Consider the following 72,089-nt stretch of genomic DNA (forward strand, 5'->3'; position numbering starts at 1 on the left):
CTGGGCACAGTGCACTCAATGCGCACACTGCCCGCTGAGTTGGCTGCTTTTCTCGCTCTGTCCGCCTGCAGGCTCAACCCCTCCTCAGCCTACCCTCCCCTCTCCCAAGCCAACCCCATCCCAGACCCCAAACCCTTAGGCAGTGTAGTATCGGCGGGATATATTCTAGTGTTCCACTTCAGTTGTGATGCACACCATACACCCACCCACCACAGGCGTCACCAGTCAGGTGACCCTGTCAATAAAAGGGGCCGGGCGCACGTGCCCTGGGCCAGTTACTGCACCAGTATACCATGTCTCTGTGTCCCTCATTTGTCTAGATGCGGGCCTGAGGCCCTCAACTTTACAATGGCGACGAGTGGGTCTTATCCCGTGTGCAGTGGCGACCGCTTCCCCGGGTCCTGGTGGGAGAAGTGTAGCCTGACCCTGGAGGACTGGCGGTACCCACAGCCTAGACTCGATGAAATGGTGTTCGGGTGCCCACCCCACACCAGACGCGACTGCGTGAATGTACCCCCCCTCGGCGACCCGGCGCCAGACGCGCCCAGTGGCCTGCGGGCATGAGAAGAGCTCAGAGGAAAGCAGAAGGTGATCGGGAGCCCACCCCACACCTGGAGTGCACGCGAGCGCGCGGCGACACACGAAGAGTGAGAGCCACGCGGCGAGTCCTGGAGCCGCTGTCATGCCCCTGTCACCTGCCTACAGAAGCCTGACTCAAGAGCAGACTGAGCAGAGCCCACCCGCGTCGTTCGCGATGCCACACCGTGCATGAGGTGAGCCTAAAGACGGAAGGAGTTGGGGGAGGACCGCAGCGCAAGGAGAGCGACCGCCAGTGGAGGTCCGCGGGAGCCCACCCCGCCTCAGTAGGTGAAGGCTGCCGTCTGCGGGAGGACGGGGAGTGGAGTAGCTAACCATTCCCCGGCCCCCGCGAGGAAGACTTGCGGTGATCTTCCTCCCCCGCCCCCGCGGGGCGACATGCAGTGCCTTTTCCCCACCCCGCGAGGAAATGAACGCGCGGCCCGCAGCTGAGCGAAGCGGCCGGCGCACAAGACCAGCGGTGCCCATCCCCCACCCCGTGGGAAGAAAGCGCGCGGCCCGCGGCCGATCGGAGCGGCAGGCGCGCAGTGTGGACAGCAGGCGTAAAGAGGCATTCAGAGCGAAGCGGTGTGAAGCTGCTGAAGCTAATCGTAATACTGCTGGCGGTATCGGTTTAGCCACGTTGAACTGAGTGGAAACTCAAGAAAGCACCTACCCGGACTGCATATGTGACGGGACGAGGGACACCAGGGGAACAGCTGAAGGTACGTGGGGATCCAGGTACCGGAGTCCCTGTGGAGCAAGTAAGGCAGCGCCATCTCCAAGCACGAGGCCACGCAGCAATACAGATCGGCAGAGACGGGGAATCGTAAATGGAGCAGCACTGCCGTCTGGTGGCCGGTTGCGGGATCGCACGCAAAATGCAGCCCACGGGGAACAGGAACACTGTCAGCAGTAAAGGAGAGTGGCTATAACCCCCATTAAGGGATGACTGCAGGAAAGCTGCCCTGATGGCAAGGAGGTGCATTAAGTAAATAAATAAGGAGTGCAAGGAAAAGAGCAACCCGAGGTGGCAGCACCGCATGCACCTAAGACACTATGTGAAGAGTGCGCAGGAAAGTATCAGGAGTACGTGAATGCACAACAGGGACAGCTATTTTCAACTCACAACCAATGGTAAGGCAGTGCACATGCTCTGAATACTGGGACAAGCAAGTCCGGAAAGAGACGAATATGTGCAGGAGGTAGCACACGAACAGCAAGCTCATGGTGTCAAGAGAACCCTGAAGAGCGTCTAACGTGAAAGGCAGCGCAGGAACAGGAGCTGCAGAACCCACCATCAGCGAGAAGGGTATCGGCGAGAAGGGAGCCCTGAACATAGCGAGACTAAAGGTGCAGCGGTACCTGGTGGCCACAGGTTGTCGCTGCAGCAGCAGGAAAAGGTCAGGAGCACCATCAGAAAAACAAGGGAGGTTCAGGAACCCAACACCAAGCGAATGTGCAGCCGCACAGGAACAGCGGCTACAGCTCCAAGAGGGGAAGACCGACGAGAATGCGCAGCAAGCGTGAACAGTGAAGCAAACGAGTGCAGGAGGATGCGCGCAAGGACGCTGACCAGCCCGACGGTCGCAAGGGTAAAAGCCGACCTGCCAGAAGGTCGCACAGAGAAAGGCGACCTGCCAAACGGTCGCAAAGAAGGAGCCAACCTGCCAGTCGGTCGCAAGCGAGAAGACAACCCACCAGAGGGTTGCGAAGGAGGTGACCTCCCCGAGATCGAAGAGGTGGTTGGGCATACCACCAGAAGCAAAGATACCCCGAAGAGGGCAGAAGAGCGCCAAGTCCGAGGGGCGCGCTAAACGCACCCAGAAGTTGGACTGCACGGGCAGGCGCCCTGAAGAGCAAGACCCCCTCAAAGAGAATGAGGCATGCTGAAGGCATCAAGGAGAGACCGTCGTGAGGACGACGCGACCAGCGAGTTGTCCAGGTGATGTCAACATGAGACATGTGGCAAGAAGCCAAGCGAGGTCCTGGTCGGATGGAGGAGGAGAGGGTGACAGGATGTCACCCTGCAAAGGTAGAAGGAACAGTGGCACAACGCCACAGGGCAGACAACCACCACAGGCGTGCAGAGGAAGAAGGAGCAAAGTGACAGGGCAGAGGACTTGCATCATCACAAGAGCATCACATCCCGAGACACCAGACAGCCACCAGCTAGACCGACGTCCCAGGAGACAGCCCACGGACAAGAACCAACCGTAAGACGCAGCTAGCGTGAACCGAGTCTCTCTTCAACGCTTCCCTGCGAGACCGTCCAGTCCCAAGCATCGGCAGTCTAAGTCAGACGGCACCCCATCTTCACCGCAGGTGCCAAGGGTGAGGGACAACCTAAGCAAGTAAAGGCAAGCTGCGAAGCCCCTCCGGTCCTCCTCGCTACTCAAGATCACCCCAGACAACAGACTGCCGCCTGCTGCCCAACTGAAGAACAATTGACATCTTTATCAACACCACCAAGGAGCATCGCACCACCTGAGTGAATCCACACTCCAGACAACCGGAGTTCATGGAGGCGAGCCACCCAGGAACCGTCTGTGTGCCCCCGTCAACTGCAGCATACTGAAGTAGAGCACAACCGGCCATTAGAATATCCACCCATTGGGATAACGCAACACTAGGCCGTGGCCCTGTTGGGAGTTCTGAAGCGACCCCTACGCGCGGCTTACACGAAGGCCCGCATAGCCCTCGCGGTCATGTGGAAATCCAGGGGCAAGGGGCCTCGGAGGAGTTCCCGTGAAATGGAGTTCCGAATGGGAAAGATGTGTCGGCCACAGCTCCTCGACACGCACAGGATGCACGGAGGTCACAGCCGGAGACTGGTGGCCCAACGACCCTGAGAGGAAGGCACGGAACCGGATTGCTGATGGCGAGAACACCGAGATGGAGACATCACCCTTGGCAGACACATGAGCGACTAGGTGGTGAGTCCCGTTGGCAGTTCGGAAGCGACGCCTTAGCGCGGCTCTCATGAAGCCCGCATGGGCCACACGGTCCCATGGCCGCCCAGCAGTAAAGCCCACCCGGAGGCTCCGGTGAGAAAGAAGCCCAAGTGAGAGAGGCAAGTCAGAAGTAGCTCGGCCATCAAGATACAGGAACAACATCAAACATGCCGCCTCCAGGCTATGGCCTCACACCAAGAGACATTCCAGAGTGGATCTCATCACAGCTCCCAGTACCCCAAGTTGGGACTTTTATACATAGACGTTGACACTACTAGACCAGGCCGGTCTCAAGCGCATTGCCAAGGCGGACTAAACATCACGAACATGGTGGTCCAAGATTCCGACACTGCCTGGCTGACGGCCTGAAGAAAATACCATTTGTGAAATGTATTGTTTATCTGTCTTTCGTTTATTTCCTTTCATTAAAGGTTTGGTGGGATGTAGTATCGGCGAGATACATTCTAGTGTTCCACTTCAGTTGTGATGCACACCATACACCCACCCACCACAGGCGTCACCAGTCAGGTGACCCTGTCAATAAAAGGGGCCAGGCGCACGTGCCCTGGGCCAGTTACTGCACCAGTATACCATGTCTCTGTGTTCCTCATTTGTCTAGATGCGGGCCTGAGGCCCCCAACCTTACAGGCAGCAGCCTATAATGGGCTGTCATTCAATAACAACATAAATAGTAACATTTAGCAGCGAGGACACGTCGTGCACCTTAATGTAACTACTTGTGTTGTTATTTGCACCAGTCATCAGTGGCGTTTCGTTAAAGGGCCGTCATTTTCATTCAATTTGTTAAAACACTTCTAATGACAGCTCTATTTGAATGGAATCCTGTCCAGTGTGTGTCCATTGCTCCAGTTGCACAGCGACCGGGCATGAAATCTAAAGTCTCCTCTCCTCTTTTATGTCACACTTTGTGCTTGAGGCCTGGGATGTAATGAGAGAATAATAATTATAATGGTAAGATGAATGTTTGTTAATAATAGGTTTGCCTCTCTATAAAGTATCACAGAGGGTTAATGTACCTGCTGCAGACCACACCTCTTGTTACTTCAAGTTTTTAAGTTACAATCCTGCTGATATAGCGCTGTGAGACACGGCGTTGGTTTAGAACCTTATATTGTTTTCCCATCTTTTGCTATTCTAGGATTGCTAAGAAGGCTTAATTTGTGTAGTAATAACGTCTTTTTTTTGTATAGGCAACCCTAACCAGGCCCGGCTCCAGGAATTTTTATTTGGGTGGGCCAAGGGTGCATTCGGGTGGGCCACTGCGGGCCCGACTTGTCTCTTATATGACAAGCCAGACCTGCTTTAGGGCCCTCCTGTATCTCCTTAGTCTTACAAGGGCCCAGTAAAAAGCACTCTTTTCCAAATCTCTTTCTAAATCTTCTCACTCTCAAAAAGTTTTTTTTTTCCATGTAATATCCCTTTGAAGGGAAGAGGAGGTTTCTGAGGTGGGAGAATCAGGCAAGTGACACTTCTCGAGCTCCCTTTGTGCGAGACTTCAGGGAGAACCCCTCTTCAATACGACCTCCACCTGACCCCGGACTCTGTAGCGCACTCCTTTCCAGGCCTGATTTTTCACTTTTCTACCACCCCTCTCCAGTGCACCTTAACTCACAGCCGACCTTGGACCCCAGCCCCATATCAGCCACCATCTGGCTCCACTTACATTATTCCCGTAAAAAAACATTAGTAAAACCACCTTCAAACGTAAAACATTGAAATATAGCAGTAAATATAATTAGCATGCACTTTAAAATATGTTCCACAGTTGCCCTATTGACCCGACTGCTAATTAAATAAACAAAAACAGAAATGCCATGATAGGGCCGGCTTTAGCGCTGGTGTGAGTCTTTTTTGGGCGCCACACCAATGACCTTTTTCTCCGCAGATACCATTACTACTACCCTCCACCAGTGCCCTTCATCTCTGTAGCCTCTCCCCTCAGGCTCCCTCACTACCACCCTCATCCCTCCGTCGTTCCCCCCCCAATAACCTCCTCCTCGGATTCCCTCACTGCCACCCTCCAACAGTGACCCTCATCAGTCCACAGACCCTCCCCCCTCATGAACCTCTCCTCAAACTCCCTCACTACCACCCTCCACCAGTGCCCCTCATCTCTCCGTACCTCCCTTCCTCAAGACCTCCTCCTCGGATTCCCACACTGCAATGCTCCACCAGTGCCCCTCATCGCTCCATAGCCCCTCCCCTCATTACCTCCTCCTCAGACTCCCTCACTACCACCCTCATCCCTCTGTAGCTCCCCCCCAAAGACCTCCTCCTTGGATTCCCTCACTTCCACCCTCCAACAGTGCTCCTCATCTCTCCATAGACCCTCCCCCTCATGAACTTCTCCTCGGATTCCCTTACTTCCATCCTCCAACAGTGCCCCTCATCTCTCCATAGCCCCTCTCCCTCAAGACCTCCTCCACGGATTCCCTCACTACCACCCTCCACCAGTGCCCCTCATCTCTCCGTACCTCCCTTCCTCATGACCTCCTCCTTGGATACCCTCACTGCCACCCTCCACGAGTGCCCCTCATCGCTCCAAAGCCCCTCTCGCTGTTGACCTCCTTCTCAGGTTCCCTCACTGCCATCCTCCACCAGAGCCTCTCATCTCTCCGTAGCCCCTCTCTCATATGCATTTCATTTGTTGTATAGCGCTACTCATCTCAGTGTAGGCTGTCACAGTACTTTACATCACACACACATTATTCAGTGACAATGAATCATACAAGTATGTAAATCAATCTACAGGGAATGTCACATAAGCCAATGAGGATTACCAGGTGTAGGAATCACGTCATCCATACTGGTGGGCAGTATATTTTAAGAGGGTTTGGTCTAGAGAAGCACAAACTCAGGATTTAGAGAGTAATCCAGTGCTTGGGGGTTGGCTTTACTGATAAAAATGTATATCTGCCCAAACGCACTCTTTTTAGCAACATTAGAATAATAAAAGAGTGAGAAAGTTCTAACTATATCGCAACACACACAAAAAAAAGTGAAGTTATAACTATACCATTCAGGTTTGTATGCAGCTATTTGATGACAGTTCATAGGTCACTTGCTTGTGTAAGGACTTTAACTTCTGAACTGCAAATAACAAAAGGATCTTTGTGACAAAGGCAGTAACCCACTGAGCTGTCCACATAAAATAGAGTTAATCTGCATTTCAAAACTATCAACAGACAAATGATTGCTCTCCAGCAGGATCATAAGTCAGTTATCTGGACATTTTTTATTGTCTTGCATCAGTGGCAGAGCCCATCTTGATAATGATAAAAAAATGTTAATGAAGCATACATGAAGTATGTGTCTTTCTGGGCCTTGCCTGATTTTAAAAACACTATGTCACAGCCCGCTCTGATAAGCAGCTGCAGGGGCCAGGAAAGGTGAATAAGGATAAACAAACTTCTTTTCTTTAGCGTGGAATAGCAAAGGAAATATCCACGCAGCAGGACAGTAGGCAAAGGTTAGCTGTGCCAAAGAAAGGATTTGTCCTCTTTGCCATGCCCCTATTTTACCTGCACGAGTGGGCAGGTAAAATAGGGGCATGGCAACACACATTTTTAAAAGGAAATGCGTGATTGGGGGTGCCTGTGAGGAAGAGCCCAGGCCCAATCACGCAACTCCAAGGACAGGAAGAAAAAAACATTTGGAGGAACGTTTTAAATTAAAGTGACTGTTTTCTATCGGCCTTCGTGCTGTCACTGCGAGGGCCAGGCTCATGTTTGGGTGGGCCTGGCCCACCCGGCCCACCCGCTAGAACAGGGCCTGACCCTAACTATTGTATTATGTGTAAGCCAGACTTTGTTCTTCTCTAGATCAAGCACTATTAACATACAATAGCTACCAGATGAGTGATATGTTACTCCTACAACTTGTAACCCTAATTCCCTTATGTAACATTCCTTGTACATTGATTTATGCTCTTCTATAACTCCTTGTGTAATATGTGTGTGCTATAAAGTGCTCTGACACAGTATCCTTGCCCTAGGGTAAGTAGTTCTATAAAATAAATGTAATTTGAAAAAGTCAAATTTAAATTATTACTAAAGTTATTACTGATAAAGAGACACGTCAGACATTCTTATAGTGCCTGCATAGCTTGATTTGATTTATAAATTTATAAAGCGCGCGATTGCCCGGAGGCGTCTTGGCGCCAGAGTCCGATGAGCAGAGAATTACTGATAAAGTGAAGAGCCAAGTTTTTACGGCTTTTCTAAAAGATATAAGCGAAGAGCTGCTTTTTATCATTATTGGGCGGAGGTTCCAGGTTTTGGCTGTCCGCAACAGAAAGCTTCTGCCTCCCCACCTCACCTGCTTAAACTTAGGAACTTGTAAAAGTTTTGTGTGAGCTGATCTCAAACTTCTTGCCGGCACATACCATTTCAGGTGTGTTCTCAAGAACTGCCGTCCTGAACCATAAAGGGCCTTATGGGCCAGGCATAATGATTTAAACATAATCCTTTTTTCCATTGGTAGCCAATGGAGGGCCCTTAGTCTGTGCGTCTGGCTCAGATCTGGCAATTTACAGCACTAACCTTGCTGCTGCATTCTGGGCTTGAATCCCCGCATACAAAGCATTGCCATAATCCAATCTGGACAGGGCCAATGCCGTAACTAAAGTTCTACGTGAGTCAAGGGGAATGAATGGGCGTAGTCTTCTGATCATTTTTAAAATATACCAGCTCGTTGAAGAGAGGTTATTTATCTGGGCGTTAAAAGTTAGTTTGTCGTCAAATATGAATCCCAGATTTTTAACTTTGCCCACTGGTTTTGGGCAATCGCCCAGACTGGCAGGCCACCGTTAAGGAGACCAAAAGTCTGCATCTGATCCTAGTAGCATAACTTCGGTTTTATCACCGTTCAGTTTTAGGCAGTTAAGCTGCTTCCATTGATTAACCTGCATCATACAGTCATTAAAGCCGTCGTCTGTTTCCTCCACATTGCTTGAAACTGCAACCACTATTTGAGTGTCATCGGCATACGAAACCGGCAGAAAGCAACACTGCCTGATGATCGATGCTAGGGAAGCAACATAAATATTAAAGAGAGTGGGGCTCAGGGAGGAGCCCTGAGGCACTCCGCAAGGCAACTTGAATGCAAATTCTCTCAAATTGATTGAGAAGGTTCTGTCCATTAAAAATGATGACATCAACGTGAGTTCAGAGTCTTGGACCCCCATTCTGCTAGATGGGTGTAAAGTATCTTGTGATTCTCGGTATCAAGGGCCGCCGATAGATCCAATAGAATCAGGGCGGCCTTCCCTCCTGCGACTAGTATACTCCTTAGTCCCTCTGCTGCCATTACCAAGGCTGTCTCTGTTCCGTGCCCCTCCCTGAACCCATATTGTGATTGGTCCAAAAAGTTTCTAGATGCTATGAAATTTGTCAGTTGTTTATTAGGCAGTTTTTCAAGAACTTTGGCTGGAAATGGAATTCTTGAGATTGGACGGTACCCGCTGGGTTCTTTCGGATCCAAATGAGCTTTTTTTTTTAAAGTGGGAGAACTGAGGCTGTTTTCCAAGCGTCTGGAAAATGGCCTGACTGGATTATCTCTGTGAACACCAGATTTAATTGTTCACTTAATATTTCTGGAAACATGTGCATCACCTTAGGTGGGCAAGGGTCAGTTGGATCCCCGGACCTAATAGTCTTCACTACCTGGCTGATCTGTTCTACTGAAGGGGGCGAGAAACAAAAGACAGTTTGGGGGTTTGAGATATCCATGCCTTGCTTGGGGTGCTTAGCTGAGTCATAGGTGTGGGACGCTGATCGTCGGGTTTGTACCGGGGAAGCCCCCCCCCGCGTCATCAATGATGTCAGCGCGCGAGGCTCGCTGACGTCATTGGAGGTTTCCCTTTGTTTCCCGACGCGCAGGAAGCCTTTTGCTTCCAGCGCGTCGGGAAACAAACAGGTACGTTTTGTCGCTGGGGAGGGGGGATTTCTCTAAAAGAGGTTTTCCTTTCCCCTGATGCCTCTTTTGTGCATTCCTGCTGCAGGATCGTGCAGCAGGAATGCCCACTAGCAGGGATTTTTTTATCTTTTTATTTAAAGGGCAATTAGTGCGTGCTGGGAGCGGCCCCTTAGGCAAGGGTGTCTCCCCTTATTGGGGGCATAATACTTACCTGTTCGCCCCTTGGTACATGTTATAAGACATCTTTAAAGTACATTTCACTGCGAGGAAAAACGCACACCCAAGAAAGGTGTTTCGAATCATCAGGCCAATCATCCTCAACCTCCTCTCTTCGCCAGGCCAGAAGCCCCTCTAAAACCAAGATATGGATAACCCATAGGTGGGTAAGGGAAAACAAATGGGAAACTGAGTCCAATATCATAATATTAAAAGTGAGTGATTCTGCATGATCTGCATGATTTCCAAGATAAGCGCTTTTCTCAATATGATCGCTTGTAAATAGTGCAGAGCCTGATAGCCCCATACTCACGAAGCACAGCGACCACCCTAAGGGCATGTGAATAAAAACATTGTTTTGTCTACAACCTTTGCAACTGGTTTTGAAGTTTTTTTTAACACACATATCAATCATGTCTAATTAAATGACCTGATGAAAATTAAAGGTTGCGTTGGCCCAGCCAGAATTCGACTCATAATTTACAGGTAATACTTGAAAGATGTAACAAGCGGACAGTGTTTTGGGAGAGCAGAGAATGTCTGGCCACAATGAAACTGATTCAAACAATTCTGGACTTCTTATTTGAATTTGGGTGCACCAAATAACAACTGTGCACATATATTCCGAATCCTCACTCACAGAATCAAGACTTTCATCTGTAGAAAATGCATTAGAAAATGTGGATATTTGGCCAACATGGTAGAATTTTCTCATTCACAAATCTGGAGCTTGACATTTGTGGGGGTTTCTGGGTGCAAACATAAAAATTGAACTTGCGTCTGACCTTCTGAAAAATAACCTGTGTGCACAAATAGTACCAATCCTCATTTGTAGAATCAGACCTGGCAGAATGTTGTATGTGCAAAGATAGGGTGACTAGATTTTGAAAACCAAAAACAGAGACATTTAGCAAACAAAGAAGACAGACACAATTTTGGGGGCATAATTAAGTAACTTTGGAGCGTGACCCCTTGGGCAAGGGTCGCTCTCCCTTGGGGGCTGTCTCTCTCCATATTTGGCCCACTAGACCACCAGGGATTTGTTTGTGGGGAGTGGCCCCTTGGTCAAGGGTCTCTCCGCTTATGGGGGCAATGTTTTCGGCTTTGTCTGCCCCTCTGGGTGGCAGTTTCGTATTTTTTTTTATGTGGCCCACTGGACCACCAGTGAATACTTTGTGGAGAGTGGCCCCTTGGGCAAGGGTCACTCCCCTTCGGGGGCTATGTTTTTGGCTGTCTGCCCCCATGGGGGGGCAGGTCTTGCCTTTTTTTGTATCTAGGGTCCACTAGGCCACCAGGGAATTGATTTTGGGAGAGTGGCCCCTTGGGCAAGGGTCGCTCCCCTTATGGGGGCAATGTTTTTTGGCTTTGTCTGCCCCGCCGGGGGGCAGATTTTGCCATTTTTTTTACAGTGAGATTTCGCCATTGTTTTTACAGTGGCCCACTGGACCACCATTGAATACTTTGTGGGGAGTGGCCCATTGGACAAGAGTCACTTCCCTTAGGGGGCTATGTTTGCCACCAGGGATTTTTTGGGGGGAGAGTGACCCCTTGGGCAAGGGTCGCTCCCCTTTATGGGAGGATGATTGTGGCCATTTCTGTCCTCTTTGGGTGGCAGATCAGCAGTATGTTTTTTAGGTCCATCTGCCCCAAGGAGGGCAGAAGCCACTAGACAACAGGGGTTTCTAAATTTTTGAATTGAGGAGTGGCCTCAAGGGCAAGGGTTGCTCCCCTTTTACAGGGGTGAATATTTTATTTATACTCTTAGGCCCACCTACCCCTTAGCTTAGCTGGTGGATTGTGTGTGGACTGGTGCGTTATTTGAATATGTGATTGTAATGGTTTATTTTCTCCTTTTATTGTTGTGTAAAGCTTTTGATTCCTGTTTGCGGTTTTGGCAGTGGTTGTTCTGCAGTTTTGCGTAATTGCATTTATTTGGTAAGAAAAACATTTTTGTTGTGTTTACTCCAAATGAGTATTATTGTCATGCATGAATGAATTTTTTTGTAAGTGGTGTCATAATGGCAGCATATTTGTTAGCGTTCAGAGCATGAAATTCTTTGCGATGTGTTTTGCATCGTCTTGTGTGTAATTTTTGTTTTCTTTTTCTTTTTTAGTGGGATATTGTTGATCCTTACTGTGTCTGTGCAGAGTAGGTGGTGGTGAGTCTAGCTGCTTCTGTCAAGTGAGTGGTATAGTGTTGGAGTATATAGGTCTTTGTGATAAAGCTACATTTTGTTTATTTCTTTTTTTACAAAGGGTTTGTTGTTGTTGACTTGTTTGACAAGTTACCTTTATTAGTAAGCATTATGGCTAGCCGTAGAATGACTGCTCAGCAGGTGGTTGGTATGCTTCTTGAATCTTCCTCTGACCATGATTATGAGACTGACAGTGCGTCTGAGGGAGAGGAGGGAGGGGAAGATTCAGGCAGTGAGTTTTCTCTCCACATTGAATCATTGGATGATGAAGGTAATCTCAGTGCGGATGAAGCTACTCTCGTTGTGGATGAAGCTACTCTCAGTGCGGATGAAGTGCCTGTTTTAGAGGAGGATACTGCTGTGCTGATGGTGCAAGAGGCATCTGGATTGTAGCCTGAGGCTGCTAGGCTTCCTACTGGAAGTACTGGACTCTGGGTTGATCCAAACATGGTGCAGCCGGTGTTGGCTGCCTTTAGTGGAGATGCAGGGTGTAGAGTGGATTGTTAACATTTTTTGCCTATACAGTTTTTTCAGTTGTTTATGGATGATGTATTTTTGGGTGAGATTGTTGAGCAGACTAATTTGTATGCTGAACAGTTTTTGAGGGACAACAGTGACAAATGTAGGCCCCACTCTAGCGCTACCCAGTGGACTCCCACAAATCTGGAAGAGATGAAGAAGTTTTTGGGTTTGACTTTTTAATGATGGGTTTGATAAGGAAGCCATCCATGGCTTCTTATTGGTCTACCAGTCCCTTGATGGCAACGGCCATATTTCCTGCAGTTATGACTCGTGATCGGTATTTACTTTTGCTTCGGATGCTGCATTTTGTTGATAATGCTTTGGCGTTGCCACGAGATCACCCTGACTGTAACCGTCTTTTTAAGATTCGGCCTGTTCTTGATCACTTTTTAGATCGATTTTCAGACATCTATACTCCAGGGAAAGAAATATCTATTGATGAGTCTTTGGTCCTGTCCAAGGGCCATTTGGTTTTTATGCAGTACATTCCTAGCAAGAGGACACGCTATGGAATTAAGCGGTATATTTTATCTGAGAGTAGGACAGGATATATGTTTAAGTTCTGTGTGTACACTGGTAGGGCTTCCACTATTGACCCCCCTGGTTGTCCGTCCACTTTTGGAGTTTCAGAGAAAATTGTGTGGGATCTTGCTAGAGGACTGTTTAACAGAGGCCAGCATTTGTACCTTGATAACTTCTACACTACTGTGCAATTGTTTAAGGAATTGTTCAAAGTGGACACTTTTGCTTGTGGCACAATCCGCTCTAACCGTAAAGGTTATCCAAAAGAGCTTGTTTTCAAAAAACTTCAGAGGGGACAGTGCAGTTCCTTGCGTAGTGATGAACTACTAGCTGTGAAATTTGTGGACAGGAGGGATGTGTACATGCTGACTACCATCCATGATGAGAGTACTTCACCTGTGGCTGTTTGGAGTCAGATTGCTGAAGTGCGCACACCTGTGTGCATTTTAGACAACAATAAGCACATGGGTGGTGTTGATAGAGTAGATCAGAGGTTGGAACCTTACACTGCTATTAATAAGGCTTACGTTTGGTATAAGAAGTTGGCCATCCATCTCTTCAATTTAGCAACTTTCAATGCTTTTGTTGTGTTCAAAGAGTGTTCTCCTGCGTCAAAGTTGACTTTTGTTCAGTTTCAGCATTCTGAATTAGGCAGCCTTGTTGTTGTGGAACAGGCAAGTGTTCCTAGAGTTAGAGTTGTGGAGAATGTGGCTCGATTGAAAGATCGCCACTTTCCTGATCACATTCCTCCCGCACCCTCATGGCGAAGAGGTACGCGGAAGGAGACTCATATGTACTGCCCCGAGTGTCCTTCTAACCCTGGGTTGTGTGTGCCTGCTTGTTTTAGAACGTACCACACACAAAAGAATTATTGGGAGCATCCATGAGTGGTAAAGTGAACTGCCTGGTCTGGATTGTTTAAAAATGTTTGTTCTGTTTCAAGGTTGGCATTAGTGCAATGTATTTAGTTTCAGATTTTGTGTTAGTAGATTTGTATCTATTAGCAATTTGTTTGTGTGTTCTTTTTTGTATAAAAAAATCCTAAATGTAATGGCGGTGTGTGTAGGCTGGCACTTGGCTTGTGGTGTGCGTGGATTGGCGCTTGGCTAGCGGAGTGCGTGGATTGGCACTTGGCTGGCGGTGTGCGTAGATTGGCACTTGGCTGGCGGTGTGCGTGGATTGGTGCTTGGCTGGCGGTATGCGTGGACTTGCGCTTGGCTGGCGGTGTGCGTGGACTTGCGCTTGGCTGGCGGTGTGCGTGGCCTGGCGCTTGGCTGGCGGTGTGCGTGGACTGGCGCTTGGCTGGCGGTGTGCGTGGACTGGTGCTCGGCTGGCGGTGTGTGAGTAGTGACTTGCTCCTGGTCACTACACACACTGCTAGCTAAATGCCACTCCACGCAATCCTTGAGGTGGTGTGGTTGCTGTCAGGAATATGGGCGCGTGAAAGTGATGGCCCCTTGAATGGCGCTGTCTGCTGGTGTGAGTGTTGTAATGTGATGGGCCCACGGCTGGCGGTGTGAATGGTTTTGTATGTGTCACACGTATGAAAGGTGTATGAATGGCCTGTAAAGCGGTTGGTGCCTTGTGGCTTTACAGTTCACGAGCTGTGAGTCAATGGTTCAGTTTCTCGTCCTTTCAATTATTAACAGTGCATTTAATTTTTGTGAATTCTCTGGTTAATACAACTGTATATACTGAACTATCACTCACCCTCATGCCAAATCCATCCAGTATGTCTGTGTGCTTGAAGAATAGGTGGTTGTGCAGAAATATTTGTCTTGTCTGTTTTCTCAAGCAGGGTGTACCTTGCCCTTTTTGTGAGTGTTGTAATGTGTTGATTTCGTGCCTGGTGGTGTGAATGGTCTTGTGTGTGTCACGTATGAAAGGTGTGTGAATGGCCTGTAAAGCGGTTAGTGCCTTGCCGTGGTTTTACAGCTCATGAGCTGCGAGTCACTGGTTCAGTTTTTTGTCCGTTTAATTATTGACAGTGCATTTCATTTTTGTGAAATCTCTTGATAATAACATTTTATATACTGAACAATCACTCGCCCTCGTGCCAAATCCAACCAGTATGTGTGTGTGCTTGAGGAATAGATGGCTGTGCAGTAATCTTTGTCTTTTTAGTCTCTCCGCCAAGGTGTACATTCCATCTAAGAATAACCTACCAACAGTAGATCTTGTTGTAAACTAAACACCCATGGGAGTACATGGTGATGTCTCTCTTGTGGATACCAACACGTTATCTTACCCACAATGTCCTGCAAACCTCACGTTTTCCTTGCATTATTGTGCCAAAATTTTCACGCTGCAGATAGAAACAACAACTTTCCTATCTCCCGCCTTTCTCCAAGTATTCCAATAGAAATGGTACCTCACTCGCATGGGAGGCCCAATTTCCTGCGACAGGCAAGGGCCCAAAACGTAGTGAGGCGACATCAAAATTGCCTATCTCAAAATAACCTGGTTTTGCAATGGGGGAGTCACCTTTGTTTTTGGCCCCGTGCTTGGCGGCCATCTAGGGAAACCTACCAAACCTACACATTTCTGAGAACTAGACACCCGGGGGATTCCAGGGAGGTATGGCTTTCGTGGATCCCCCAACGTTTCCTTACCCAGCATCCCCTGTAAACCTCAAATTTAGCTGTAAAAATCACTTTTTTTGCACATTTTTGTGTGGGAAAGTTGTGGCATCACCGGGCTGACACAAATTTCCTACCACCCAGTGTTACCCCGGATCTCCCGATAAAAACGGTGCCTCACTCGTATGGGAGGCCCAAGTACCCGCGACAGGCAAGGGCCCAAAACATAGTGAGGCGACATCAAAATTGCCTATCTCAAAACAACCTGATTTTGCAAGGGGGGTCACCTTTGTTTTTGGCCCCGTGCTCGGCAGCTATCTAGGGAAACCCACCAAACCCATACATTTCTGAAAACTAGACACCCGGGGGATTCCAGGGAGGTATGGCTTGCGTGGATCCCTCAGCGTTTCCTTACCCAGAATCCCCTGCAAACCTCAAATTTAGCTGAAAAAAATCACTTTTTTCACACATTTTTGTGTGGGAAAGTTGTGGCATCACCGGGCTGACATAAATTTCCTACTACCCAGCGTTCCCCCGGGTCTCCCGATAAAAACGGTGCCTCACTCGTCTGGAAGGCCCAAGTACCCGCAACATGTGAGGAAAATGTATTTTTTTGGGCAATTTTTTAGGTTTGCAGGGAATTCTGGGTAACAGCACCTGGAGGGAAGCAGTCAAGTCACCCCATCCTAGATTCCCCTGGGTGTCTAGATTTCAAAAATGTATAGGTTTGCTAGGTTTCCCTAGGTGCCAGCAGAGCTAGGGTTCAAAAACTACAGCTAGGCACTTTGCCAAAAAAGGGTAATTTTCCACTGTGAAATTGTGGTGTGTCCACTTTGCGTTTTGCGCCGTTTCATGTCACTGGAACTAGGCCTACCCAAGCAAGTGGAGTACCATTTTTCTCGGAAGACTTTGGGGAACGCGGAGTGAGTGGAAATTTGTGGATCCACGCAGATTCCAGAACTTTCCACTACAGAAATGTGAGGAAAATTGGTTTTTTTTGGGCAATTTTTTAGGTTTGCAAGGGATTCTGGGTAACAGAACCTGGAGGGAGGCAGTCAAGTCACCCCATCCTAGATTCCCCTGGGTGTCTAGTTTTCAAAAATATATAAGTTTGCTAGGTTTCACTAGGTGCCAGCAGAGCTAGGGTTCAAAAACTACAGCTAGGTACTTTGCCAAAAAAGGGTAATTTTTCATTCTGAAATTGTGGTGTGTCCACGTTGCATTTTGCGCCATTTCATGTCGCGGGCACTAGGCCTACCGACGCAAGGGAGGTACTATTTTTCTCGGAAGACTTTGGGAAATGGAGGGTGCATGGAAATCTGTGTATCCACACAGATTCCAGAACTTTCCACCACTTAAATGTGAGGAAAAAGTGTTTTATTTGTAAATATTTTCGGTTTGCAAGGGATTCTGGGTAACAGAACCTGGTGGGAGGCAGTCAAGGCACCCCATCTTGGATTTCCCTGGGTGTCTAGTTTTCAAAAATGGCCACGTTGCGCCGTTTCATGTCGCGCGAACTAGGCCTACCCACGCAAGTGGGGTACCATTTTTCTCGGAAGACTTTGGGGAACGTGGGGTGAGTGGAAATTTGTGGATCCACGCAGATTCCAGAACTTTCCACCACAGAAATGTGAGGAAAATGTGTTTTTTATGGACAATTATTTAGGTTTGCAAGAGATTCTGGGTAACAAAACCTGGAGGGAGGCAGTCAAGTCACCCCATCCTGGATTCCACTGGGTGTGTAGTTTGCAAAAATGTATAGGTTTGCTAGGTTTCCCTAGGTGCCAGCAGAGCTAGGGTTAAAAAATTACAGCTAGGCACTTTGCCAAAAAAGGGTCATTTTTCACTGTGAAATTGTGGTGTGTCCACGTTGCGTTTTGTGCCGTTTCATGTTGCAGGAACTAGGCCTACCCACGCAAGTGAGGTACCATTTTTCTAGGAAGACTTTGGGGAACGCAGGGTGCATGGAAATCTGTGTATTCCTGCAGAATCCAGAACTTTCCACCACTGAAATATGAGAAAAATGTGTTTTATTTTTTTATTTTTTAGGTTTGCAAGGGATTTTGGGTAACAGAACCTGGAGGGAGGCAGTCAAGTCACCCCATCCTGGATTCCCCTGGGTGTTTATTTTTAAAAAATGCATAGTTTTGCTAGGTTTCCCTAGTTGCCAGCAGAGCTAGGGTTAAAAAACTACTGCTAGGCACTTTGCCAAAAAAGGGTCATTTTTCACTTTGAAACTGTGGTGTGCCACGTTGCATTTTGCTCCATTTCATGTCACGGGAACTAGGCCCACCCACGCAAGTGAGGTACCACTTTTCTCAGAAGACTTTGGGGAATGTGGGGTGGTTGGAAATTTGTGGATCCACGCAGATTCCAGAACTTTCCATCACAGAAATATGAGAAAAATGTGTTTTATTTTTTTATTTTTTAGGTTTGCAAGGGATTTTGGGTAACAGAACCTGGAGGGAGGCAGTCAAGTCACCCCATCCTGGATTCCCCTGGGTGTTTATTTTTAAAAAATGCATAGTTTTGCTAGGTTTCCCTAGTTGCCAGCAGAGCTAGGGTTAAAAAACTACTGCTAGGCACTTTGCCAAAAAAGGGTCATTTTTCACTTTGAAACTGTGGTGTGCCACGTTGCATTTTGCTCCATTTCATGTCACGGGAACTAGGCCCACCCACGCAAGTGAGGTACCACTTTTCTCAGAAGACTTTGGGGAATGTGGGGTGGTTGGAAATTTGTGGATCCACGCAGATTGCAGAACTTTCCACCACAGAAATGTGAGGAAAATGTGTTTTTTATTTACAATTTTTTAGGTTTGCAAGGGATTCTGGGTAACAGAACCTGGAGGGAGGCAGTCAAGTCACCCCATCCTGGATTCCCCTGTGTGTCTAGTTTCAAAAAATGTATAGGCTTGCTAGGTTTCCCTTGGTGCCAGCAGAGCTAGGGTTCAACAACTACAGCTAGGCACTTTGCTAAAAAAAGGGTCATTATTCACTGTGAAATTGTGGTGTGTCCACGTTGCATTTTGCGCCGTTTCATGTCGCGGGAACTAGGCCTACCCACGCAAGTGAGGTACCATTTTTCTCGGAAGACTTTGGGGAATGCGGGGTGCGTGGAAATGTGTGTATCCATGCAGATTCCAGAAGTTTCCACCTCTGAAATGTGAGGAAAATGTGTTTTGTTTGTAATTTTTTTTAGGTTTGCCAGGGATTCTGGGTAACAGAACCTGGTGGGAGGTAGTCAAGTCACCCCATCCTGGATTCCCCTGGGTGTCTATTTTTCAAAAATGTATAGGTTTGCTAGGTTTCCTTAGGTGCCACAGAGCTAGGGTTCAAAAACTACAGCTACGCACTTTGCCAAAAAGGATCATTTATCACTGTGAAATTGTGTAGTGTTCATTTTGCATTTTGTGCCGTTAAATGTCGCGGGCACTAGGCCTACCCACGCAAGTGAGGTACCGTTTTTCTCAGAAGACTTTGGGGAATGCGGGGTGTGAGAAAGTGTCTCTGTATATACTGTTCCCAATTAGGTACAGTGTGAACAGAGTCCACGGACCCCAGAGGTTTGGCAGAGGCTAAAGTTAGATATAACCTTACTCTCTAAAGTGGTAGCTTGGTCGAGCAGTAAGGCAGTATCAGAGGACAGTGTAAAGCATTTTGATGTACACTCTCAGTCAGCAAATGCTTTCACACACTGAATAACTGAACTCTAGGCCAATGGTTTATATATAAAAAATATATGCTTGTTTTATTTTAGAACCAACAATTGGTATTAAAATATACTTTCTCAGAATGAGATGCTTTATATAAATACTTTTGCAATATGCAATGGGCTTTTGTAGAAAGTTACAAGTGGTTGCAATAGGCAACACAGTTTTAAACACAATAATGCATTGAGTTCAATGGAAGTTTCAAGTTATTTGCAGTAGATTACTTTTTGGATTACTTTCGGAATTCCAGGACTGGATCCTAGATTCAGTCCTGGGACAGTAGTTAGAAACAAGTGATAATATCGACTTAATTACTGTGATGATTTTTAGACAATATTTTGCTATTTTAAAAGTTGACAAAATATTTCATAGAAAACCGTCAATGATTCCCTAAGGCAGAAAATTCAAGTTGCAGGTATAGTATGTTCTCGTTACTTTTGTAATCCAGTACTGGGTGTCTAGACTCAGTACTGAGACCTTTATCCAAAACAGGTACGTAATTATGTTTTCAGAAATTATACGATTTTTAAAGAATATTTAAAGTTTGCAGAAATTGACAGAAGAAATTTCACAGAAAAACAGTCAATGATTTCCTATGGGAGAAAATTGGGTTACTGGTAAGTACAGTTGTAAGTATTTTTCAGAGTCAGTGCTGGGCACCAAGATCCAGCACTGGGAGCTCATCTAATAGCAGGTGAGTATTTTCGTTTTCGTTAGTCGGCTGATTTTTGGTGAATATTTTAAGTTTTGAAAAGTCCACACTTCGAAGAAATTTCAGGAAAAACCAGTCAATGTTACCCTATGGAGAAAATTGGGTTATCGGTTTAAAGCTAAGTACTCGACTGGCTGAGTTAAGGTTCTGGGAATAGACTCGGGGTCTCCCAGGGTCAGGTAGGTACAGTTGGTTCACCCTCAGCGGCACAAGGGCGGGCGTGTGAAGAGAGAGTTAGGCCCAATTTTATCCTATGAGAGGTAGGGGGGTCTTGGTTAGTGGCTGCTGACTAGCAGGCCACGCGGCTGTGGGAGCTGGGCTTCTGGTCACTTACTCAGGGCAAGTGGGGAAGTGGATAGGTGTAGAGGTTGCACTGCCAGGGCCACTCGGGCGGCTGGGTGCAGGGTGCTTTTGAGCCTTTGGGCGCTCAATTGATTTCAATGGGAAAGCTCTGGTTTAGAAAAAGACTGCAAGCTCGGGGACAAAGATTCTTCAGGTGCCACCACCACTTCGAGAGGTAAGTTGGGTAGTTGGAGGATAGATAGGTACCCCGGGATTGGGCACAGGGGGCCGCGGGGCGCCGAGTGCAGGGGTGCCTTTTGGTGTCGGGAATCTTACCCTCTGTTGATCGCGGTTGGGGGGGCACCTGGTTCTGAGGCTGCAGGCTTCTTCAGGAGTGTCGAGGGAGGTCCTTGGGTGCCGGTCTAGGGGTCACAGTCGCTGTGGGGTCGTCCTCGTGGTCTTTTTTCACTCCGGCACTGTACAGGCTTAGCGGGTGCAGAGTGTGCTGGGTTCGCGGTTCCGGGCTGCCTCCAGTAGATTTTGAGAACAGCCTCTACTCATGGGAGTCCCAGGGGCTTAGAGCCAAAAGGTAGTCAGGTCCTCCGGGGTTTGTGAGGTTGCTGGCCACAAGAGATGCCGGTTTGGAGCAGGAGCAGTTTCCAGGGTCGACAGGCCGGTAGGGCTGGGGCTAAAGAAGTTGGTGTCTTCCTCTTCTTAGCAGCTGCAGGGCAGGTCTTCTTTCTTCTAGCTCTTCTTTGGATTTTGGAATCTGGAATCTGGGGAAGGAAGGTTCAGGGTGCCCATAAATACTAGATTTAGGGGTGTTACAGGTAGGTGAAGGGCAGGGACCAATGGGTCCCTGTCCTGGGGTGGGTACACCCCCTATCCTGCCTATCTCCTGTGGGAGGGGGGCAGTAGCCTAATCCTGATTGGGCAGGGCTTCCCATCTTTAAGATGGGGAGAGCCCGGAGATGTGCTTCACCTCGCCTCCCCCACCTGAGGGGTGGGGTTGGCAGGCTGGCACATCCCCTGTCCTTATTTGGGGTTTCCGGCCAAGCTTCCCACCAGAGTGGGGGGTTGCAGTGGCCTGGGGAAGCTCACAGAGGCGGCATGCCTTTGAAGCTTCCCCCTGCCCATCCTGGGGGAGGAGATTTAGCACCTCGCCCAGGATGTGCATTGTTGCAGGCCCAGGAGAGCAGGGGCTCTCCTACCCAGGGGTCCAGCAACATGTCTGCTGTGTGGCAGCCTAGGCAGCCTCAGAACAGACGTGGATTGAAGGTTAGGTTTTAGGGGGCATCTCTAAGATGCCCTCTGGGGTGCTTGGTACAATAAATCCCACACTGGCATCAGTGCGGGTTTAATGTGCTGAGAAGTTTGATACCAAACTTCTCAGTTTTCAGTGTTGCCATTATGGTGCTGTGTTTGACGAGCTCTCAGCACCATGTGCTCTTAAATGGAAGCACTGCACTTACAGTGCCCAGGAGTGGACCTGGGTACTGTAGGGGCACATAGCTCCTGCTCCTGTGCCCACACCACTGGCATAGGGCACCCAGCTAGAGGGGTGGCTGATGTATGCTATGGCAGTGTAGGTGGTGGGCATGGCACACAGGGAGGTGTGCCATGTCGCCTTTGTTTTGTCTTGTACCCAGACACCCAGCCTGCAAGGGCAGCATGTGTGTGTAAGGGTACAGGGCCTCTAAGGGTGGCACAATGAGTGCTGCAGCCCTTAGAGGCCTTCCCTGGTCACAAGGCCCTGGGTACCTAGGGTACCATTTACAAGGGGCTGACATGTGGCCAGGGTTTGCCAATTTGGGTTTTGTGTTTTAGGGAAGGAACATAGGCCCTGGGCACCTGATTGGCAGGAGTCCAGGGCACACTCAGTCAAAGTACATTCAGCAATTCAGCAAAAAGTGGGGGAATACCATGCAAGAAAGATGGCACTTTCTCACAAGGGTTGAGTGGAAATGTGTGGATCCACTCAGATTCCAGATCTTTCCATCACAGAAATGTGAGGAAAATGTGTTTTTAAAAACTTGTATTTAGGTTTGCAAGGGATTTTGGGTAACAGAACCTGGAGGGAGGCAGTCAAGTCACCCCATCCTGGATTCTCCTGGGTGTCTAGTTTAAAAAAATGTATAGGTTTGCTAGGTTTCCCTAGGTGCCAGCAGAGCTAGGGTTCAAAAACTACAGCTAGGCACTTTGCCAAAAAAGGGTCATTTTTCACTGTGAAATTGTGGTGTGTCCACGTAGCTTTTTGCGCCATTTAATGTCACGGAAACTAGGCCTAACCACGCAAGTGAGGTACCATTTTTCTCGGAAGACTTTGGGCAACGTGGGGTGAGTGGAAATTTGTGGAGTCACGCAGATTCCAGAACGTTCCACCACAGAAATGTGAGGAAAATGTGTTTTTTTGGCAATTCTTTAGGTTTGCAAGGAATCATGGGTAACAGAACCTGGAGGGAGTCAGTAAGTCACCCCATCGTGGATTCCCCTGGGTGTCTAGTTTTCAAAAATGTATAGGTTTGCTAGGTTTCCCTAGGTGCCAGCAGAGCTAGGGTTCATAAACTAAAGCTAGGCGCTTTGTCAAAAAAGGGTAATTTTTCACTGTGAAATTGTGGTGTGTCCACGTTGCGTTTTGCGCCGTTTCATGTCACGGGAACTAGGCCTACCCACGCAAGTGGGGTACCAATTTTCTTGGAAGAATTTGGGGAACGCAGGATGCGTGGAAACGTGTGTATCCATGCAGATTCCAGAACTTTCCACCACAGAAATGTGAGGAAAATGTGGTTTGTTTGTAAATTTTTTAGGTTTGCAAGGGATTCTGGGTAACAGAACCTAGTGGGAGGTAGTCAAGTCACCCCATCCTGGATTCCTCTGGGTGTCTAGTTTCCAAAAATATATAGGTTTGCTAGGTTTCCCTAGGTGCCAGCAGAGCTAGGGTTCAAAAACTACAGCTAGGCACTTTGCCAAAAAAGGGTCATTTTTCACTGTGAAATTGTGGTGTGTCCACGTTGCGTTTTGCGCCGTTTAATGTCACAGGAACTAGGCCTAACCACGCAAGTGAGGTACCATTTTTCTCGGAAGACTTTGGGCAACGTGGGGTGAGTGGAAATTTGTGGATTCACGCAGATTCCAGAACGTTGCACCACAGAAATGTGAGGAAAATGTGTTTATTTTGACAATTCTTTAGGTTTGCAAGGAATTCTGGGTAACAGAACCTGGAGGGAGTCAGTAAGTCACCCCATCGTGGATTCCCCTGGGTGTCCATTTTTTAAAAATGTATAGGTTTGATAGTTGTCCCTTGGTGCCAGCAGAGCTAGGGTTCAAAAACTACAGCTTGGCAGTTTGCCAAAAAAGGGTCATTATTCACTGTGAAATTGTGGTGTGTCCACGTAGCTTTTTGCGCCGTTTCATGTCGCGGGAACTAAACCTACCCACGCAAGTGAGGTACCATTTTTCTCGGAAGACTTTGGGGAACGCAGGGTGCATGGAAATCTGTGTATCCATGCAGATTTTAGAACTTTCCCCCACTGAAATGTGAGGAAAATTTGTTTTTTTTGTAAATGTTTTAGGTTTGCAAGGGATTCTGGATAACAGAACCTGGTGGAGGTAGTCAAGTCACCCCATCCTGGATTCCCATAGGTGTCTATTTTTTCAAAAATGTATAGGTTTGCCAAGTTTCCTTGGTGCCAGCAGAGCTCTGGTTCAAAAACTACAGCTAGGCACTTTTCCAAAAAAGGGTAATTATTCACTGTGAAATTGTGGTGTGTCCACGTTGCGTTTTGCGCCATTTAATGTCACGGGAACTAGGCCTAACCACGCAAGTGAGGTACCATTTTTCTCGGAAGACTTTGGGCAACGTGGGGTGAGTGGAAATTTGTGGAGTCACGCAGATTTCAGAACGTTCCACCACAGAAATGTGAGGAAAATGTGTTTTTTTGACAATTCTTTAGGTTTGCAAGGAATTCTGGGTAACAGAACCTGGAGGGAGTCAGTAAGTCACCCCATCGTGGATTCCCCTGGGTGTCTAGTTTTCAAAAATGTATAGGTTTGCTAGGTTTCCCTAGGTGCCAGCAGAGCCTAGGGTTCAAAAACTAAAGCTAGGCGCTTTGTCAAAAAAGGGTAATTTTTCACTGTGAAATTGTGGTGTGTCCACGTTGCGTTTTGCGCCGTTTCATGTCACGGGAACTAGGCCTACCCACGCAAGTGGGGTACCAATTTTCTTGGAAGAATTTGGGGAACGCAGGGTGCGTGGAAATGTGTGTATCCATGCAGATTCCAGAACTTTCCACCACAGAAATGTGAGGAAAATGTGGTTTGTTTGTAAATTGTTTAGGTTTGCAAGGGATTCTGGGTAACAGAACCTGGTGGGAGGTAGTCAAGTCACCCCATCCTGGATTCCCCTTGGTGTCTAGTTTAAAAAAATGTATAGGTTTGCTAGGTTTCCCTAGGTGCCAGCAGAGCTAGGGTTCAAAAACTACAGCTAGGCACTTTGCCAAAAAAGGGTCATTTTTCACTGTGAAATTGTGGTGTGTCCACGTTGCGTTTTGCGCCGTTTAATGTCACGGGAACTAGACCTACCCATGCAAGTGAGGTACCATTTTTCTCGGAAGACTTTGGGTAACGCGGAGTGAGTGGAACTTTGTGGATCCACGCAGATTCCAGAACGTTCACCACAGAAATGTGAGGAAAATGTGTTTTTTTGGCAATTCTTTAGGTTTGCAAGGAATCATGGGTAACAGAACCTGGAGGGAGTCAGTAAGTCACCCCATCGTGGATTCCCCTGCATGTCTAGTTTTCAAAAATGTATAGGTTTGCTAGGTTTCCCTAGGTGCCAGCAGAGCTAGGGTTCAAAAACTACAGCTAGGCGCTTTGTCAAAAAAGGGTCATTTTTCACTGCGAAATTGTGGTTTGTCCACGTTGCGTTTTACGCCGTTTCATGTCACGGGAACTAGGCCTACCCACGCAAGAGGAGTACCAATTTTCTCTGAAGAATTTGGGGAACGTGGGGTGAGTGGAAATGTGTGTATCCATGCAGATTCCAGAACTTTCCACCACAGAAATGTGAGGAAAATGTGGTTTGTTTGTAAATTGTTTAGGTTTGCAAGGGATTCTGGGTAACAGAACCTGGTGGGAGGTAGTCAAGTCACCCCATCCTGGATTCCCCTTGGTGTCTAGTTTAAAAAAATGTATAGGTTTGCTAGGTTTCCCTAGGTGCCAGCAGAGCTAGGGTTCAAAAACTACAGCTAGGCACTTTGCCAAAAAAGGGTCATTTTTCACTGTGAAATTATGGTGTGTCCACGTTGCGTTTTGCGCCGTTTAATGTCACGGGAACTAGACCTACCCATGCAAGTGAGGTACCATTTTTCTCGGAAGACTTTGGGTAACGCGGAGTGAGTGGAACTTTGTGGATCCACGCAGATTCCAGAACGTTCCACCACAGAAATGTGAGGAAAATGTGTTTTTTTGGCAATTCTTTAGGTTTGCAAGGAATCATGGGTAACAGAACCTGGAGGGAGGCAGTCAAGTCACCCCATCCTGGATTCCTCTGGGTGTCTAGTTTCCAAAAATATATAGGTTTGCTAGGTTTCCCTAGGTGCCAGCAGAGCTAGGGTTCAAAAACTACAGCGAGGCACTTTGCCAAAAAATGGTCATTTTTCACTGTGAAATTGTGGTGTGTCCACGTTGCGTTTTGTGCTGTTTCATGTTGCGGGAACTAGGCCTACCCACGCAAGTGAGGTACTATTTTTCTCGGAAGACTTTGGGGAATGCAGGGTGCATGGAAATCTGTGTATCCACGTAGATTCCAGAACTTTCCACCACTGAAATGTGAGGAAAATGTGTTTTTTTTGTAAATGTCTTAGGTTTGCAAGGGATTCTGGGTAAAATAACCTACAAATATACTACTTAGTGGATATGCTATAGGGACCTGCACATCGTAAAGTACAAGCAGTAACGAAATTGATTATTCAAAACAATTGTGTTGGGTGCTAACATATGGCCATATACTCATCCACTGAGAGTAATAATCATCTCTGAGAATACAAGATTCCAAAGATTTGAATCTGTTAAGAAGGCAATGCGGCACACCACAGAAGTATAATAACACCCTAAATCAATCGTTTCTTCGGGTGTAGTCCATTAACTGTAAACTTCATGCAAAGAAAAACATCAATATCTGTTCTTGATACGACTGTATATGTTGCGTTTATTGATTGGTAATCAGACAGATATCCAATGTTCAGAGCGCAGCCGACGCGCGTTTCGCCCAAAGGGCTTTCTCAAGGCTGCATATGTACAAAAAAAGAAAAGAAAAAAACATAACGTCTAATTGTCTGTATGTACAGATACGTGACAAGTATTTAAATCTACAATACTCAGAACATGTAAATAAAAAACGAATCCATTATGTTGGAGACCCTAGTAAGGTACAAAAGCTGAGAACACGGCTCCAAGGGAAAATGCCACCCAAAGTGGTCCCCTAGAACGTAAAGTGGACAGAGAGGTAAATGCCAGAAAAATCCCCAAGTGAATTACCAAAGTGGAATCGAAACAAAACGTGAGTAAAAAAGAAGAGTAACCTAATCAGATGCCAGCAAAATCCCCAAGTAAACTATCAACGTGAAATCAAAACAGAAAGTGAGTATTAAAAAGAGTAACCAAATCAGGTACCAGATAAGAGAAAAGGGAAACCGATAAAGTGATCGGGTTAGTACTGCACAAGGTGTTGATGTCTCACCTTGAAAGGTTCAACGTATGATTTGTTTCTAGTATGTATGGCTTAGCTTGGAAAGCCTGTAAAAAAGATATGTATGGATGTAAATTCTAAATGGAATATTACGGTGACATCTTCTACGTTATTTGTACGAGTACGTGATTCACATTAGTATCATCCTTATGTATTTATTGTTGCTTACCTAATATTAACAAGTTGACCAGGTATGATTGTTTTAAAGCGCCAAAAATAACCAATATTAGCGTTCCTGTGACCGTAGTGTTCAGAGCGATGAGTAGGACCAGAATCCGTCCTCTCTAATAAAATACAACAAGAAAGACAAGTGTTTACGAATTGCCCCGTGCGTATGGTTTTCATGGAGACAATATATGACAAGGGTCTGTCAATAGATAAGTTTCTATTCTTAATGTAAACAAGTGCCGAAATGACAAACAAAAAATATACAGGGATTAAGTTTAAAGCGAGAGTCCAAAGGCGGACATTAAGGAAGCGCATAGCACCGTCTCGTCAATATCCGAGATTGATATTACCGCTAAGTTATACGGCATGTTTGAAGTAACGCGTCAAGAACAAAATGCAACCAATATCCAGTACCGGTTGTTTTCAAAATATAACACTCACCTTGATATCATAAGTATATTCCCCACAGTCTTGGGCGTCTTACGATTGTGATCTTCCCGCCATTGTTTAAAGAGTACGTAATACGTATGATAGTTAAAATAGAAAGTGGACTGGAAACTTCATAGTCGGAGCTAGTGTCCACATAATGGCAGCCATCTTGTGATGGTGATTGTGTGTATTTAGTATGATATGCAATTTCTTAGTGAGAGTATCCTGTTGCTGCCCATATACATCGCAGGGCCGTAGCAAATATACTAGTAGTAATGTCAAACAACAGACATATGTTTTTAAAGATAAGTAAAATGGTGTTAAACAAGCGGGATGCCCTTTCATTTAGTGATAGATATTATATGTGTATAGAGGTCGAAAGTGAAAAAGGACAGATAGCAGCAGGTCATGCAGAGTGGAAATCCTGGAGCCATTACATACATGGAATACACTTATATTGTGTGCATGTATACGAGCCAATCTTTTGTTAATTTTTCACACATAGCAACGTTGTATATAAAAAGCCAAATGTACATAGGTTACATGACATCCAAAAACAGGAAATTGTAAATATTCTTAGTGATACATGCATCATTGAATTATAAAAATTCAAACAGTTCCTTATCAATGTTAATACCATGTTCTACTGCTCTAAGGGAGATAATCCATTTACATTCGTTCTGTCTTAATTTACTGACTCTGTTACCGCCTCTCAGATGTGGCAGTATTACTTCAAGGCCATGGAAATTTATCTTAATCAGTTCTGTGTGATTGTGTGAAGTATTAAAGTGTAAGGCTAACGGATATTGGGCATTGTTATTTCTAATTGCCCTTATGTGCTCTTGTATCCGTTCCTTAAGAGGTCTGATAGTACTTCCCACGTAAATTTTCCCACATATACAGATGATACAGTAAATTACAAATTTGGTGTTACAGTTAATGAAATCATTAACTGTATGAATTTTGTCTGAGTTGTATTTAAAGGTTGTTGTTTTATTCAACGCAAAGGGGCAAACACTGCAAGTCCCACATTTGAAGAATCCTTTAGGTTTGACCGGCAACCATGTCCTTTGAGGAATTGCAGAAATGAAACTGGGGCATAAGGATTGTCTCAGTGTGTTGCCCCTAGCAAATGTGATATTGGGTTTGGGTCCCACCGCCTCCAATATCTTGTCGTCATCTGTCAATAAATGCCAGTGTTTTTTGAGAATTTTAAATATTTCAGCACTGGCATTAGAATATGGTGTAATAAATCTAATCAGTTTTGTGCTACATGACCTTTTTTTGGTTTTGATATGGCCTTTCAATAGGTCTGTTCTACTCATTTTGTTGACAGTATTTCGTGCCTTTCGGATCACTGGAATATTATAGCCTCTGGCCATAAATCTCTTTTCGACTGTATTCAGTTCCTCTTCAAGTATTTGTGTGTCGCTACAGTTTCTTTTTGTTCGGATCATTTCCCCTAAAGGGATCGCTTTAATTTGTGAGGGAGGGTGTGCACTTGTGGCATGCAATACTGCATTACATGCCGTGCCCTTTCTGAAGGGTCTTGATTTTAGTTTATCCTTGTCCACTACAATTGTGATGTCAAGAAAATTTATGTGCGAAGTGCTTTCTGTTTTGGTAAAGGTTAGGTTGAATGGATTGTTGTTGAGATACAGAAAAAACTCTTCTAGCATTTCCTTCGTTCCAGCCCAAAACATAAGTATGTCATCTATGTATCTGCCTAAAAATAGGACATTTTCCATTAGTGAACTGGGGACTTTATTCCAGAGATGATTAAGCTCAAAGTAACCCATATAGAGATTGGCAAACGAGGGCGAAAATTTTGCCCCCATTGCCACACCTCTAATTTGACGATACCATGTATCATTATGAATGAAGATGTTGTTTTTCAAAACCAATTCGATTAGTTCAAGTATCATGACTGTATGTTCCAAAAACTGTATGGATCTGGATTCCAAAAAGTATTGTGCTGCCTGGATTCCCAACTCAACAGGTATACTGGTGTAGAGGGAACACACATCCAGTGTGACAAGATAGTGTCCCTCTACCCAGTCTACATCTGAGATCTTACTTAACACATCTGTGGTGTCCTTTATGAACGAGGGTAAATTCACTACCAGTGGTTGCAAATATGAATCAATATATTCTGATATTCGCTCCGTAGGCGATCCAATTTCCGAGATGATGGGCCTACCCGGGGGAAAGAGTCAATTTTTGTGTATTTTAGGTAGAACGTACATGCATGGTATAGTGGGTGTGTCATTATACAGATACCTAAATTCGATATCTGAAATCAAGCATTTGTCTTTCCAATAAAGTAATGTGTTGCGTATTAATTCTTTGGTGATAGTAAGTGGATTATTGTCTAAATGTCTATATGTCGTGTCATCGCTTAGTTGTCTATCTATTTCTGCCATGTAATCAGATTTATTCATAAGTACCACAAAATAACCTGGAGGGAGGCAGTTGAGTCACCCCATCCTGGATTCCCCTGGGTGTCTGGTTTTAAAAAATGTATAGGTTTGCTAGGTTTCCCTAGTTGCTAGCAGAACTAGGGTTCAAAAACTACAGCTAGGCACTTTGTCAAAAAAGGGTCATTTTTCACAGTGAAATTGTGGTATGTCCACGTTGCGCAGTTTCATGTCGCGTGAACTAGGCCTACCCACGCAAGTGGGGTACCATTTTTTTTGGAAGACTTTGGGGATCACGGGGTGAGTGGAAATTTGTGGATCCACGCAGATTCCAGAACTTTCCACCTCAGAAATGTGATGAAAATGTGTTTTTTTTTTACAATTATTTTGGTTTGCAAGGGATTCTGGGTAACAGATCCTGGAGGGAGGCAGTCAAGTCTCCCCATCCTGGATTCCTCTGGGTGTCTAGTTTCCAAAAATATATAGGTTTGCTAGGTTTCCCTAGGTGCCAGCAGAGCTAGGGTTCAAAAACTACAGCTAGGCACTTTGCCCAAAAATTGTCATTTTTCACTGTGAAATTGTGGAGTGTCCACGTTGCGTTTTGCGCTGTTTGATGTCGCGGGAACTAGGCCTACCCACGCAAGTGGGGTACCATTTTTCTCTGAAGACTTTGGGGAACGCGGGGTGAGTGGAAATTTGTGGATCCACGCAGATTTCAGAACTTTCCACCACAGAAATGTGAAGAAAATGTGTTTTTTTGGACAATTTTTTTGGTTTGCAAGGGATTCTGGGTAACAGAACCTGGAGGGAGGCAGTCGAGTCACCCCATCCTGGATTTCCCTGGGTGTCTAGTGTTAAAAAATGTATGGGTTTGCTAGGTTTCCCTAGGTGCCAGCAGAGCTAGTTTTCAAAATCTACAGCTAGGCAGTTTGCCAAAAAAGGGTCATTTTTCACTGTGAAATTGTGGTATGTCCACGTTGCGTTTTGCGCCGTTTCATGTCGCAGGAACTAGGCCTACCCACGCAAGTGAGGCACCATTTTTCTAGGAAGACTTTGGGGAATGTGGGGTGAGTGGTTGTTTGTGGATCCACGCAGATTCTAGAACTTTCCATCACAGAAATGTGAGGAAAATGTATTTTTAAATTTTCTTTTTTAGGTTTGCAAGGGATTCTGGGTAAGAGAAGCTGGTGGGATGTAGTGAAGTCACCCCATCCTGGATTCCCCTGGGTGTCTAGTTTTCAAAAATGTATAGTTTTGCTAGGTTTCCCTAGGTGCCAGCAGAGCTAGGGTTCAAAAACTACAGCTAGGCACTTTGCCCAAAAATTGTCATTTTTCACTATGAAACTGTGGTGTGTCCACGTTGGATTTTGCGCCATTTCATGTCACGGGCACTAGGCCCACCCACGCAAGTGAGGTACCACTTTTCTCGGAAGACTTTGGGGAACGCCGGGTGAGTGGAAATTTGTGGATCCACGCAGATTCCAGAACTTTCCACCACTGAAATGTGAGGAAAATTTGTTTTTTGGGGAATTTTTCTTAGGTTTGCAAGGGATTCTGGGTAACAGAGCCTGGAGGGAGGCAGTCAAGTCACCCCATCCTGGATTCCCCTATGTGTCTACTTTTTAAAATGTATAGGTTTGATAGTTTTCCCTAGGTGCCAGCAGATCTAGGGTTCAAAAACTACAGCTAGGCAGTTTGCCAAAAAAGGGTCATTTTTCATTCTGAAATTGTGGTGTGTCCACATTGCATTTTGCGCCGTTTCATGTCGCGGGCACTAGGCCTACCCACGCAAGGGAGGTACCATTTTTGGGAAGACTTTGGGGAATGCGAGGTGTGAGAAAGTGGCTCTGTATATACTGTTCCCAATTAGGTACAGTGTGTACAGAGTCCACAGACCCCAGAGGTTTGGCAGAGGCTAAAGTTAGATATAACCTTACTCTCTAAAGTGGTAGCTTGGTCGAGCAGTAAGGCAGTATCAGAGGACAGTGTAAAGCATTTTGATGTACACTCTCAGTCAGCAAATGGTTTCACACACTCAATAACTGAACTCTAGGCCAATGGTTTATATATAAAAAATATATGCTTGTTTTATTTTAGAACCAACAATTGGTATTAAAATGTACTTTCTCAGAATGAGATGCTTTATATCGATACTTTTGCAATATGCAATTAGCTTTTGTAGAAAGTTACAAGTGGTTGCAATAGGCAACACAGTTTTAAACACAATAATGCATTGAGTTCAATGGAAGTTTCAAGTTATTTGCAGTAGATTACTTTTTGGATTACTTTTGGAATTCCAGGACTGGATCCTAGATTCAGTCCTGGGACAGTACTTAGAAACAAGTGATAAAAGTCGACTTAATTACTGTGATGATTTTTAGACAATATTTTGCTATTTTAAAAGTTGACCGAAAATATTTCATAGAAAACCGTCAATGATTCCCTATGGCAGAAAATTCAAGTTGCAGGTATAGTATGTTCTAGTTACTTTTGTAATCCAGTACTGGGTGTCTAGACTCAGTACTGGGACCTTTATCCAAAACAGGTACGTAATTGCATTTTCAGAAATTATACGATTTTTAAAGAATATTTAAAGTTTGCAGAAATTGACAGAAGAAATTTCACAGAAAAACAGTCAATGATTTCCTATGGGAGAAAATTGGGTTACTGGTAAGTACAGTTGTAAGTATTTTTCAGAGTCAGTGCTGGGCACCAAGATCCAGCACTGGGAGCTCACCTAATAGCAGGTGAGTATTTTCGTTTTCGTTAGTCGGCTGATTTTTGGTGAATATTTTAAGTTTTGAAAAGTCCACACTTAGAAGAAATTTCAGGAAAAACCAGTCAAATGTTACCCTATGGTGAAAATTGAGTTATCGGTTTAAAGGTAAGTACTCGACTGGCAGAGTTAAGGTTCTGGGCATAGACTCAGGGGTCTCCCAGGGTCAGGTAGATACAGTCGGTTCACCCTCAGCGGCACAAGTGCGGCCGGGTGCAGAGAGAGTTAGGCCCAATGTTATCCTATGAGAGGTAGGGGGGGCCTTGGATGGTGGCTGCTGACTAGCAGGCCACGCGGCTGTGGGAGCTGGGCTCCTGGTCACTTACTCAGGGCAAGTAGGGAAGTGGATAGGTGTAGAGGTTGCACTGCCAGGGCCACTCGGGCGGCTGGGTGCAGGGTGCTTTTGAGCCTTCGGGCGCTCAATTGATTTCAATGGGAAAGCTCCGGTTTAGAAAAAGACTGCAAGCTCGGGGACGAAGATTCTTCAGGTGCCACCACCACTTCGAGAGGTAAGTTGGGTAGTTGGAGGATAGATAGGTACCCCGGGATTGGGCACAGGGGGCCGCGGGGCGCCGGGTGCAGGGGTGCCTTTTGGTGTCGGGAATCTTACCCTCTGTTGATCGCGGTTGGGGGGGCACCTGGTTCTGAGGCTGCAGGCTTCTTCAGGAGTGTCGAGGGAGGTCCTTGGGTGCCGGACTAGGGGTCACAGTCGCTGTGGGGTCGTCCTCGTGGTCTTTGTTCACTCCGGCACTGTACAGGCTTAGCGGGTGCAGAGTGTGCTGGGTTCGCGGTTCCGGGCTGCCTCCAGTAGATTTTGAGTAGAGCCTCTACTCATGGGAGTCCCAGGGGCTTAGAGCCAAAAGGTAGTCAGGTCCTCCTGGGTTTGTGAGGTTGCTGGCCACAAGAGATGCCGGTTTGGAGCAGGAGCAGGTTCCAGGGTCGACAGGCCGGTAGGGCTGGGGCCAAAGCAGTTGGTGTCTTCCTCTTCTTAGCAGCTGCAGGGCAGGTCTTCTTTCTTCTAGCTCTTCTTTGGATTTTGGAATCTGGAATCTGGGGAAGGAAGGTTCAGGGTGCCCATAAATACTAGATTTAGGGGTGTTACAGGTAGGTGAAGGGCAGGGACCAATGGGTCCCTGTCCTGGGGTGGGTACACCCCCTATCCTGCCTCTCTCCTGTGGGAGGGGGGCAGTAGCCTAATCCTGATTGGGCAGGGCTTCCCATCTTTAAGATGGGGAGAGCCCGGAGATGTGCTTCACCTCGCCTCCCCCACCTGAGGGGTGGGGTTGGCAGGCTGGCACATCCCCAGTCCTTATTTGGGGTTTCCGGCCAAGCTTCCCACCAGAGTGGGGGGTTGCAGTGGCCTGGGGAAGCTCACAGAGGAGGCATGACTTTGAAGCTTCCCCCTGCCCATCCTGGGGGAGGAGATTTAGCACCTCGCCCAGGATGTGCATTGTTGCAGGCCCAGGAGAGCAGGGGCTCTCCTACCCAGGGGTCCAGCAACATGTCTGCTGTGTGGCAGCCTAGGCAGCCTCAGAACAGACGTGGATTGAAGGTTAGGTTTTAGGGGGCATCTCTAAGATGCCCTCTGGGGTGCTTGGTACATTAAATCCCACACTGGCATCAGTGCGGGTTTAATGTGCTGAGAAGTTTGATACCAAACTTCTCAGTTTTCAGTGTTGCCATTATGGTGCTGTGTTTGACGAGCTCTCAGCACCATGTGCTCTTAAATGGAAGCACTGCACTTACAGTGCCCAGGAGTGGACCTGGGTACTGTAGGGGCACAGAGCTCCTGCTCCTGTGCCCACACCACTGGCATAGGGCACCCAGCTAGAGGGGTGGCTGATGTATGCTATGGCAGTGTAGGTGGTGGGCATGGCACACAGGGAGGTGTGCCATGTCGACTTTGTTTTGTCTTGTACCCAGACACCCAGCCTGCAAGGGCAGCATGTGTGTGTAAGGGTACAGGGCCTCTAAGGGTGGCACAATGAGTGCTGCAGCCCTTAGAGCCCTTCCCTGGTCACAAGGCCCTGGGTACCTAGGGTACCATTTACCAGGGGCTGACATGTGGCCAGGGTTTGCCAATTTGGGTTTTGTGTTTTAGGGAAGGAACATAGGCCCTGGGCACCTGATTGGCAGGAGTCCAGGGCACACTCAGTCAAAGTACATTCAGCAATTCAGCAAAAAGTGGGGGAATACCATGCAAGAAAGATGGCACTTTCTCACAAGGGGTGAGTGGAAATTTGTGGATCCACTCAGATTCCAGATCTTTCCATCACAAAAATGTGAGGAAAATGTGTTTTTAAAAACTTGTATTTAGGTTTGCAAGGGATTTTGGGTGAGTGGAAATTTGTGGATCCACACAGATTTCAGAACTTTCCACCACAGAAATGTGAAGAAAATGTGTTTTTTTGGACATTTTTTTTGGTTTGCAAGGGATTCTGGGTAACAGAACCTGGAGGGAGGCAGTCGAGTCACCCCATCCTGGATTTCCCTGGGTGTCTAGTGTTCAAAAATGTATAGGTTTGCTAGGTTTCCCTAGTTGCTAGCAGAACTAGGGTTCAAAAACTACAGCTAGGCACTTTGTCAAAAAAGGGTCATTTTTCACAGTGAAATTGTGGTATGTCCACGTTGCGCAGTTTCATGTCGCGTGAACTAGGCCTACCCACGCAAGTGGGGTACCATATTTTTCGGAAGACTTTGGGGAACGCGGGGTGAGTGGAAATTTGTGGATCCACGCAGATTCCAGAACTTTCCACCACAGAAATGTGATGAAAATGTGTTTTTTTTGACAATTATTTTGGTTTGCAAGGGATTCTGGGTAACAGATCCTGGAGGGAGGCAGTCAAGTCTCCCCATCCTGGATTTCTCTGGGTGTCTAGTTTCCAAAAATATATAGGTTTGCTAGGTTTCCCTAGGTGCCAGCAGAGCTAGGGTTAAAAAACTACAGCTAGGCACTTTGCCCAAAAATTGTCATTTTTCACTGTGAAATTGTGGTGTGTCCACGTTGCGTTTTGCGCTGTTTGATGTCGCGGGAACTAGGCCTACCCACACAAGTGAGGTACTGTTTTTCTCGGAAGACTTTGGGAAACGCAGGGTGCATGGAAATCTGTGTATACACACAGATTCCAGAACTTTCCGTCACTGAAATGTGAGCAATCTTTGTTTTTTTTGTAAATGTTTTAGGTTTGCAAGGGATTCTGGGTAACCTAACCTGGAGGGAGGCAGTCGAGTCACCCCATCCTGGATTCCTCTGGGTGTCTAGTTTTAAAAAATGTATGGGTTTGCTAGGTTTCCCTAGGTGCCAGCAGAGCTAGGGTTCAAAAACTACAGCTAGGCACTTTGCCAAAAAATGGTCATTTTTCACTGTGAAATTGTGGTGTGTGCACGTTGCGTTTTGCGCTGTTTGATGTCGCGGGAACTAGGCCTACCCATGCAAGTGGGGTACCATTTTTCTCTGAAGACTTTGGGGAACGCGGGGTGAGTGGAAATTTGTGGATCCACGCAGATTTCAGAACTTTCCACCACAGAAATGTGAAGAAAATGTGTTTTTTTTGACAATTGTTTTGGTTTGCAAGGGATTCTGGGTAACAGAAGCTGGTGGGATGTAGTGAAGTCACCCCATCCTGGATTCCCCTGGGTGTCTAGTTTTCAAAAATGTATAGTTTTGCTAGGTTTCCCTAGGTGCCAGCAGAGCTAGGGTTCAAAAACTACAGCTAGGCACTTTGCCAAAAAAGGGTCATTTTTCACTATGAAATTGTGGTGTGTCCACGTTGGATTTTGCGCCATTTCATGTCACGGGAACTAGGCCCACCCACGCAAGTGAGGTACCACTTTTCTCGGAAGACTTTGGGGAACACCAGGTGAGTGGAAATGTGTGGATCCACGCAGATTCCAGAACTTTCCACCACTGAAATGTGAGGAAAATTAGTTTTTTTGGGAATTTTTCTTAGGTTTGCAAGGGATTCTGGGTAACAGAACCTGGAGGGAGGCAGTCAAGTCACCCCATCCTGGATTCCCCTATGTGTCTACTTTTTAAAATGTATAGGTTTGATAGTTTTCCCTAGGTGCCAGCAGAGCTAGGGTTCAAAAACTACAGCTAGGCAGTTTGCCAAAAAAGCGTCATTTTTCATTCTTAAATTGTGGTGTTTCCACATTGCGATTTGCGCCGTTTCATGTCGCGGGCACTAGGCCTACCCACGCAAGGGAGGTACCATTTTTGGGAAGACTTTGGGGAATGCGAGGTGTGAGAAAGTGGCTCTGTATATACTGTTCCCAATTAGGTACAGTGTGTACAGAGTCCACAGACCTCAGAGGTTTGGCAGAGGCTAAAGTTAGATATAACCTTACTCTCTAAAGTGGTAGCTTGGTCGAGCAGTAAGGCAGTATCAGAGGACAGTGTAAAGCATTTTGATGTACACTCTCAGTCAGCAAATAGTTTCACACACTCAATAACTGAACTCTAGGCCAATGGTTTATATATAAAAAATATATGCTTGTTTTATTTTAGAACCAACAATTGGTATTAAAATGTACTTTCTCAGAATGAGATGCTTTATATCGATACTTTTGCAATATGCAATTAGCTTTTGTAGAAAGTTACAAGTGGTTGCAATAGGCAACACAGTTTTAAACACTAATGCATTGAGTTCAATGGAAGTTTCAAGTTATTTGCAGTAGATTACTTTTTGGATTACTTTTGGAATTCCAGGACTGGATCCTAGATTCAGTCCTGGGACAGTACTTAGAAACAAGTGATAAAAGTCGACTTAATTACTGTGATGATTTTTAGACAATATTTTGCTATTTTAAGAGTTGACCGAAAATATTTCATAGAAAACCGTCAATGATTCCCTATGGCAGAAAATTCAAGTTGCAGGTATAGTATGTTCTAGTTACTTTTGTAATCCAACCTTTATCCAAAACAGGTACGTAATTGCATTTTCAGAAATTATACGATTTTTAAAGAATATTTAAAGTTTGCAGAAATTGACAGAAGAAATTTCACAGAAAAACAGTCAATGATTTCCTATGGGAGAAAATTGGGTTACTGGTAAGTACAGTTGTAAGTATTTTTCAGAGTCAGTGCTGGGCACCAAGATCCAACACTGGGAGCTCACCTAATAGCAGGTGAGTATTTTCGTTTTCGTTAGTCGGCTGATTTTTGGTGAATATTTTAAGTTTTGAAAAGTCCACACTTAGAAGAAATTTCAGGAAAAACCAGTCAATGTTACCCTATGGAGAAAATTGAGTTATCGGTTTAAAGGTAAGTACTCGACTGGCAGAGTTAAGGTTCTGGGCATAGACTCAGGGGTCTCCCTGGGTCAGGTAGATACAGTTGGTTCACCCTCAGCGGCACAAGTGCGGCCGGGTGCAGAGAGAGTTAGGCCCAATGTTATCCTATGAGAGGTAGGGGGGGCCTTGGATGGTGGCTGCTGACTAGCAGGCCACGCCGCTGTGGGAGCTGGGCTCCTGGTCACTTACTCAGGGGAAGTGGGGAAGTGGATAGGTGTAGAGGTTGCACTGCCAGGGCCACTCGGGCGGCTGGGTGCAGGGTGCTTTTGAGCCTTCGGGCGCTCAATTGATTTCAATGGGAAAGCTCTGGTTTAGAAAAAGACTGCAAGCTCGGGGACGAAGATTCTTCAGGTGCCACCACCACTTCGAGAGGTAAGTTGGGTAGTTGGAGGATAGATAGGTACCCCGGGATTGGGCACAGGGGGCCGCGGGGCGCCGTGTGCAGGGGTGCCTTTTGGTGTCGGGAATCTTACCCTCTGTTGATCGCGGTTGGGGGGGCACCTGGTTCTGAGGCTGCAGGCTTCTTCAGGAGTGTCGAGGGAGGTCCTTGGGTGCCGGACTAGGGGTCACAGTCGTGTGGGGTCGTCCTCGTGGTCTTTGTTCAATCCGGCACTGTACAGGCTTAGCGGGTGCAGAGTGTGCTGGGTTCGCGGTTCCGGGCTGCCTCCAGTAGATTTTGAGAAGAGCCTCTACTCATGGGAGTCCCAGGGGCTTAGAGCCAAAAGGTAGTCAGGTCCTCTGGGGTTTGTGAGTTTGCTGGCCACAAGAGAGGCCGGTTTGGAGCAGGTTCGAGGGTCAACAGGCCGGTAGGGCTGGGGCCAAAGCAGTTGGTGTCTTCCTCTTCTTAGCAGCTGCAGTGCAGGTCTTCTTTCTTCCAGCTCTTCTTCGGATTTTGGAATCTGGAATCTGGGGAAGGAAGGTTCCGGGTGCCCCTAAATACTAGATTTAGGGGCGTTATTGGTAGGTGAAGGGCAGGGACCAATGGGTCCCTGTCCTGGGGTGGGTACACCCCCTATCCTGCCTCTCTCCTGTGGGAGGGGGGCAGTAGCCTAATCCTGATTGGCAGGGCTTCCCATCTTCAAGATGGCGAGAGCCCGGGGATGTGCTTCACCTCGCCTCCCCCACCCGAGGGGTGGGGTTGGCAGGCTGGCACATCCCCTGTCCTTCTTTGGGGTTTCCGGCCAAGCTTCCTGCCGGAGTGGGGGGTTGCAGTGGCATGGGGAAGCTCACAGAGGCGGCATGCCTTTGAAGCTTCCCCCTGCCCATCCTGGGGGAGGAGATTTAGCACCTCGCCCAGGATGTGCATTGTTGCAGGCCCAGGAGAGCAGAGGCTCTCCTACCCAGGGGTCCAGCAACATGTCTGCTGTGTGGCAGCCTAGGCATCCTCAGAACAGACGTGGATTGAAGGTTAGGTTTTAGGGAGCATCTCTAAGATGCCCTCTGGGGGGCTTGGTACATTAAATCCCACACTGGCATTAGTGCGGGTTTAATGTGCTGAGAAGTTTGATACCAAACTTCTCAGTCTTCAGTGTTGCTATTATGGTGCTGTGGAGTTCGTGTTTGACGAGCTCTCAGCACCATGTGCTCTTAAATGGCAGCACTGCACTTACAGTGCCCAGGAATGGACCTGGGTACTGTAGGGGCACAGGGCTCCTGCTCCTGTTCCCACACCACTGGCATAGGGCACCCAGCTAGAGGGGTGGCTGATGTATGCTATGGCGGTGTAGGTGGTGGGCATGGCACACAGGGAGGTGTGCCATGTTGACTCTTTGTTTTGTCTTGTACCCAGACACCCAGCCTGCAAGGGCAGCGTGTATGTGTAAGGGTACAGGGCGTCTAAGGGTGGCACAATGAGTGCTGCAGCCCTTAGAGGCCTTCCCTGGTCACTAGGCCCTGGGTACCTAGGGTACCATTTACCAGGGGCTGACATGTGGCCAGGGTTTGCCAATTTAGGTTTTGTGTTTTAGGGAAGGAACATAGGCCCTGGGCACCTGATTGGCAGGAGTCCAGGGCACACTCAGTCAAAGTACATTCAGCAATTCAGAAAAAAGTGGGGGCATACCATGCAAGAAAGATGGCACTTTCTCACACGGGGTGATTGGAAATTTGTGGATCCACGCAGATTCCAGAACTTTCCATCACAGAAATGTGAGGAGAATGTGTTTTTAAATTTTCTTTTTTAGGTTTGCAAGGGATTTTGGGTATCAGAACCTGGAGGGAGGCAGTCAAGTCACCCCATCCTGGATTCCCCTGGGTGTCTAGTTTCCAAAAATGTATAGGTTTGCTATGTTTCCCTAGGTGCCAGCAGAGTTAGGGTTCAAAAACTACAGCTAGGCACTTTGTAAAAAATGGGTAATTATTCACTGTGAAATTGTGGTGTGTCCACGTTGCGTTTTGCGCCATTTCATGTCGCAGGAACTAGGCCTACCCACGCAAGTGAGGTACCATTTTTCTCGGAAGACTTTGGGGAACGCAGGGTGCATGGAAATCTGTGTATCACAGCAAAATCCAGAACTTTCCACCACTGAAATGTGAGGAAAATGTGTTTGTTTTGCAAATTGTTTAGGTTTGCAAGGGATTCTGGGTAACAGAACCTGGTGGGAGGCAGTCAAGTCACCCCATCCTGGATTCCCTTATGTGATTTTTTTTTAAAAATGTATAGGTTTGATAGTTTTCCCTAGGTGTCAGCAGAGCTAGACACGTTGCCAAAAAAGGGTCATTTTTCACTGTGAAATCGTCGTGTGTCCACGTTGCATTTTGCGCCGTTTCATGTCGTGGGCACTAGGCCTACCCATGCAAGTGAGGTACCATTATTCTCGGAAGACTTTGGGGAACGCAGGGTGCATGGAAATCTGTGCATCCACGCAGATTCCAGAACTTTCCACCACAGAATGTGATGAAAATGTGTTCTTTTTGTAAATTTTTTGGTTTGCAATGGATTCTGGGTAACAGGACCTGGAGGGAGGCAGTCAAATCACCCCATCCTGGATACTCCTATACGTCTATTTTTTTTAAATGTATAGGTTTGATAGTTTTTCATAGGTGCCAGCAGAGCTAGGGTTAAAAAACTACAGCTAGAGACTTTGCCAAAAAAGGGTCATTTTTCACAGTGAAATTGTGGTGTGTCCATGTTGCGTTTTGCGACTTTTCATGTCGCAGGCACTAGGCCTACCCACGCAAGTGAGGTACCATTTTTCTCGGAAGAATTTGGGGAATGCGGGGTGAGTGGGCATTTGTGGATCCACGCAGATTCCAGAACTTTCCACCACAGAAATGTGAGGAAATTTTGTATTTTTTGACAATGTTTTAGGTTTGCCAGGGATTCTGGATAACAGAACCTGGTGGGAGGCACTCAAGTCACCCAATCCTGTAATCCCCTGGGTGTCTAGTTTTCAAAAATGTATAGGTTTGCTAGGTTTCCCTAGGTGCCAGCAGAGCTAGGGTTCAAAAACTACAGCTAGGCACTTTTCCAAAAAAGGGTCATTTTTCACTGTGAAATTGTGGTGTGTCCACATTGCATTTTGCGCCATTTCATTTCGCGGGCACTAGGCCTACCCATGCAAGTGAGGTACAATTTTTCTCAGAAGACTTTGGGATTCGCGGGGTGAGTGGAAATTTGTGGATGCACGCAGATTCCAGAACTTTCCACCACAGAAATGTGAGGAAAATGTGTTTTTTAAAACAATTTTTTAGGTTTGCAAGGGATTTTGGGTAACAGAACCTGGAGGGAGGCTGTCGCGTCATGCCATTCTGGATTCCAAAAATGTGTAGGTTTGCTAGGTGTCCCTAGGTGCCAGCAGAGCAAGGGTTAAAAAACTACAGCTACGCACTTTGTCAAAAAAGGGTAATTTTTCACTGTGAAATTGTGGATTGTCCACTTTGCATTTTGCGCCGTTTCATGTCACGGGCACTAGGCCTACCCACGCAAGTTAGGTACCATTTTCCCGGAAGACAGATTCCAGAACTTTCCACCACTGATATGTGAGGAAAATGTGTTTTTTTTTGTAAATTTTTTAGGTTTGCAAGTGATTCTGGGTAACAGAACCAGGTGGGAGGTAGTCAAGTCACCCCCATTCTGAATTCCCCTGGGTGTCTATTTTTCAAAAATGCATAGGTTTGCTAGGTTTCCCTAGGTGCCAGCAGAGCAAGGGTTCAAAAACTACAGCTAGGCACTTTTCCAAAAAAGGGTCATTTTTCACTGTGAAATTGTAGTGTGTCCACATTGCATTTTGCGCCATTTCATTTCGCGGGCACTAGGCCTACCCATGCAAGTGAGGTACAATTTTTCTCAGAAGACTTTGGGAAACGCGGGGTGAGTGGAAATTTGTGGATGCACGCAGATTCCAGAACTTTCCATCACAGAAATGTGAGTAAAATGTGTTTTTTATATTTTTTTTAGGTGTGCAAGGGATTCTGGGTAGCAGAAGCTGGAGGGAGGCAGTCAAGTCACCCCATCCTGGATTCCCCTTGGTGTCTAGTTTTCAAAAATGTATAGGTTTGCCAGGTTTCCCTATGTGCCAGCAGAGCTAGGGTTCAAAAACTACAGCTAGGCACTTTGCCAAAAAAGGGCAATTTTTCACTGTGAAATTGTGGTGTGTCCACGTTGTGTTGTGCGATGTTTCATTACGCGGGAACTAGGCCTACCCACGCAAGTGAGGTACCATTTTTCTCTGAAGACTTTGGGGAATGCGGGGTGAGTGGAAATCTGTGTATCTACGCATATTCCAGAACTTTCCACCACTGAAATGTGAGGAACATGTGTTTTTTTTGTCAATTTTTAAAGGTTTGCAAGAGATTCTGGGTAACAGAACCTGGTGGGAGGCAGTCAAGTCACCCCATCCTGGATTCCCCTGGGTGTCTAGTTTTCAAAAATGTATAGGTTTGTTAGGTTTTTCTAGGCACCAGCAGAGCTAGGTTTCAGAAACTACAGCCAGGCACTTTGCCAAAACAGGGTTATTTTTCACTGTGAAATTGTGGTGTGTCCACGTTGCGTTTTGCGCCGTTTCATGTCGCGGGAACTAGGCCTACCCACGGAAGTGAGGTACCATTTCTCTCGGAAGACTTTGGGGAACGCGGGGTGAGTGGAAATTTGTGGATCCATGCAGATTCCTGAACTTTCCATCCCAGAAATGTAAGGTAAATGTGTTTTTAAAATTATTTTTTTTAGGTTTGCAATGGATTCTGGGTAACAGAACCTGGAGGGAGGCAGTCAAGTCACCCCATTGTGGATTCCCCTGGGTGTCTAGTTTAAAAACAATTAATAGGTTTGCTAGGCTTCCCTAGGTGCCAGCAGAGCTAGGGTTCAAAAACTACAGCTAGGCACTTTGCCAAAAAAGGGTCATTTTTCACAATGAAATTGTGGTGTGTCCACGTTGCATTTTGCGCCGTTTCATGTCGCAGGTACTAGTCCTACCCACGCAATTGAGGTACCACTTTTCTCAGAAGACTTTGGGGAAGGCGGGGTGAGTGAAAATTTGTGGATCCACGCAGATTCCAGAACTTTCCTCCACAGAAATGTGAGGAAAATGTGTTTTTTTGATAATTGTTGACGTTTGCAAGGGATTCTGGGTAACAGAGCCTGGAGGGAGGCAGTCAAGTCACCCCATCCTGGATCCCACTGCTTGTCTAGTTTCCAAAAATGTATAGGTTTGCTAGGTTTCCCTAGGTGCCAGCAGAGCAAGGGTTAAAAAACTACAGCTACGCACTTTGCCAAAAAAGGGTAATTTTTCACTGTGAAATTGTGGATTGTCCACTTTGCATTTTGCGCCGTTTCATGTCACAGGCACTAGGCCTACCCACGCAAGTGAGGTACCATTTTCCCGGAAGACAGATTCCAGAACTTTCCACCACTGATATGTGAGGAAAATGTGTTTTTTTGTAAATTTTTTAGGTTTGCAAGGGACTCTGGGTAACAGAACCTGGTGGGAGGTAGTCAAGTCACCCCCATTCTGGATTCTCCTGGGTGTCTATTTTTCAAAAATGTATAGGTTTGTTAGGTTTTTCTAGGCACCAGCAGAGCTAGGTTTCAAAACTACAGCCAGGCACTTTGCCAAAACAGGGTTATTTTTCACTGTGAAATTGTGGTGTGTCCACGTTGCGTTTTGCGCCGTTTCATGTCGCGGGAACTAGGCCTACCCACGGAAGTGAGGTACCATTTCTCTCGGAAGACTTTGGGGAACGCGGGGTGAGTGGAAATTTGTGGATCCATGCAGATTCCAGAACTTTCCATCCCAGAAATGTAAGGTAAATGTGTTTTTGAAATTATTTTTTTTAGGTTTGCAAGGGATTCTGGGTAACAGAACCTGGTGGGTGGTAGTCAAGTCAACCCCATCCTGTATTCCCCTTTGTGTCTAGTTTTCACAAATGTATAGGTTTGCTAGGTTTCCCTAGGTGCCAGCAGAGCTAGGGTTCAAAAACTACAGCTAGGCACTTTTCCAAAAAAGGGTCATTTTTCACTGTGAAATTGTGGTGTGTCCACATTGCATTTTGCGCCATTTCATTTCGCGGGCACTAGGCCTACCCATGCAAGTGAGGTACAATTTTTCTCAGAAGACTTTGGGATTCACGGGGTGAGTGGAAATTTGTGGATGCACGCAGATTCCAGAACTTTCCACCACAGAAATGTGAGGAAAATGTGTTTTTTAAAACAATTTTTTAGGTTTGCAAGGGATTTTGGGTAACAGAACCTGGAGGGAGGCTGTCGCGTCATGCCATTCTGGATTCCCCTGGGTGTCTAGTTTCCAAAAATGTATAGGTTTGCTAGGTTTCCCTAGGTGCCAGCAGAGCTAGGGTTCAAAAACTACAGCTAGGCACTTTGCCAAAAAAGGGTCATTTTCACTGTGAAATTGTGGTGTGTCCACGTTGCATTTTGTGCCGTTTCATGTCGCGGGCACTAGGCCTACCCACACAAGTGAGGTACCATTTATCTCAGAAGACTTTGGGGAATGCGGGGTGAGTGGAAATTTGTGGATCCACGCAGAGTCCAGAACTTTCCACCACAGAAATGTGAGGAAAATGTGTTTTTACTGACAATTTGTTAGGTTTGCAAGGGATTCTGGGTAGCAGAACCTGGATGGAGGTAGTCAAGTCACCCCATCCTGGATTCCCCTGGGTGTCTAGTTTTCAATAATGTATAGGTTTGCTAGGTTTCCCTAGGTGCCAACAGAGCTAGGGTTCAAAAACTACAGCTAGGCACTTTGCCAAAAAAGGGTCATTTTTCACTGTGAAATTGTGGTGTGTCCACGTTGGATTTTGCGCCATTTCATGTCACGGGCACTAGGCCTACCGACGCAAGTGAGGTACCATTTTTCTCAGAATACTTTGGGAAATGCAGGGTGAGTGGAAATTTGTGGATCCACGCAGATTCCAGAGCTTTCCACCACAGAAATGTGAGGAAAATTAATTTTTTTAAACAATTGTTTATGTTTGCAAGAGATTCTGGGTAACACAACGTGCTGGGAGGTAGTCAAGTCACCCCATCCTGGATTCCCCTGGGTGTCTAGTTTTCAAAAATTGTATAGTTTTGCTAGGTTTCCCTAGGTGCCAGCAGAGCTAGGGTTAAACAACTAAAGCTAGGCACTTTGCCAAAAAGGGTCATTTTTCACTTGGAAATTGTGGTGTGTCCACGTTGCATTTTGCGCCATTTCATGTCACGGGAACTAGGCCTACCCATGCAAGTGAGGTACCACTTTTCTCGGAAGACTTTGGGCAACGTGGGATAAGTGGAAATTTGTGCGTCCACACAGATTCCAGAACTTTCCACCACAGAAATGTGAGGAAAATGTGTTTTTAAATTTTCTTTTTTTAGGTTTGCAAGGGATTCTGGGTAACAGAACCTGAAGGGAGGCAGTCAAGTCACCCCATCCTGGATTCCCCTGGGTGTCTAGTTTTAAAAAATGTATGGGTTTGCTAGGTTTCCCTAGGTGCCAGCATAGCTAGGGTTCAAAAACTACAGCTAGGCACTTTGCTAAAAAAGGGTAATTTTTAACGGTGAAATTGTGGTGTGTTCACATTGCGTTTTGCGCCGTTTCATGTCACGGGAACTAGGCCTACCCACGCAAGTGGGGTACCATTTTTCTCGGAAGACTTTGGGGAACGCGGGGTGAGTGGAAATTTGTGGATCCACACAGATTCCAGAACTTTCCACCACTGAAATGTGAGGAAAATGTGTTTGTTTAGCAAATTCCTTTATGTTTGCAAGGGATTCTGGGTAACAGATCCTAGAGGGAGGCAGTCAAGTCACCCCATCCTGGATTCCCCTCGTTGTCCAGTTTTAAAAAATGTATAGGTTTGCTAGGTTTCCCTAGGTGCCAGCGGAGCTAGGGTTCAAAAACTACAGCTAGGCACTTTGCCAAAAAAGGGTCATTTTTCACTGTGAAATTGTGGTGTGTCCACGTTGCATCTTGCGCCGTTTCATGTCGCGGGCACTAGGCCTACCTATGCAAGTGAGGTACCATTATTCTCGGAAGACTTTGGGGAACGCAGGGTGCATGGAAATCTGTGCCTCCGCGCAGATTCCAGAACTTTCCACCACTGAAATGTGAGGAAAATGTGTTTGTTTTGCAATTTGTTTAGGTTTGCAAGGGATTCTGGGTAACAGAACCTGGCGGGAGGTAGTCAAGTCACCCCAACCTGGATTCCCCTGGGTGTCTATTTTTCAAAACTGTATAGGTTTGCTAGGTTTCCCTAGGTGCCAGCAGAGCTACGGTTCAAAAACTACAGCTAGGCACTTTGCCAAAAAAGGGTCATTTTTTACTGTGAAATTGTGGTGTGTCCACGTTGCGTATTGCTCTTTCATGTCGCAGGAAATAGGCCTACCCATGCAAGTGGGGTACCATCTTTCTCAGAAGACTTTGGGGGACGCGGGATGAGTGGAAATTTATGGATCCACGCAGATTCCAGAACTTTCCACCACAGAAATGTGAGGAAAATGTGTTTTTTTTTACAATTGTTTAGGTTTGCATGGGACTCTGGGTAACAGGATGTCGAGGGAAGCAGTCAAGTCACCCTATCCTGGATTCCCCTGGGTGTCTAGTTTCCAAAAATGTATAGTTTTGCCAGGTTTCCCTAGGTGCCACCAGAGCTAGGGTTCAAAAACTACAGCTAGGCACTTTGCCAAAAAAGGGTCATTTTTCCCTGTGAAATTGTGGTGTATCCACGTTGCGTTTTGTGCCGTTTTATGTCGCGGGAACTAGTCCTACCCATGCAAGTGAGGTACCATTTTTCTCGGAAGACTTTGGGGATCGCAGGGTGCGTGGAAATCTGTGTATCCATGCAGATTCCAGAACTTTCACCACTGCAAGGTGAGGAAAATGTGTTTGTTTTGCAAATTGTTTAGGTTAGCAAGGGATTCTGGGTAAATGAACCTGGCGGGAGGTAGTCAAGTCACCCCATCCTGGATTCCCCTTTGTGTCTATTTTTCAAAAATGTATAGGTTTGCTAGGTTTCCCTAGGTGCCAGCAGAGCTAGGGTTCAAAAACTACAGCTAGGCACTTTTCCAAAAAAGGGTAATTTTTCACAGTGAAATTGTGGTGTGTCCACGTTGCATTTTGAGCCATTTCATATCGCGGGCACTAGGCCTACACACGCAAGTGAGGTACCATTTTTCTCGGAAGACTTAGGAGAACGCACGGTGCATGGAAATCTGTGTTTCCACGCAGATTCCAGAACTTTCCACCATTGAAATGTGAGGAAAATGTGTTTGTTTTTCAAATTCTTTTACGTTTGCAAGGGATTCTGGGTAACAGATCCTGGAGGGAGGCAGTCAAGTCACCCCATCCTGTATTCCCCTGGTTGTCTAGTTTTTAAAAATGTATAGGTTTGCTAGGTTTCCTGTAGGAGAGTAGGGTCTGCTATCCTATGGTCACCCCAAATTTTTTGCTTTTTGCTTCACTGGTTTTTGACATATTGAGGCTGTGGGCCTGCTAATCAGACCCCCAGCCTGCTGTTCTCTCTAACTAAATTGACACTATGCACCCTAGGTGCATAACCAATTGGAATTGGATCACCCTGTGAGCCCCTGTACCAGTGTACACTAGGTACCCAGGGCATTGGCGTATCTAAGGCCTACCAGGGGCTGAAGCATGTATTGTGCCACCCCTGGCCTGGCCTAACAAATTTGACACAACTGGCTGATCACTCAGCTGGGGTAAGTTGGTGTAACCACCTCTTACTTAGGTGTAGTGTACCAATACCTAACCTTAAATGGGACACATGTTAACCTATAAGTCACTCCTATGGCAGGCCTTAACAATCCTGAAGGCAGAGTGCTTGGTTCCATGTGAGATGGTGCTCTGGCATGAGCTGAGCCTGTCTGCAGTGGTCGGAACAACTTCCTTCTACCGTTTCCAGATATCGTCATACCATATACTCTTAAGTGCCTTATGAACCTCGCGGTTAAATGCTATCTTTGGTTTGGCTTTATCAAAACATGTCGAGTAAGGTGTCATACGAATTGGAATACTAACCCCTCGCCAATTCTGGCGACGGGGTTAGCATTCCACCCTTCTAGAGGGACACGACATGTACAGTACCTGAAACCCGGGTAAAATCAGACATAGCCTCAGCTCCACAAAATGGATGCTGCCACCACAGACACAAGTCTGCCCTCCTGCTGCTGGGAGTCCTTCCAGCTTGGGAGACGTGGACAAAGGGTTTCCTGCCAAGGGAGGTGCGAGCACCACCCCAGACAGGATTTTGTGTATTGGTCAGGTAGGGCTTGAAAGAAACCAGACATGCCTGAGGCTCACAAGGAGCCTTGGTGCATATGCCAGTTCAATCCGGTCCTGGGGCACACCAGCCCCGGACCTGGGGCGAGCTGGACAAAGGATTGGGGGTGTAACCACCCCCCTTCCTGATCCCACCCTTAGGGAGGGACCTAGCAGGTAGTCCGACCCTAGAATCCGCTTAAAGGTAGGAGCTGTGTCCTAAGACTTCAGACATCCTGGAATCAACTTAACCACAAGAAGAAGACGGGAACTTCGACGCTCTGCTGCACAGAGGACTGAAGGAAATCTCCCCTATGGTCAGGGAGTGACCATCTTGCTAACGCAAGCACCAACCAGCTATTCGACGTCTGCTTTGCCGCCGCCTCCCGCCGGAGCCCAGAGCCCGACAAGACCTGGACCTCCAGACCTCTCACAGCCCGATCCACAGTCCCTGCAAAGAAGGAACCCGTGGAGGCACCGAGACACGTGGAGCCAGCCATCTTGAAAGACCGACGACAAGCTGCAAGCGCGACAACAGAGGCTCCCTCCAAGTTGTGCTTTGGGTCCTGAGAAGCCCAACCACCGAGCAGCATCTGCACCAAAGGTGAGCCCTCCAGCATCTCCACGATGTGCGTGGGGCCCCTCTGCACTTTGCCTCTCGACGCGCCTGCCCGGTCCCTGGCCCGTTGGCTAGTGGCCATTTTGGCGACCTATTTTGAAATCAACGACGCTGGTCTGGTTGCCCCAGACTGGCCATAGCTGCTCTCCAAAAGAGCAGCCCCTCTGACCTTGCTGGTCAGAACAATCAGCTTTCCCCTCTTTCCACGACTCCTGCCTTTGCCAAGGCTTGTTTGCTTCTTTCGAGTCGCCGACACCGCGAGCCTGCGTGGGACAGCTCGTGACTCGACTCCTGGACGTCGTCGACCTTCAGGGACCACGTGGCTACGGAGACAAGCTACACCTAACCACCTGTTTGCACCCGACATCGCCTGGTACCTTCCCGGTGCCACGCCGGTCGCTGGCTAGTGACTGTGAACACTGCCCCCTCTGCTTTCAGGTCTTCTACAACTCCGATCCACCCTTGGATCCACCGCATCTCTTCTGGACCGACCGCCTGCAGCATCTTTGTCATCAGGCTCCATTGAATCGATAGAAGAAACCCGACGCACTTCGAGACCTATGCACCCGCTTCCTGTGGGTGAGGTAAAGCTGGCACTCCGGTGCCCAAGTGTAGAGAAACATCTCTAGTGTCTGTGTTTTGAATCTTAAGATCGTAGTCCATCCAGAAGACCCTTTCTGCAGTAACTTTTAAACTTTTACGCACCCATTGAAAACCTATGGGAGCACGCGTGTAACTTTCCTCACTGCACACGCGACCCGTGGACCTCCTGGTCACTAACTGAAGTTAGCTCCTTGTAGGCCCAGCGATTCTAGAGGCCCTAGGCCTTTTCCCTTTCCTGTTCGTGGTACTTATTCCACTATTTTAGTATATGGTTTGAGTGGCCACCAGGGCCCATCCATATAAAGTGCAACTTCTGTATATTATAACGTTGTCTTGTTTAACGATTTGTGCTCCTGTGCTCATAAAGAGTCTAGGGGATACTTTGAGAAATAAATACATATATATTTTGAATATATATCTGTGTGGTGTCCTTTCATTGGTATAAAGGGGGGTTGCAATTGGTAAAACAGCCTGCTTAACACGCTTTAACGAGTTTAGCCTCAAAGACTGCTTAGCCTACGCTACCACTAGGGCAACTAGTCCGAAAAGGTTGACTTACAACCACACCATAAGGGTTGCTTGGCATGGTACAAGGTGGTCACTTTAACTAGTGAACATCATATACCAGGCCAACTTCTCACATTGGTGGCAGCGGTGGGATTTGAGCTTGCTGTGTTTTACCATTGTAATCTCTTGGTTACCAATTGAAAGATCACATAGGTACCTGTAGGTACATATAAAACAAGATAGTTATACTTAAGTTCTACTGAACTTAGTTGTTGTAGAGCAAAGGAAGTAGCACACCCTGACTACAACTACTAGATAGGTTTAGTAGGAAAACCCAAGTGTAGGTAGATTGCAACACATCCACCCACACTTAAGAGCAATGGAGGGGGCAGAGGGGTCCAATGTACCCATCTCTGTTGAGAGTGACCCCCAGAGGGCACCATCCATCTTTGCTACCCTAAACCAAAATGAGCTCAGGCAGTTGACAAATATCAGGGGCCTTACACAGCCCAAGAACCCTACCTCTGCTGAACTCAGAGAGCTTTTACAAGCTGATGAAGATCAGAAAGCTCTCAAGAAAGCCTCCCAGTTAGGCCCCTTAGGGACTGGAACAGGAGGCCCCCCTTCTGAAGATGCAACTGAGGTACCCCTTTCCAATAATCACCCCTTAGATGAGATTCATACTACAGAGGATGAAAGTGATAGGGATACAGATGTTAGTGGGGATGAAGGGAGAACTAGCCCAGTGCCAAGTGTTATACGTGGCCCAGCTAACCTAAGGCTATTGGGGACTGACAATGGGATCATCCCATTGGATCTCCCCAGTGGACTTAACCAGGGGCTTGGGAGGCAAAGGAATCACTCAGGTGAATCTAATGCTTCTCATGCCTCTAGAGGCTCTCAAGGTCACTCCAGAAGGAGGATGACCACCCCTCAGAGGAGGGAGCATGAGGCCAGAATGCAGGAAGCTCAGCTGAGAATCAGGAGACAGGAGCTAGAAGTAGCTCTGATGGAAGAGAAACTGAGTAAGGCTAGGCAACCTAAAGAGAGTGGGTCTATACCCACTGGTGGCAGCATTGTCCCTAAGGACAAAGATAGGGTCTTTGACAATAGGAACCTGTCCAAGGTTGTGCCCCCTACAAAAGTGGGGATGACATCCACAAATGGATGACTGCTCTTGAGAGAGCCTGCAAAGTGCAGCAGGTTCCTGAAGACCAGTGGGCAGCAATCTTATGGCTCTCCTTTGAAGGTAGAGGCAGAGATAGACTCCTCACTGTTAGAGAGGAGGATGTCAGAAACTACAGAGCCCTGAAGAGTGTCCTAGTTGATGGGTTAGGCTTAACCACTGAACAGTACAGGTTAATGTTCAGAGACACCCAGAAGACACAGACTCAGGACTGGTCTGAATACATTGAATGTGCCACTAAGGCTTTGGAGGGTTGGTTGCTGGGAAGTAAGGTATCTGATTATACAGGATTGTACAATTTGATGATGAGAGAACAGATTTTAAATAACTGTCAGAACCAGCAACTGCATCAACACTTGGTTGACTCAGATCTGACCTCTCCCCAAGAATTGGGAAAGAGGGCAGACAAATGGGTCAGAACCAGGGTTAAGCAAAAGAACCAGAACCAGGGCCAAGGGGGTGATCAGAAGAAAACAGACCAAAAGGGTGGAGATCAGAAATCTAAAGACCAGAAGTCTTCAACAGGGCCCCAAACTAGTACTAACGAGGGTGGGTCCCAGCCTAAAGGGAAGAAGAAAGAAGGTCCAAAGAAACCCTGGTGCAAATCTTGCAAGAATACAACTCACTGGACTAGTGATTGTAAGAAGGGTGGAGCCCCCAACACTGTTGCCCCTAAGGCACCTGCTCCCAGTACTACTGTTAGCAGTGTTGGTCCCCAGACAAAGGGTGTAGTGGGAATCACTATGGGAACTGAAGGAGATTCTGACTTAGACAGAACCCTGACACAGGCAGTCTTGATCTGTGATGGGGACATGGGTTTGTCCCTGACTGTGAGCCCCAGTAACCTGGGCAAGTACAGACAGACTCCTTTAATAAATGAAAAAGTGGCTCAAGCCTACAGGGACACATGTGCCAGTGTCACTATGGTGACACCAGGCTTTGTGGTGGACCCTGGACAGTACATACCAGGTGAGAATTACCTGGTGACCAATGCCAGCAATGCCACTACTTCACATAGTGTGGCAGTTGTTAACTTCTCATGGGGAGGGGTAACTGGCCTCAAAAGGGTTGTGGTTAGTGCAGACCTCCCAGTAGAATGTTTGTTGGGCAATGACCTAGAGAGTTCTCTATGGTCAGAAGTGGAGTACAGGACACATGCAGAGATGTTAGGTATATCACCACATGTCCTTGCTGTGACCAGGTCACAGGCCAAAAAGTGCCTTACTGAACCACAGGTCTTGGATCCTGGAACAATGGACCAAGCACCTACCAAGAAGAAGAACAGGAGGGTTAAGGCTGTGCCTTCCCCCCTGCCTCCAAGTGATGATCAGCCTTCCCAGGAAGATGATCTAGAGGACCCTGAAGGAACTGTCCCTGAAGAGCTTGAACCTGATCAGGTTGAGTTTCTGGGGACAGGGGGACCTTCCAGGGCTGACTTGGGGCAGGCTCAGTTATCCTGTCCATCTCTTGAACCCCTCAGACAGCTGGCTGCTGCTGAGGCATGCTATTAATGCTCAAGGTACCCATAAAGTGTATTGGGATGATGGGCTCCTTTATTCAGAGGCTAGAGACCCAAAACCTGGTGCAACCAGGAGGTTGGTTATACCTCTGCAATTTAGGGGCTTCCTTCTTACCTTGGCCCATGATATTCCTCTAGCAGGACACTTAGGCCAGAACAAGACTTGGGACAGGCTTGTCCCTCACTTTCACTGGCCTCACATGAATGAAGATACCAAGGAGTTTTGTCGCTCCTGTGTGACCTGCCAAGCCAGTGGCAAATCAGGTGGCACAACAAAGGCCCCCCTAATACCACTACCTGTGGTGGGGGTCCCCTTTGAAAGAGTGGGAATAGATATAGTGGGTCCCATGGATCCTCCCACTGCATCTGGGCACATATTTATACTGGTGGTAGTGGATCATGCCACCAGGTATCCAGAGGCAATTCCCCTTAGGACCACTACAGCTCCTGTTGTGGCCAGGGCCCTGCTGGGAGTATTCTCCAGAGTGGGGTTTCCTAAGGAGGTGGTTTCTGACAGAGGTACCAACTTCATGTCAGGATACTTGACAGCTATGTGGAAGGAATGTGGTGTCAACTACAAGTTCACCACCCCTTATCACCCACAATGCAATGGGCTTGTTGAGAGATTCAACAAGACCCTAAAGGGTATGATCAAAGGATTACCTGAAAAGCTCAGGCGAAGATGGGACATCCTTCTACCCTGCCTTCGGTTTGCTTACAGAGAGGTCCCACAAAAGGGGGTTGGCTACAGCCCCTTTGAATTGTTGTTTGGGCACCCTGTAAGAGGCCCACTGTGTTTAGTGAAGGAATGATGGGAGTTACCTCTCAAAAAGCCTAAACAAGACATAGTGGACTATGTACTTGGTCTCCGCTCCAGGATGGCTGAGTATATGGAGAAGGCATCCAAAAACCTTGAGGCAAGCCAGGCCTTACAGAAAGCTTGGCATGACCAAAAGGCTGTCTTGGTTGAGTTTCAGCCAGGACAGAAGGTATGGGTGTTGGAGCCAGTGGCCCCAGCAGCACTCCAAGACAAATGGTCTGGACCCCATACAATCCTGGAAAAGAAGGGAGAGGTTACCTACTTGGTGGACCTAGGAACTCCCAGGAGTCCCCACAGGGTACTCCATGTTAACAGGTTAAAAGCATATGTTGACAGGGCAGACATGGGCTTGCTCATGGCTACAGATGAGGGACAGGAGGAAGAGAGTGACCCTCTCCCAGACTTGTTGTCTCAGAACCCTGAAGATGGCTCAGTTGAAGGAGTGACCCTTGGAGGCAACCTCACTGACCGTCAGCAGATTGAATGTAGAAAGGTTCTACAATCATTTCAACATATGTTCTCACTGATACCTAGTCAAACTGACTGGTGTACCCATGTGGTGGACACTGGTGACAGTCTGCCTGTAAAGAACAAACTTTACAGACAACCTGACCACGTCAGGGACTGTATAAAGGCTGAGGTACACAAAATGCTGGAACTGGGTGTCATTGAACCCTCAGAGAGCCCCTGGGCTAGCCCAGTGGTTCTGGTCCCCAAACCTCACACCAAAGATGGCAAGAGAGAGATGAGGTTCTGTGTGGATTACAGAGGACTCAATGCTGTCACTAGGACGGATGCACATCCTATTCCAAGGGCAGATGAGCTCATAGATAAACTGGCTTCTGCTAAGTTTTTGAGCACATTTGATTTGACAGCTGGCTATTGGCAAATCAGGTTAGCTGAGGAGTCCAAGGCCAAAACAGCATTCTCAACCCCAGGTGGGCACTATCAATTTTTGGTGATGCCCTTTGGTCTGAAGAATGCACCTGCCACCTTCCAAAGGTTGGTGAATCAAGTCCTTACTGGGTTGGATGACTTTTGTGCAGCATATCTTGATGACATTGCTGTCTTTAGCTCCACCTGGGAGGATCACCTGATCCACCTGAAGAAGGTACTTGAGGCACTGCAAAAGGCAGGCCTCACTATCAAGGCTACTAAGTGCCAGATAGGGCAGAGTAAGGTTGTGTATTTGGGCCACCTTGTAGGTGGAGGCCAAGTTCAACCACTGGAGAGTAAGATACAATCCATCAAGGACTGGTCTCCTCCAACCACCCAGACTCAAGTTCGAGCTTTCTTGGGCTTGACTGGGTACTACAGGAAGTTTGTTAAGAACTATGGGTCCATTGTGACTCCTCTTAATGATCTGACATCCAAGAAGATGCCCAAAAAGTTTCAGTGGACAGTAAGCTGTCAAAAGGCATTTGATGACCTGAAGAAGGCCATGTGCTCTGCACCTATCCTGAAAAGTCCTGACTACTCCAAAGAGTTTATTGTCCAAACAGATGCTTCTGAGTTGGGTGTGGGAGCTGCGCTGTCACAACTTAATGTAGATGGTCAAGACCAACCCATTGCTTTTATTAGCAGAAGGTTGACCCCCAGAGAAAAGAATTGGTCAGCTATTGAGACGGAGGCCTTTGCTGTGGTGTGGGCCCTGAAGATGCTGAGGCCATACTTGTTTGGCACTCACTTCAAGATTCAGACCGACAATAAGCCCCTCTTGTGGCTAAATCAGATGAAGGGTGAAAACCCCAAACTGCTTAGGTGGTCCATTTCCCTACAGGGGATGGACTTTACAGTGGAGCACCGGCCAGGTACAGACCATGGGAATGCAGATGGTCTCTCCAGGTACTTCCACTTACGACATGAAGACGAGACTGGTCAAGGCTAGTTTAATGTCCCTGCGTTTGGGGGGGGGGGGGTTGTGTAGGAGAGTAGGGTCTGCTATCCTATGGTCACCCCAAATTTTTTGCTTTTTGCTTCACTGGTTTTTGACATATTGAGGCTGTGGGCCTGCTAATCAGACCCCCAGCCTGCTGTTCTCTCTAACTAAATTGACACTATGCACCCTAGGTGCATAACCAATTGGAATTGGATCACCCTGTGAGCCCCTGTACCAGTGTACACTAGGTACCCAGGGCATTGGTGTATCTAAGGCCTACCAGGGGCTGAAGCATGTATTGTGCCACCCCTGGCCTGGCCTAACAAATTTGACACAACTGGCTGATCACTCAGCTGGGGTAAGTTGGTGTAACCACCTCTTACTTAGGTGTAGTGTACCTATACCTAACCTTAAATGGGACACATGTTAACCTATAATTCACTCCTATGGCAGGCCTTAACAATCCTGAAGGCAGAGTGCTTGGTTCCATGTGAGATGGTGCTCTGGCATGAGCAGAGCCTGTCTGCAGTGGTCGGAACAACTTCCTTCTACCGTTTCCAGATATCGTCATACCATATGCTCTTAAGTGCATTATGAACCTCGCGGTTAAATGCTATCTTTGGTTTGGCTTTATCAAAACATGTCGAGTAAGGTGTCATACGAATTGGAATACTAACCCCTCGCCAATTCTGGCGACGGGGTTAGCATTCCACCCTTCTAGAGGGACACGACATGTACAGTACCTGAAACCCGGGTAAAATCAGACATAGCCTCAGCTCCACAAAATGGATGCTGCCACCACAGACACAACAAACAAATGATGGACGGAATGCTGACAATGCAGACATTCTCCCCCAGTCAAGAGATCTGGGTTAAATCCATCGTTCTTTTGCCCACTACACCACCCCAGTTTAGACATGGCCATATGCAAATCAGTCTTGACCCTGTGCCTCATGGGAACAGTCCAGCCCGAACTGCCAAGCCATGTCTTCCCTGGACCGGAATCAAGCATCCTAGGACCGGTTTCTGGCTATCAGCCATCATCAGCCAGGATAGCTTGACTCCAGTGGCGTAGTGAGCACGGGTCCCACGTCTGGGAATACCCATCCCACTTAGGGCGAAAAGCGTTACAACAAACAAATGATGGACGGAATGCTGACAATGCAGACATTCTCCCCCAGTCAAGAGATCTGGGTTAAATCCATCGTTCTTTTGCCCACTACACCAACCCAGTTTAGACATGGCCATATGCAAATCAGTCTTGACCCTGTGCCTCATGGGAACAGTCCAGCCCGAACTGCCAAGCCATGTCTTCCCTGGACCGGAATCAAGCATCCTAGGACCGGTTTCTGGCTATCAGCCATCATCAGCCAGGATAGCTTGACTCCAGTGGCGTAGTGAGCACGGGTCCCACGTCTGGGAATACCCATCACACTTAGGGCGAAAAGCGTTACAACAAACAAATGATGGACGGAATGCTGACAATGCAGACATTCTCCCCCAGTCAAGAGATCTGGGTTAAATCCATCGTTCTTTTGCCCACTACACCACCCCAGTTTAGACATGGCCATATGCAAATCAGTCTTGACCCTGTGCCTCATGGGAACAGTCCAGCCCGAACTGCCAAGCCATGTCTTCCCTGGACCGGAATCAAGCATCCTAGGACCGGTTTCTGGCTATCAGCCATCATCAGCCAGGATAGCTTGACTCCAGTGGCGTAGTGAGCACGGATCCCACGTCTGAGAATACCCATCCCACTTAGGGCGAAAAGCGTTACAACAAACAAATGATGGACGGAATGCTGACAATGCAGACATTCTCCCCCAGTCAAGAGATCTGGGTTAAATCCATCGTTCTTTTGCCCACTACACCACCCCAGTTTAGACATGGCCATATGCAAATCAGTCTTGACCCTGTGCCTCATGGGAACAGTCCAGCCCGAACTGCCAAGCCATGTCTTCCCTGGACCGGAATCAAGCATCCTAGGACCGGTTTCTGGCTATCAGCCATCATTAGCGAGGATAGCTTGACTCCAGTGGCGTAGTGAGCACGGGTCCCACGTCTGGGAATACCCATCCCACTTAGGGCGAAAAGCGTTACAACAAACAAATGATGGACGGAATGCTGACAATGCAGACATTCTCCCCCAGTCAAGAGATCTGGGTTAAATCCATCGTTCTTTTGCCCACTACACCACCCCAGTTTAGACATGGCCATATGCAAATCAGTCTTGACCCTGTGCCTCATGGGAACAGTCCAGCCCGAACTGCCAAGCCATGTCTTCCCTGGACCGGAATCAAGCATCCTAGGACAGGTTTCTGGCTATCAGCCATCATCAGCCAGGATAGCTTGACTCCAGTGGCGTAGTGAGCACGGGTCCCACGTCTGGGAATACCCATGCCACTTAGGGCGAAAAGCGTTACAACAAACAAATGATGGACGGAATGCTGACAATGCAGACATTCTCCCCCAGTCAAGAGATCTGGGTTAAATCCCTCGTTCTTTTGCCCACTACACCACCCCAGTTTAGACATGGCCATATGCAAATCAGTCTTGACCCTGTGCCTCATGGGAACAGTCCAGCCCGAACTGCCAAGCCATGTCTTCCCTGGACCGGAATCAAGCATCCTAGGACCGGTTTCTGGCTATCAGCCATCATCAGCCAGGATAGCTTGACTCCAGTGGCGTAGTGAGCACGGGTCCCACGTCTGGGAATACCCATCCCACTTAGGGCGAAAAGCGTTACAACAAACAAATGATGGACGGAATGCTGACAATGCAGACATTCTCCCCCAGTCAAGAGATCTGGGTTAAATCCATCGTTCTTTTGCCCACTACACCACCCCAGTCTAGACATGGCCATATGCAAATCAGTCTTGACCCTGTGCCTCATGGGAACAGTCCAGCCCGAACTGCCAAGCCATGTCTTCCATGGACCGGAATCAAGCATCCTAGGACCGGTTTCTGGCTATCAGCCATCATCAGCCAGGATAGCTTGACTCCAGTGGCGTAGTGAGCACGGGTCCCACGTCTGGGAATACCCATCCCACTTAGGGCGAAAAGCGTTACAACAAACAAATGATGGACGGAATGCTGACAATGCAGACATTCTCCCCCAGTCAAGAGATCTGGGTTAAATCCATCGTTCTTTTGCCCACTACACCACCCCAGTTTAGACATGGCCATATGCAAATCAGTCTTGACCCTGTGCCTCATGGGAACAGTCCAGCCCGAACTGCCAAGCCATGTCTTCCCTGGACCGGAATCAAGCATCCTAGGACCGGTTTCTAGCTATCAGCCATCATCAGCCAAGATAGCTTGACTCCAGTGGCGTAGTGAGCACGGGTCCCACGTCTGGGAATACCCATCCCACTTAGGGCGAAAAGCGTTACAACAAACAAATGATGGACGGAATGCTGACAATGCAGACATTCTCCCCCAGTCAAGAGATCTGGGTTAAATCCATCGTTCTTTTGCCCACTACACCACCCCAGTTCAGACATGGCCATATGCAAATCAGTCTTGACCCTGTGCCTCATGGGAACAGTCCAGCCCGAACTGCCAAGCCATGTCTTCCCTGGACCGGAATCAAGCATCCTAGGACCGGTTTCTGGCTATCAGCCATCATCAGCCAGGATAGCTTGACTCCAGTGGCGTAGTGAGCACGGGTCCCACGTCTGGGAATACCCATCCCACTTAGGGCGAAAAGCGTTACAACAAACAAATGATGGACGGAATGCTGACAATGCAGACATTCTCCCCCAGTCAAGAGATCTGGGTTAAATCCATCGTTCTTTTGCTCACTACACCACCCCAGTTTAGACATGGCCATTTGCAAATCAGTCTTGACCCTGTGCCTCATGGGAACAGTCCAGCCCGAACTGCCAAGCCATGTCTTCCCTGGACCGGAATCAAGCATCCTAGGACCGGTTTCTGGCTATCAGCCATCATCAGCCAGGATAGCTTGACTCCAGTGGCGTAGTGAGCACGGGTCCCAAGTCTGGGAATACCCATCCCACTTAGGGCGAAAAGCGTTACAACAAACAAATGATGGATGGAATGCTGACAATGCAGACATTCTCCCCCAGTCAAGAGATCTGGGTTAAATCCATTGTTCTTTTGCCCACTACACCACCCCAGTTTAGACATGGCCATATGCAAATCAGTCTTGACCCTGTGCCTCATGGGAACAGTCCAGCCCGAACTGCCAAGCCATGTCTTCTCTGGACCGGAATCAAGCATCCTAGGACCGGTTTCTGGCTATCAGCCATCATCAGCCAGGATAGCTTGAATCCAGTGGCGTAGTGAGCACGGGTCCCACGTCTGGGAAAACCCATCCCACTTAGGGCGAAAAGCGTTACAACAAACAAATGATGGACGGAATGCTGACAATGCAGACATTCTCCCCCAGTCAAGAGATCTGGGTTAAATCCATCGTTCTTTTGCCCACTACACCACCCCAGTTTAGACATGGCCATATGCAAATCAGTCTTGACCCTGTGCCTCATGGGAACAGTCCAGCCCGAACTGCCAAGCCATGTCTTCCCTGGACCGGAATCAAGCATCCTAGGACCGGTTTCTGGCTATCAGCCATCATCAGCCAGGATAACTTGACTCCAGTGGCGTAGTGAGCACGGGTCCCACGTCTGGGAATACCCATCCCACTTAGGGCGAAAAGAGTTACAACAAACAAATGATGGACGGAATGCTGACAATGCAGACATTCTCCCCCAGTCAAGAGATCTGGGTTAAATCCATCATTCTTTTGCCCACTACACCACCCCAGTTTAGACATGGCCATATGCAAATCAGTCTTGACCCTGTGCCTCATGGGAACAGTCCAGCCCGAACTGCCAAGCCATGTCTTCCCTGGACCGGAATCAAGCATCCTAGGACCGGTTTCTGGCTATCAGACACAAGTCTGCCCTCCTGCTGCTGGGTGTCCTTCCAGCTTGGGAGACGTGGACAAAGGGTTTCCTGCCAAGGGGGGTGCGAGCACCACCCCAGACAGGATTTTGTGTATTGGTCAGGTAGGGCTTGAAAGAAACCAGACATGCCTGAGGCTCACAAGGAGCCTCGGTGCATATGCCAGTTCAATCCAGTCCTGGGGCACACCAGCCCCGGACCTGGGGCGAGCTGGACAAAGGATTGGGGGTGTAACCACCCCCCTTCCTGGTCCCACCCTTAGGGAGGGACCTAGCATGGTAGTCCGGCCCCTAGAATCCGCTTAAAGGTAGGAGCTGTGTCCTAAGACTTCAGACATCCTGGAATCAACTTAACCACAAGAAGAAGACGGGAACTTCAACGCTCTGCTGCACAGAGGACTGAAGGAAATCTCCCCTATGGTCAGGGAGTGACCATCTTGCTAACGCAAGCACCAACCAGCTATTCGACGTCTGCTTTGCCGCCGCCTCCCGCCGGAGCCCGAGCCCAGAGCCCGACAAGACCTGGACCTCCAGACCTCTCACAGCCCGATCCACAGTCCCTGCAAAGAAGGAACCCGTGGAGGCACCGAGACACGTGGAGCCAGCCATCTTGAAAGACCGACGACAAGCTGCAAGCGCGACAACAGAGGCTCCCTCCAAGTTGTGCTTTGGGTCCTGAGAAGCCCAACCACCGAGCAGCATCTGCACCAAAGGTGAGCCCTCCAGCATCTCCATGATCTGCGTGGGGCCCCTCTGCACTTTGCCTCTCGACGCGCCTGCCCGGTCCCTGGCCCGTTGGCTAGTGGCCATTTTGGCGACCTATTTTGAAATCAACGACGCTGGTCTGGTTGCCCCAGACTGGCCATAGCTGCTCTCCAAAAGAGCAGCCCCTCTGACCTTGCTGGTCAGAACAATCAGCTTTCCTCTCTTTCCACGACTCCTGCCTTTGCCAAGGCTTGTTTGCTTCTTTCGAGTCGCCGACACCGCGAGCCTGCGTGGGACAGCTCGTGACTCGACTCCTGGACGTCGTCGACCTTCAGGGACCACGTGGCTGCGGAGACAAGCTACACCTAACCACCTGTTTGCACCCGACATCGCCTGGTACCTTCCTGGTGCCACGCCGGTCACTGGCTAGTGACTGTGAACACTGTCCCCTCTGCTTTCAGGTCTTCTACAACTCCGATCCACCCTTGGATCCACCGCATCTCTTCTGGACCGACCGCCTGCAGCATCTTTGTCATCAGGCTCCATTGAATCGATAGAAGAAACCCGACGCACTTCGAGACCTATGCACCCGCTTCCTGTGGGTGAGGTAAAGCTGGCACTCCGGTGCCCAAGTGTAGAGAAACATCTCTAGTGTCTGTGTTTTGAATCTTAAGATCGTAGTCCATCCAGAAGACCCTTTCTGCAGTAACTTTTAAACTTTTACGCACCCATTGAAAACCTATGGGAGCACGCGTGTAACTTTCCTCACTGCACACGCGACCCGTGGACCTCCTGGTCACTAACAGAAGTTAGCTCCTTGTAGGCCCAGCGATTCTAGAGGCCCTAGGCCTTTTCCCTTTCCTGTTCGTGGTACTTATTCCACTATTTTAGTATATTGTTTGAGTGGCCACCAGGGCCCATCCATATAAAGTGCAACTTCTGTATATTATAACGTTGTCTTGTTTAACGATTTGTGCTCCTGTGCTCATAAAGAGTCTAGGGGATACTTTGAGAAATAAATACATATATATTTTGAATATATATCTGTGTGGTGTCCTTTCATTGGTATAAAGGGGGGTTGCAATTGGTAAAACAGCCTGCTTAACACGCTTTAACGAGTTTAGCCTCAAAGACTGCTTAGCCTATGCTACCACTAGGGCAGCTAGTCCGAAAAGGTTGACTTACAACCACACCATAAGGGTTGCTTGGCATGGTACAAGGTGGTCACTTTAACTAGTGAACATCATATACCAGGCCAACTTCTCACATTTCCCAAGGTGCCAGCAGAGCTAGGGTTCAAAAACTACAGCTAGGCACTTTGAAAAAAAAGGGTCATTTTTCACTGTGAAATTGTGGTGTGTCCACGTTGCATTTTGCGCCGTTTCATGTCGCGGGCACTATGCCTACCCACACAAGTGAGGTACCATTTTTCTCGGAAGACTTTGGGGAACGCAGGGTGCATGGAAATCTGTGCATCCACGCAGATTCCAGAAGTTTCCACCACAGAAATGTGAGGAAAATGTGTTTTTTTTGTAAATTTTTTTGGTTTGCAAGGGATTCTGGGTAACAGAACCTGGCGGGAGGTAGTCAAGTCACCCCCATTCTGAATTCCCCTGGGTGTCTATTTTTCAAAAATGTATAGGTTTGCTAGGTTTCCCTAGGTGCCAGCAGAGCAAGGGTTCAAAAACTACAGCTACGCAGTTTGCCAAAAAAGGGTAATTTTTCACTGTGAAATTGTGGATTGTCCACGTTGCATTTTGCGCCGTTTCATGTCACGGGCACTAGGTCTACCCACGCAAGTGAGGTACCATTTTTCTCGGAAGACTGATTCCAGAACTTTCCCCCACTGAAATGTGAGGAAAATGTGGCTTTTTTGTACATTTTCTAGGTTTGCAAGGGATTCTGGGTAACAGAACCTTATTGGAAGCAGTCAAGTCACCCCATCCTGTATTCCCCCTTGTGTCTAGTTTTCACAAATGTATAGGTTTGCTAGGTTTCCCTAGGTGCCAGCAGAGCTAGGGTTCAAAAACTACAGCTAGGTACTTTTCCAAAAAAGGGTCATTTTTCACTGAGAAATTGTGGTGTGTCCACATTGCATTTTGCGCCATTTCATTTCGCGGGCACTAGGCCTACCCATGCAAGTGAGGTACAATTTTTCTCAGAAGACTTTGGGAAACGCGGGGTGAGTGGAAATTTGTGGATGCACGCATATTCCAGAACTTTCCACCACAGAAATGTGAGGAAAATGTGTTTTTTCAAACAATTTTTTAGGTTTGCAAGGGATTTTGGGTAACAGAACCTGGAGGGAGGCTGTCACGTCATGCCATTCTGGATTCCCCTGGGTGTCCAGTTTCTAAAAATGTATAGGTTTGCTAGGTTTCCCTAGGTGCCAGCAGAGCTAGGGTTCAAAAACTACAGCTAGGCACTTTGCCAAAAAAGGGTCATTTTCACTGTGAAATTGTGGTGTGTCCACGTTGCGTTTTGTGCCGTTTCATGTCGCGGGCACTAGGCCTACCCACGCAAGTGAGGTACCATTTATCTCAGAAGACTTTGGGGAATGCGGGGTGAGTGGAAATTTGTGGATCCACGCAGATTCCAGAACTTTCCATCACAGAAATTTGAGGAAAATGTGTTTTAAAATTTTCTTTTTTTAGGTTTGCAAGGGATTCTGGGTAACATAACCTGAAGGGAGGCAGTCAAGTCACCCCATCCTGGATTCCCCTGGGTGTCTAGTTTTAAAAAAATGTATGGGTTTGCTAGGTTTCCCTAGGTGCCAGCATAGCTAGGGTTCAAAAACTACAGCTAGGCACTTTGCTAAAAAAGGGTAATTTTTAACGGTGAAATTGTGGTGTGTTCACATTGCGTTTTGCGCCGTTTCATGTCACGGGAACTAGGCCTACCCACGCAAGTGGGGTACCATTTTTCTTGGAAGACTTTGGGGAACGCGGGGTGAGTGGAAATTTGTGGATCCACACAGTTTCCAGAACTTTCCACCACTGAAATGTGAGGAAAATGTGTTTGTTTTACAAATTCCTTTATGTTTGCAAGGGATTCTGGGTAACAGATCCTGGAGGGAGGCAGTCAAGTCACCCCATCCTGGATTCCCCTCGTTGTCCAGTTTTAAAAAATGTATAGGTTTGCTAGGTTTCCCTAGGTGCCAGCGGAGCTAGGGTTCAAAAACTACAGCTAGGCACTTTGCCAAAAAAGGGTCATTTTTCACTGTGAAATTGTGGTGTGTCCACGTTGCATCTTGCGCCGTTTCATGTCGCGGGCACTAGGCCTACCCATGCAAGTGAGGTACCATTATTCTCGGAAGACATAGTGGAACGCAGGGTGCATGGAAATCTGTGCCTCCGCGCAGATTCCAGAACTTTCCACCACTGAAATGTGAGGAAAATGTGTTTGTTTTGCAATTTGTTTAGGTTTGCAAGGGATTCTGGGTAACAGAACCTGGCGGGAGGTAGTCAAGTCACCCCAACCTGGATTCCCCTGGGTGTCTATTTTTCAAAACTGTATAGGTTTGCTAGGTTTCCCTAGGTGCCAGCAGAGCTAGGGTTCAAAAACTACAGCTAGGCAATTTGCCAAAAAAGGGTCATTTTTCACTGTGAAATTGTGGTGTGTCCACGTTGCGTATTGCTCTATTTCATGTCGCAGGAAATAGGCCTACCCATGCAAGTGGGGTGCCATCTTTCTCAGAAGACTTTGGGGAACGCGGGGTGAGTGGAAACTTGTGGATCCACGCAGATTCCAGAACTTTCCACCTCAGAAATGTGAGGAAAATGTGGTTTTTCGTGGCTATTGTTTAGGTTTGCAAGGGATTCTGGGTAACAGAACCTGGAGGGAGTCAGTCAAGTCACCCCATCCAGGATTCCCCTGGGTGTCTAGTTTTCAAAAATGTATAGGTTTGCTAGGTTTCCCTAGGTGCCAGCAGAGCTAGGGTTCAAAAACTACAGCTAGGCGCTTTGCCAAAAAAGGGTCATTTCTCACTGTGAAATTGTGGTGTGTCCACGTTGCATTTTGTGCCGTTTCATGTCGCGGGCACTAGGCCTACCCATGCAAGTGAGGTACCACTTTTCTTGGAAGACTTTGGGGGACGCTGGATGAGTGGAAATTTGTGGATCCACGCAGATTCCAGAACTTTCCACCACAGAAATGTGAGGAAAATGTGTTTTTTTTTTACAATTGTTTAGGTTTGCAAGGGACTCTGGGTAACAGGATGTGGAGGGAAGCAGTCAAGTCACCCTATCCTGGATTCCCCTGGGTGTCTAGTTTCCAAAAATGTATAGTTTTGCCAGGTTTCCCTAGGTGCCAGCAGAGCTAGGGTTCAAAAACTATAGCTAGGCACTTTGCCAAAAAAGGGTCATTTTTCCCTGTGAAATTGTGGTGTGTCCACGTTGCGTTTTGTGCCGTTTTATGTCGCGGGAACTAGTCCTACCCACGCAAGTGAGGTACCATTTTTCTCGGAAGACTTTGGGGATCGCAGGGTGCGTGGAAATCTGTGTATCTATGCAGATTCCAGAACTTTCACCACTGCAATGTGAGGAAAATGTGTTTGTTTTGCAAATTGTTTAGGTTTGCAAGGGAGTCTGGGTAAAAGAACCTGGCGGGAGGTAGTCAAGTCACCCCATCCTGGATTCCCCTTTGTGTCTATTTTTCAAAAATGTATAGGTTTGATAGGTTTCCCTAGGTGCCAGCAGAGCTAGGGTTCAAAAACTACAGCTAGGCACTTTTCCAAAAAAGGGTCATTTTTCACTGTGAAATTGTGGTGTGTCCACGTTGCATTTTGCGCCATTTCATATCGCGGGCACTAGGCCTACCCACGCAAGTGAGGTACCATTTTTCTCGGAAGACTTTGGGGAATGCAGGGTGCATGGAAATCTGTGCATCCACGTAGATTCCAGAAGTTTCCACCACTGAAATGTGAGAAAAATGTGTTTGTTTGGTAGATTTTTAGGTTTGGAAGGGATTCTGGGTAACAGAACCTGGAGCGAGGCAGTCAAGTCACCCCATCCTGGATTCCCCTCGTTGTCCAGTTTTCAAAAATGTATAGGTTTGCTAGGTTTCCCTAGGTGCCAGTGGAGCTAGGGTTCAAAAACTACAGCTAGGCACTTTGCCAAAAAAGGGTCATTTTTCACTGTGAAATTGTGGTGTGTCCACGTTGCGTATTGCTCAGTTTCATGTTGCAGGAAATAGGCCTACCCATGCAAGTGAGGTACCACTTTTCTCGGAAGACTTTGGGGGTCGCGCGGTGAGTAGAAATCTGTGTTTTCACGCAGATTCCAGAACTTTCCACCATTGAAATGTGAGGAAAATGTGTTTGTTTTGCAAATTCTTTTACGTTTGCAAGGGATTCTGGGTAACAGAACCTGGAGGGAGGCAGTCAAGTCACCCCATCCTGAATTCCCCTGGGTGTCTATTTTTCGAAAATGTATAGGTTTGCTAGGTTTCCCTAGGTGCCAGCAGAGCTAGGGTTCAAAAACTACAGCTAGGCACTTTGCCAAAAAAGGGTCATTTTTCACTGTGAAATTGTGGTGTGTCCACGTTGCATTTTGTGCCGTTTCATGTCGCGGGCACTATGCCTACCTACACAAGTGAGGTACCATTTTTCTCGGAAGACTTTGGAGAACGCAGGGTGCATGGAAATCTGTGTTTCCACGCAGATTCCAGAACTTTCCACCATTGAAATGTGAGTAAAATGTGTTTGTTTTGCAAATTCTTTTACGTTTGCAAGGGATTCTGGGTAACAGATCCTGGAGGGAGGCAGTCAAGTCACCCCATCCTGGATTCCCCTGGTTGTCAAGTTTTTAAAAATGTATAGGTTTGCTAGGTTTCCCTAGGTGCCAGCAGAGCTAGGGTTCAAAAACTACAGCTAGGCACGTTGCCAAAAAAGGGTCATTTTTCACTGTGAAATTGTGGTGTGTCCACGTTGCGTATTGCTCCGTTTCATGTCGCAGGAAATAGGCCTACCCATGCAAGTGGGGTACCATCTTTCTCAGAAGACTTTGGGGAACGCGGGTTGTGTGGAAATTTGTGGATCCACACAGATTCCAGAACTTTCCATCACAGAAATGTGAGGAAAATTGGTTTTAAAAACTTTTTTTTTAGGTTTGCAAGGGATTTTGGGTAACAGAACCTGGAGGGAGGCCGTCAAGTCACCCCATCCTGTATTCCCCTGGGTGTCTAGCTTCAAAAAATGTATAGGTTTGCTAGGTTTCCCTAGGTGCCAGCAGAGCTAGGGTTCAAAAACTACAACTAGGCACTTTGCCAAAACAGGTTCATTTTTCACTGTGAAATTGTTGTCTGTCCACGTTGCGTTTTGCGCCGTTTCATGTCACGGGAACTAGGCCTATCCACACAAGTGAGGTACAATTTTTCTCGGAAGACTTCGGGGAATGAGGGGTGAGTGGAAATTTGTGGGTCGACGCAGATTCCAGAACTTCCCACCACAGAAATGTGAGGAAAATGTGTTTTTTTGGACAATTTTTTTGGTTTGCAAGGGATTCTGGGTAACAGAACCTGGCGGGAGGTAGTCAAGTCACCCCAACCTGGATTCCCCTGGGTGTCTATTTTTCAAAACTGTATAGGTTTGCTAGGTTTCCCTAGGTGCCAGCAGAGCTAGGGTTTAAAAACTACAGCTAGGCACTTTGCCAAAAAAGGGTCATTTTTCACTGTGAAATTGTGGTGTGTCCACATTGCGATTTGCGCCGTTTCATGTCACGGGAACTAGGCCTACCCACACAAGTGAGGTATAATTTTTCTCTGAAGACTTTGGGGAACGCGGGGTGAGTGGAAACTTGTGGATCCACGCAGATTCCAGAACTTTCCACCAGTGAAATGTGAGGAAAATGTGTTTTTTTGACAATTGTTGACGTTTGCAAGGGATTCTGGGTAACAGAGCCTGGAGGGAGGCAGTCAAGTCACCCCATCCTGGATCCCACTGCTTGTCTAGTTTCCAAAAATGTATAGGTTTGCTAGGTTTCCCTAGGTGCCAGCAGAGCAAGGGTTAAAAAACTACAGCTACGCACTTTGCCAAAAAAGGGTAATTTTTCACTGTGAAATTGTGGATTGTCCACTTTGCATTTTGCGCCGTTTCATGTCACAGGCACTAGGCCTACCCACGCAAGTGAGGTACCCTTTTCCCGGAAGACAGATTCCAGAACTTTCCACCACTGATATGTGAGGAAAATGTGTTTTTTTAGTAAATTTTTTAGGTTTGCAAGGGATTCTGGGTAACAGAACCTGGTGGGAGGTAGTCAAGTCACCCCCATTCTGAATTCCCCTGGGTGTCTATTTTTCAAAAATGTATAGGTTTGCTAGGTTTCCCTAGGTGCCAGCAGAGCAAGGGTTCAAAAACGACAGCTACGCACTGTGCCAAAAAAGGGTAATTTTTCACTGTGAAATTGTGGATTGACCACGTTGCATTTTGCGCCGTTTCATGTCACAGGCACTAGGCCTACCCACGCAAGTGAGGTACCATTTTCCCGGAAGACAGATTCCAGAACTTTCCACCACTGATATGTGAGGAAAATGTGTTTTTTTTGTAAATTTTTTAGGTTTGCAAGGGATTCTGGGTAACAGAACCTGGTGGGTAGTAGTCAAGTCAACCCCATCCTGTATTCCCCTTTGTGTCTAGTTTTCACAAATGTATAGGTTTGCTAGGTTTCCCTAGGTGCCAGCAGAGCTAGGGTTCAAAAATTACAGCTAGGCACTTTTTCAAAAAAGGGTCATTTTTCACTGTGAAATTGTGGTGTGTCCACATTTCATTTTGCGCCATTTAATTTCGCGGGCACTAGGCCTACCCACGCAAGTGAGGTACCATTTTCCCGGAAGACAGATTCCAGAACTTTCCACCACTGATATGTGAGGAAAATGTGTTTTTTTAGTAAATTTTTTAGGTTTGCAAGGGATTCTGGGTAACAGAACCTGGTGGGAGGTAGTCAAGTCACCCCCATTCTGAATTCCCCTGGGTGTCTATTTTTCAAAAATGTATAGGTTTGCTAGGTTTCCCTAGGTGCCAGCAGAGCAAGGGTTCAAAAACGACAGCTACGCACTGTGCCAAAAAAGGGTAATTTTTCACTGTGAAATTGTGGATTGACCACATTGCATTTTGCGCCGTTTCATGTCACAGGCACTAGGCCTACCCACGCAAGTGAGGTACCATTTTCCCGGAAGACAGATTCCAGAACTTTCCACCACTGATATGTGAGGAAAATGTGTTTTTTTTGTAAATTTTTTAGGTTTGCAAGGGATTCTGGGTAACAGAACCTGGTGGGTAGTAGTCAAGTCAACCCCATCCTGTATTCCCCTTTGTGTCTAGTTTTCACAAATGTATAGGTTTGCTAGGTTTCCCTAGGTGCCAGCAGAGCTAGGGTTCAAAAATTACAGCTAGGCACTTTTCCAAAAAAGGGTCATTTTTCACTGTGAAATTGTGGTGTGTCCACATTGCATTTTGCGCCATTTAATTTCGCGGGCACTAGGCCTACCCATGCAAGTGAGGTACAATTTTTCTCAGAAGACTTTGGGAAACGCGGGGTGAATGGAAATTTGTGGATGCACGCAGATTCCAGAACTTTCCACCACAGAAATGTGAGGAAAATGTGTTTTTTAAAACAATTTATCTGAAAGAAACACGTTAGTTAGATTCCTCACCTTAGAATATCCCCAGGCGTCAGACTGGATCCGGAAGATTTTTCGTCAGCAATACCCCTTGCGCGTCGCTAGGCGTCGTCTGCGGCTCCGCGTCCGTCGTCGGCGTCGTGCGCCGGAATTACGTCGTCGAAGTACTTAGACGCCGCCCTCGCGCGCTGACGTCAGTTCTTCTTTTTTCCGCGCCAGTAAGCGCAGATCCGGGAGAGCTACCCCTTTAGTCAATTTTTTACTAACTTTTTGATCCTTTTTGATCCTGTCAATCGACTCCGGTGCCGGTAGGATGCCTGGTTTTAAAGCCTGTGCTGACTGTAACCGCCTGATGTCGGTTACGGACCATCACCGCCGGTGCCTGTACTGCTTGGGCCTCGACCACGACGCGGAGTCGTGCTCGGACTGTAAGGCCCTGACCTCGAAGGCTAGATGGGAGTGGTCCCGTAAGCTTCTCGAGATTCGCCACTCGGCTCCGCGCGCCTCTAGATCCCGGTCCAGGAGGAGGTCCAAGGATCGGTCGCGGAGCCGCAGCCGACGTCACCATCGGTCGTCGGGATCCAAGTCTTCGGGTAAGTCGAAGCACTCCAAGAAGTCCAAGAGGTGACACCGCTCTTCGGACTCCCCTCGCCGGTCGCGCGACTCGGCCGAGGGTCAGGGTGGTTCCACCCCCGCGGCTCCGGCGGAGCCGCAGGCGCCGCGCACGTCCCCATACCCTCCGGTCCCTGGGACTAACGCGACGCCGGCGGAAGTCAGTGCCTTCATCTCGGCCATGAGGACCCTGGCTCCGCCGTCGGCGCCCGCTGGTGCGCCTTCGGGCCCCACGGACCCGACTGGGCTGCCTTGCCTGCCGGTGGCTCCGGCCCCGGCGCCGTTGACGGCTCCGGCCTAGACGCCGCAAGTGCCCGAGGGACCCGTTCTCGAGTCCCCGTCGACGCCGGTCGACCTCATCACGCCTCCTCCGCCGGCGTCGACACCGGTACCACCCCCGACGCCGACGTCGACTCCGCTCGACGTCATGCCCCAGTTCAGTCCCGCTCCGGGCCCGGCGCCGGTCCGGCGTCGATGGACGCCGAGATCGACGCCGCTAGAGACACATTTTGTCTACCGCCCGGCTCCGTTACTTTCTCCCCTACACCAGGAGTCGGATGATGGGGACTACTGGGAGGGATCCGAGGATCCTATGGCCGCTCAGGCCCAACTGTCCCAGGACTGGGCAGATGAACTGGGGGAGGCCAGTGGTCTGGATACCTCGCCAGACACTGGATTCATCTCTCCTCCGACTGTGGCTTCGGAGGAGGGTGCTGCTTTCTCCGTGGTGCTGCGCAAGGCGGCCGCAGCCCTTGGGCTCGAGCCACCTGCCGTGGCTGTGAGGACGAACGTCCTCACTGAGGTGCTTCAGTCTGCAGCAAGCTCCACTGAGCCTCTGCTGCCGTTCAATGAGGCCCTCACTGACGTTCTACAGGGCACCTGGTCCAAGCCCTCCACAGTTCCTCCTGTGGACAGGAACGTCGCCAGGCGCCACCGCCCTGCTCCGGGCGACCCCAGTTTTCTGTCCCAACACCCTACCCCTGAGAGCCTGGTTATCCAGGCCTCCACCTCCCAATCCTCTTTCCCGACCGCCCCGCCGGACCGGGATTCCAAGAGACTAGAGCAGTTTGGCAAGAAGCTGTTCTCTTCCCTTAGTTTGGGCCTGCGGTCTTTGAACACCGCTTGTCTCTTGGACCGTTATTCCCACTCTCTGTGGGATGCAGTGGAGGACGCGCTGCCCCTGTGTCCGGAGGAGGTCCGGACACGACTTACCCAGGCTCTGGCCGATGGGAGGGATGCCGCGCGACATGCTATAAGATGTGGGCTTGACACCACAGACTCGCTGGGTAGGGCCATTTCTACCTCAGTGGCGCTTCGACGTCGCGCCTGGCTGCGGTCCACGTCATTTTAGGGTGAT

Source organism: Triturus cristatus, chromosome 1_1, assembly GCF_964204655.1.
Source record: "Triturus cristatus chromosome 1_1, aTriCri1.1, whole genome shotgun sequence".
In the NCBI taxonomy this organism is placed as follows: Eukaryota; Metazoa; Chordata; class Amphibia; order Caudata; family Salamandridae; genus Triturus; species Triturus cristatus.